Here is a 63685-nt window from a genome sequence, read left to right on the forward strand (position 1 = left end):
TAATCGTTGCGTTGACACACATATGCGTTACCTCGTATTACCTCGTAGGATTCTTCACGCTAAACCACCTAGGGATGTAAGGGGCGTGCCTCAATTAGACCCAAATGGATTTTTTTTCTTTGTAAAACAATGTTCCAGTAATTGGTTTCATAATTAGAATCTATGAATTAATGTTACATAGAGGTCTGCAATTTAAGGTCTACGTCGGCTAGGTCTAAGGTCTGCGTTGACCTTCAAAATGAACTAACGATTTATAAGCAGTGAAAACGAAAGTTTTCGTGGTGCTTGTAATGGTTAGCATGACTATAAAATCAGCCAAATAAAACCAAAAAAGACCCGTGCTTCCCTTCAATAGAGATTCCCATAACCATATCTTTCTGATTAGGATTGGTTCATCTGTATAATTACATGAGACCCGATAAAAGGATTAGGTAAACCTGTAAAACAATGCTGGTAGACAAAACTAGCGTTAATAAATCATATGTAGAACGCTGGCATAAACTGATCTAAGCAGATATAAACTTAGAATCGCTAAGTGAAGTGAATACAAACGATTATGGAAAATATCAAAGTCGACAATAGAATAACACCGATTACAAAACAGGTAAATTCCATATACGAAGCTATCACCGTATTACGTCTGATTAATGTTAATTACATATCGATATCAACTAATAGAGACGTATTTCACGGAGAAACCCTTGATGCGAAGTCGTTGATTCCTCATAGAAATACTTTTTATATAGTAACCAACCTTTAATATATACGTCTTTAATACGACGGTTTGAATATCATCATTACCGAAAAGAATTATTGCTGAGAAAGCTCGACTACGAAAATCGTTTTAGAACGACCGACGCCATATTGAATTACAAGATTTGCAGTCTGCACTTACAGATTTCTTTCTGAAGCTTCGATTTGAAGTTCGTATATTTATTCGTTTGTTCTGCTGGTAATTGTAAGTACCTAGATTTGGATATCTATTCATAATGACATATTTTGAGATGAAAACAGACAACTACACGAATGGTCATTTGTCATGTTTTGATGAAACATCTCAATTTAGAGAAGTCAGCAATTTTGGTTATGCTCGTTCGTTGTTAAACGAAGAAGATGAAATTTGCCTTTCATCTTTTAGTTGCTCTCAATACGCTACCTCAGAAGGTGTAGAAGTTGGTGAATTTCATCTTCAATCGGAGAGCAGCGTAGTATGCTTACCTGAGGTCAGCCAGGGACAGTATACTTCTTCATCTGACCCTTCGCTATACTCTGAACGGACTAGTAAAGATAGCTGCGCGTTCTCAAGTATGCTGAGCCCTCCTTGCAGTTCCGAAGGTGATATTGATGACTCATTGACTGACTATGATCGTTTATTTCCGGAGCTAGGAAGTTTTGGTGTTGTAAAAAAGGTTGACGCCAGTTCGACCACGTTGAAAAATCGTAATCCAGCTGATCACAATTCGGTTGTTCATCTACCAGAAATCGTTCCTAATAAGGAAGTCTTATCGACATGTACAAACAATCATGGATCCAAGAAAGGTAACAATGACTGTACCAATGATGTCGGAGAGAACACAAAAGTTCCTAAGTATGTTGATTTTAAGCCAGAAAATGGTTTTGCTGTTTGTGGGCCATTCTCAAAAAATGCTATCCTTGCTCGTGAAAACCGGCGTAAAAAGAAAGAGTATGTGACTACTCTTGAAAGCGAAATTCATACATTATCCCAAGAGAAACTGGTTATACAAAATGACCTTCAGAAAGCACATATGGCCATAGATCATCTAAACGAAGAAATTGGCTATTTGAAAAGTGTGATCGCAAACCACACAACCCTTGGTGCATTGCTGAAAAACATTCCTAACACTCCAGGCGTTAATCTTAAACGATCATCCCCTGACTCAACCTCCGATGAAACTAGTAAACGGCATAAAGGAGATCATGAATACAGCGCTTTTCCACAATCTGTGGCTCAACCTGGAGTTTGTCTCCATGTTTCTGAAGGGTCGGTTTCCCTTGAATTTTGTAAACAATGTAATGTAAAGTCAACGCAACTAATGCAAGCCTAATTCAGTTGTAACTGCTCTCCTTGACCAGAAAAGACTAGACTATTAATATCGTTGATTTTAAATTATACTGTAACATTCATTTTATTACTGTCTCAACACACACCATCGAAATTATTGTATGGGAGGGTTTTGGACTTCAGGTGTGTGGTTTGACAATTATTTGCCTTATTATTGCTTTGTCTTCAGTCAAAGGTCAAATCAGTTGTATTGGTATTTTACAGTCGGCTAGTTGTACGAAAGCTCATTGTGACACTGGATACTTCAGCAAATAATGGCTAAGTATTTGATCAAATGTCTGTATCATTATCTTTAGCTATTTATCACATTGTCTATTACTGGACAGTATATCGGCGACATCATATGTTCACAGACAAGTACAAACCTTTCTGAATGTTTATATTCACGAACTCAACATTGATAGCTGATGTCATGTTTTACAGAGTGCAACCAACAAGAGACACGATTAAATGCTAACATGCTGTTACTATGTTTCAGGGACATTCAGAGATCACATGTCAGTCTCGCGCCCCTCCACCTGATAGCAGAATGCTGTCAACTGGGGCGAACTACTACTGACAGCAGCATGTGATACTTCTGTAGTGTCATTGGCTCGGAAAGTGTTTGTTGTAGTACATCTCATGGAATGCATTACCCTAATCTAAATGGTAATTTCTTACAATATCTTTGGCTTGCTGGTAATATTTGTTAATCGGTTTGTGAGACAAAGATTATTAAATGTTTTTCATCTACTGCAATGTTTGTGTCAATAAATAGTCTCATTTTCAAGATGTAAGCATGTGCTTCTGTTTTTATTGTTAGCCAATCAGCTGCAAGAAGTGCCCTATGACTTGGCACCACGCGGTCCGAACAAGACAGACTAATGGTGATAACATGCAGGACTGTTTTAGTATTCGGGGTTGGTAGGAGTCTGCATTGTTGGGCCATTGGATTAGGGTGGGACAGTTCTTTTTATAAAAGGGGTCACCCAATGGATAGCTTTGCAGGCTCCTGATTCACATTCTACATGATATTTTCACATTATTGGTCATATTTGTAATTGTATTAATACACTATTGAAATCATCTTTGCTTATTCACTTTTTCACATTGATGCGTGTTGGTAGTACATTGTATATCTTATGCATAAAGGCTTATGAGGCAATTGAGTTGCCAGTTCTCTTTGACCACCCCCTTAACCTGAGCATAGTTTCCATGTAGTTTAAATAAACCCTTTCTATTACATGAACCTCTGAAGGTGGTAACACTGCAATAAGTGTAGTAGTGCAGCTTATTTTGATTATTGCTGAAGCAAATTATTTCAATAGATAAACAGGTCTGGTCAATTTTACATAGCCAGTTAGGATGCAGTGTCCAAAAACTTGTTTTGTTGCAATTTTAGTAATGTTGGTAAATTTCACAGACCATATCAAAACTAACATAACAAGGGCAATATGAGTTTAAAGTTACAGCTTGGAAACTATCAAAACGAAGGATTACTTGGATTTGCTAGAGAATGAGCAGATTAATACGCTCAAATTTATACAAGAAGTTGTCTTTATTTCACTCAAGACAATAGTAAAAAAATTAAGTTCTACTAAAGTTTACCGCGAAGGCTAGTCTCTAGTTAAACGTACTTATCTAATTTTTTCTACAAATTTTTGGACTAAATCCGTTATGATTACCAATGGAGCAACCGACAACATCGCAGCCATGTCGCATAGACGGAAGAGAACAACTCCCGTGCAGTGCATATTGTGACAAGCAGTTTTGCCTGCTCCGCCTTACGGGGGGGGCAACTCCGCAAAGCAAGTTTGTCAAGTCAGGCTAAGTTCACATCAGCTAGTGGTGGGTTTTGCCGAGAATGCTGTTTAAAAGTAAGTCTGGTGGTCGCAGAAGATTGCGTCTGTAGTAGCTTAAATACCTAAAGAATATTTTTAGGCTACAGGTAGTCATTATTAATCCAGTCTCCTAACGCTATTTTAGTTGATGAGCCATGAGTAATTGGCCATTAAAAGGCGAGTAGTAATACAAAATAAAATTGTTCTTACGCCGTATGCAACAGTCCAACCAGCTAATAGGTAATTAGAGCCGTGGACCATGCTTTTACGGCATGTAGAACGAGGTACAACAATAGCAATTAGGGTTGTCTGTTTCTGGTCTCGACCCGCGGATCGGCAGCGTAGGTAGTAACAGTAAAAAGCTTTAATTCGCTGTTTCTACTGATTTCCAAAGCTACAGTAGCTATCATGGATTGCCTAATTCATTATAATCAAATACCACGAGCTAATAAGCTTTAGTAGTAGCAAAAAAAAACAAATAATAAGCATACAATATACCAAGATAAACATGCAGTCATATGATGTTCATTAATCATCCAGAAAGTTATCAAACAGAGTTCACCAATAATGTGCAACCAGTACAATAATTCTAAAAGATGTTTCGTAAATAAAGGACAGCTAAATAAAAAAAGAAATAGCAAGTACGTACCTGCCAACTCTCACGCATTGAGCGTGAGACTCACGCAATCACCCCAAAGAAAATATGAAAATGCGTGAGATTTTTGCCCCAATTTCCACAATTTTATATATACTAACATTGATACATCAATTGCCCCAAAACCAAATCTCACGCATTGCCCCACTCTTGGGTTGGCAGGTTGGCAACACGCGTAAAGTATTTATTAGCAATTTTCATAGATACATGCTGCATGTATCAATGAAAATTGCTAATAAATACTTTACGCGTTGCCCAACAGCATCATAACTTCATTTGAAAGACTAAGCATCAGATTTGTTAGTTAGTATGTCTCACAACCCGTGTGCCTAATGAATTACATGGGTTGTGAGACAGACATGATTAGCTTGTCAATCAGTAGTTGTACAAGTCCCATTGCAAAGAGTGGCCTAGAGTATGAAGATTGTCCCTGGCAGATCAGTGGCTAAGATGGTAGCTAGAAATGGCTGTCATATTGAGTCCCGGGCAGTTGACTACCAAGTTAAGTATCACATCCATTACAGACAATGATTTCAAAATACAAAATTATATAGACATACGATAATTTGTCTTGCTCACTTCTATGGTGCAATATTTATCCATCACCCATAAAGTGTCAAAAAGGTAAACTGGTAGTTTAAAATGGTAGTTGTGAAAATCTCAAGAAACTTAATCAGATACTGCAATATAGTCATTGGCTACAGTGAGCAATTTACTAAAGCGATTTTATTGCAGAGGTTTGTTTGGCAAGCACTTTATACAGTTATCGTCAGGGCCAGATTTGAAAAAGATTTTGGCAATGTTTTTGGCAAGCACATAACCTATAAAAAAATGATCTATCAAAGCACGTAGCCATAAATTTAAAACTTAAAAATAGGAAAAGGTACAAGGCTGTTTTGGATGTGTAGGCAATGCGCATAGCCCTACAGGAAAGGAATAGATGTATACCCTTTAGCTCTTGCGACGCCACTGCAAACTCTGAGATCGAGAAGAGCAATCACCTGATGTTGCCTGTCAAATGTCTCAATATGTGCGCTCTGTCTCTGATATTGAGAGAAGCATTCACCTGATGTCGCTTGTCAAATGTCTCAATATGCCTGCTCTGTGTTAACCATTGCATGACTCTAAACACTTTCTCACTATTCATCGACAGTTCGTAGTACTCAAGAACATCGACCAACTAATCTAGACAAAAGGTCAACAACAATCTGTTGCATGAATAGAGAGCAGCGCGAGCTGCAGCTCAGGCAGAAATCATTTCTGTAGTCAGCGTCTGATGTACGAGTAGAGTTTGAAGCATGAGTTGCAAGTTAACTGTATTTTTTGTTGTGTTGCTGACGAAGAAATCTGGCTCAGTCGTAGACTCGAGCACTGCTGACAGCGTCAGCTTTTATCGCTACTCCACTACTGAAAGCTTATCAACCGTATCTCCTTCACTCATTTCTTACAACACGACTAACACAAGCCTAAACTTGCCTACGCAGGTACACCAATTTATAGAATACTTTCATTGTTGGGTTCTTTCATTGCTTGCTTTTTGTAAGTTGTTTTTTTTTACTACGGACAGTTTTTTCGATTGCACGAAAATGATTGTTTGTTCAGTAGACAGTAGGTATATCATGTGAGTCGGGAATTCTTTCGCTGACGTGTTGAAAATTATGAATAAGTAAAATTATGGGAATATTTTATGTATGGCTAATAAACCATCAAGATATTTTTTTTTACAAAAATTCACTCGTTGAACTTCATGTTGGGTCTGAAAACCAGTGAAATAAATAAAATTTTATCTAACTCTTTCTTCTAGCTGCATAAGTTCTTGAGTATATAGTTTGAATGTTGCAAAAGAATGTCTTACAAATGAAATTATAATTCATCAAAATCATAATTCGTACTTAATAACAAATCAGCATAAATAATATTGATAAGGAATTTTGTTAGTACAGTACTTTTATGCAGAAGTTGCAGAGTGATTATTTGATCACGTATTTAATCCACTAAAGAGTACCCTTCAGCATCAGCCCAGAAAGGATGAGTAGATATCCCAATTTTGTCTATGACAGAAAGGATGGGTAGATACCCCAATTTTGTCTATGACAGAAAGGATGGGTAGATACCCCAATTTTGTCTATGACAGAAAGGATGGGTAGATACCCCAATTTTGTCTATGACAGAAAGGATGAGTAGATACCCCAATTTTGTCTATGACAGAAAGGATGAGTAGATACCCCAATTTTGTCTATGACAGAAAGGATGAGTAGATACCCCAATTTTGTCTATGACAGAAAGGATGGGTAGATACCCCAATTTTGTCTATGACAGAAAGGATGGGTAGATACCCAATTTTGTCTAGCGCATGTTGCTTTTTGTTTACTGCATGGCTCCAATAATTGTCAGAGGGTACAAATCCATGTTTTTAATTTCTTTTTTTTTGATGTGATACAGCCAACATTGCCTTAGCAAAATAAGACCTCAAAGCTTGGACCTTGAAAATTTTTCAAGGGAAGAAAGTTTTTCTTATTAGAAAAAACAGGAAATAATGGTTTTAAAGATTATACTCACGCATAATTTTTTGAAGTAAATAGACGTGAATATCGTGCGATCGTCTGAGACAAACTGCCTAAATAAAGACATTATAAGTGCTGACCACTTTAGAAGGTCATTTTATACAGGCTTTTATTACCCCTACGCCAATCACCGCGGTTTATGGATGTGTGATGACTTCACATGGTTCTTATAAATTATAAGGCTCTGAAATAGCTCCGCACTAGAACTATTAGATGCTTGAGTTAAACTTTGTGAGCTGAGGATGATTCAACGAGTTGTATTTTTAGTGACCTTGTTTTACCTTAATCTTAGTCAAGTCTTAGTCAGGGGTTTACTCCCGGAGATAGACTCGTATTTTCTAGAAGGTGGTGAAATATAAAAGGTTTATACTATAATGAAATAGACTAGAAACTTTACAGATGATTGCATATTTTAGGAAGGCACAACTCAAGACGTACCCTGATACTATAATGAAATAGACTAGAAACCTTAGAGATGATTGCATATTTTAGGAAGGCACAACTCAAGACGTACCCTGGCAGGAAGTGGCTTACAAACACAACCTCTTACTCTCATGTACAGTAACTGCCGGAGTGATTCTAATCCTCTCCACTGTTTATATCTTTCTCTGTTGTCGCAAAGAGAGACTCTGGAATAGCTCGGATAGCCTGGAACCGACCAAACTTATACAAGATTAATTGTTAAAGTTGTTTACTTCTTTTGAAATCATCCTCTCCCAGTTCTCAATTAGAACTATGGTCCAATAACTTCTCAAAAGAAAATAAATGTAAAAAAATGGACAGATTCAAAAGATTTTACTCGAGGTTATCAAGCAAACACAATATGATACCGCTCGACATGCTAGCGCACGAACCTTGACTCGTATAACCCGGCTGGTTTTATCTGTTTTTTTTTCTAGATTATTTTGCTATTCTAGTTATTAGAATCTACTAAAAGGAACTGTGAACTAGGAGCTGCCCAACTATGAAGAATTTAGATATTTAAAATTATAACCAAGTTAGCCTGGTGGCCAGTCAATAATTTAGTAACTACACAGCAAAAGGCCACATACAACTAGCACCTCAGGTTGGGTCTCTCAAGTTCCGTCCCTTGAAATGTGTTTTTGACATCTAGTTGAAAGCCTGGCTAAACACTTTACTGCTTCAAACATGATTTCATGCAAGTGAATTAATAATTGAGAATAGAGATAGTATAATTGTTGTTCATCACCTTTGTGATATAATATATATAGATGACTTACAAAGCCCATTTTCTCTTTCGTCTTCTGAAACCCAAGCTATAGTTTGATATATCATTTTAGCAGCCCAGAAACATTTGCAGCGGATGAAATCGTTTGAGAGATTTTGAATATTCAATTACTGTGAATCATTTAGGCATCAATGGAAACCTGCTAATATCACGAAACTACTTCTTAGGCTAATGCAATCAAACAGAAAACTCCTGAAGTTCTGCACAAGGCAGACAACAGCAGATTATTGATACGAAACTAATTTTTATGTATATCAAGACTATATGGATGTGTATATTCAACAAAGGCGTGAATAACTCTATGGGTATGACAACCACTAAGTTCATGCATTTGGTCACATTGGTTATCAGTTGAAATTGTTGTGCATGTCTAATAGCAAAAATTAATGAGAATTCACCTATCTACTCAGCCAACTCAATAACTTTATGCTATGAGCAACAAACGTGTTTCAAACATTTTGAAACATGACAAATACCAGTATAATCCTATCATAAGGGTGGCCCTGATTGTTTTCTCTTGTACGGAGTATTTGTAAAACTTTGTTCAATACGGTTCATCTTATAAACAAATTATACTAACCCAACTAATGCATGCGATGTTATTGAACTTAGTTAATCCGGTCAGTGAGTCTCAGTCAACTACACGCAATTGTCTATTATTCTGCGTAATACTATTAAGTCTATTATATTGCTGTTGTAGTTGTTCGCTAGTCAGAAAAATTTGTAACTGCTTTTTATCAAATTTATTTAAATTTTATTCCAACTCTATATACAAAATTTTCAGTTGTTTGGCGCATAAGAGAACATTTTATTTTTAAAATGTTTTGCTATTTATACACATATAGAAAATAGTGCAAAGGCTGCAGCAAAAGTGCTTAGTTGACAATATGGAGTGGCGGGTGAAGGACAGACCAAAACATAGTAAAGTTAGTTGTAAATTAAACAGATAAAAAAGATTTTGCTACATACATAGCGTGTGAAGTTCTCATTTCAAACCTCTTTTAGTAAAGATTTAAACAGCAGTTGCCCTTCAGCAATTGAAACATGGCACTAAGGGTAACTGATTTTTTCTGTCTCTATGTCCATAGTTGTGTCTGACACTGTTTTTCATCTGACAAATTTCTCAGCTTACTGAGAAAGCTAAGAAAAAGCTAAATAGATATGGAGAAGTGTGTATTGGAGGGCATTCTTCTTCCTGCTTCTATCTAGTGAAGTCTTGAGTGATTATATAACATCCTAGACAACCTTATATTGTCAATTCGTTGGACTTGAAGACGCTGATCTTAAAGCAGAGCGGTTGCCTAAATTGTGAAAATCAGACTATACATATTCCATTCACAAAACCTTGAAAACTGTAGAACAATTTAAAACACGGCAAATGGCAGTATCACCCTATCATAAGTTACGATGGCCCTGATTGATCACTCTTTGAAACCATACAAATTGAACAGGAAGTTATCTGCTCATGGCCAAGTCAGCTAATGAGTTACTTTTGGCTGGTGTTCGGCAAAAGGCAACTAGCAACAGGCAACTAGCAACGAACAATTACAGGTAATAGTTACATCAGCATATTTTCAAGCCGAAAAAAGAATTCTATTATTGTTATCCTTGATGGTAATAATTATTTATTATCATTAAAACGTTGAAGTAATGGCAAAGACTCAATTATATGAATTAGTATAACTTACAATTAATTTTATTATTAGTGTTGCAATTATTATATGACTCACAAAAAATCTAAGAGTAATAATAATTTATAAAAGAAAATGGTAAAAATGTGGAATGTAAAGAATAATATAATAATAACTATAATCAGCCTCAGTGCCTACGGTACACTACCGTTGATATACTATTATTTACATAATAAATATGGTGAGCATTAGCATTACAGCCTGAACTGTACAGGTGTAATAATAGTAAAAATATTTACCTTTTAAAATTGTTCAGAAATGTTACAAGGTATCGTCATGCAGCATCATTGCTCATTGACAAAACTCAACCTGCATGTCTCTCGCTCTGATTTATGTAAGGCTATTTACTGAACATGTATGTAGATGACACCATAGTAATTACAAGACATTAATGTGGGAATCGTCCGCTATTTGATGCATATTAATCGTTTTCCCTTCAATATTTCATCTTCTATTTCGTCCTGTGATGTAGCTCTGTCAGCTTTAATTGACAGCATTCCAGTAGGAAATATACACAAGGTGCATATTATTACTCCAATGTACGCCCAACCTAAAATCAATGTCACAAAGAATGGCATTACATAAAATAACTAGCTAAATGTTTATTAGCCATAAACTCAAACAGTTGTACCTGTTACGGAAGTAGCATCAGTGTTTATTAACAATACTCTTAACTATCAAGTCACCCGAGTGACTTTTTACTGGATTTGAAATTATAAAGCAATCAAATAGTGAGACATGACGCTCAGTACAGCAGAAGCTGAGTAAGCTTCGTATAGTTATATTTAACACCTATCAGCTCTACTGCTGTTAGTTTGTGCCTATGTGACTCGTAGGATAACTCCCTGGTTATCACTGTTAGTTGTTAATACTAACCAATTGAACACTGGTCCTTCTTGAATGCTGCCACTTGAGTGCCACAGAAATAGTGTAGCTTAGATGAAGACCATCCTAAGGGGTAGATCGCTATGGCAACCGAATAGAAGAGACCTGTAAAATGTCCAAAAGCAATGTTAGTCAGTTGTTTGCGTATTTGTTGAACTAAAAAATTTATTTAAAAGCTCTTGTAAGTTCCAGAAGGTGATATAAGGTCAAAACTGAATCATAAGGAATTATATGATAGAACGGACAGGTTGTTGTACACTATGCTATATACATTAGTAAGTGGCGACTCAGGGTTGAATGAGAGAAAAAGAAGTTATCGTCTCCTGTTCATCTTCACCGAATGACTCCAGTCTAGACCATTTTTATAGTTCTGATTTAATGCGTGAGTTTGCGTGTTCCATGGAAACAATGGACGAAAAAACTTGAATTAAATGCATGACATGAAATGGCGGGGTGCTGATAGAAGGTCTGAAAAATGGCAGATGAAGAAAGTGCAAATTGTTTTACCAAATGGAGTATTAAACATGTGAAGGAAGAGGGGCAACTGGACATGTAAATGAGCAACAGAAAAGGGAGTCAATTAAAACTATTGATGAATAATGACCAGAACTACCGTTTTCTACCTCTATGCGGATTGGTTAACTCTACACCGAGAAAAAACTTAAGAACTTAGCTTAAGAACTTAACTTAGGAACTTGGCCTAAAGATGAACTCACACAAAATTTTAGAAGATTTGATCAGAAAGTATTTTATCTTTTATTATTCGCTAACGTTTTTGATGTTTGAGGTGATCTGACTGTCAGGATGTTTCAAGATTCCACAAAACTTGATCACAGTTGAAACACTCAGTAAAAAAGCATGCGAAATGATGTCACAAGTTGCTATAGTTGACATCGGCTATTGCAGCTATCGGCTATTGCAGCTATCGGCTATTGCAGCTATCGGCTATTGCATCTATCGGCTATTGCATCTATCGGCTATTGCAGCTATCGGCTATCGCAGCTATCGGCTATCGCATCTATCGGCTATCGCAGCTATCGGCTATCGCATCTATCGGCTATCGCATCTATCGGCTATCGCAGCTATCGGCTATCGCAGCTATCGGCTATCGCAGCTATCGGCTATCGCAGCTATCGGCTATCGCAGCTATCGGCTATCGCAGCTATCGGCTATCGCAGCTATCGGCTATCGCAGCTATCGGCTATCGCATCTATCGGCTATCGCAGCTATCGGCTATCGCAGCTATCGGCTATCGCATCTATCGGCTATCGCAGCTATCGGTTATTGCAGCTATCGGCTATTGCAGCTATCGGCTACGTGCCTCTTACTCTGTTAGTCTCTTTGCAACTGCGGGCGTCATAATCCGCTTCCGCTTGATCGGAGGGTTTAATCGCATTCAAGTTTTATCTTTTCAGATCACCTCAAACATCAAGAACAATTACAAATGATAGAAAATACGGATACCTTGTCCTAACATCTACAATAACTTTGTGCAAGTTTATCTGTAAGCTGTATTGCTGGAGTGGACGACTGTAGACCATAGATATAATAAATGGGTTTATTATATCTATGCTGTAGAAACTCGTCGTTTGAAAATTATCAAAATCCAATCAAAAGTTTATTAGTGAAACGGGTAACCTTATACGAACAAAGTATTTGCTATCAGCTAGTTTTCTTTACATATTTGTCGCAGCCTAATAATACAGCTCTGCATTAATCAAACTTGCATCAGGCAGTGTTCCCAATTAGCAGCGAACAAAGCTGTCAAATCTTGGTTGCCATTGCTCAAGGTCTAGAGCGTACCGTAACTATAGGTGTGCAGGAACAAGCCTCCTCATCAACCAATCAAAGTACTCGTGTCAATAATGGACTCAAGCGTGTCTAGTTACTGAACCCACACAATGTGACTACACGGAGCCTTTCACGGCTCTCTCCTAGAGCTAGGCTGCAGACAAAGAGGCCCTGAATGTTCAAAAGAGATGCAAACTATAATTGCCTCTCCGCATAATCATGTCCCCAGCGAGTATATCAAGTGACCCTAATAAGCTAGCCGGAAGACTTCTCTATAAAACACAAACCCTATATGCGCAGACGTCGGTTTGCACAACGGTGTGGGTTTAAACGAACATAGCAAATAGCTCGTCTGTTGAAAACAGTTGGCAGCGATGACTTGTATCTACCTTTTACTGCTGAATTAGAGATACGGGTACATTTATTTTACGTTGTAAAAGACCAAGGAACATGACACACCAACCCTATTTCCATTCTCACTGATGTGTTTATTTCTAGTTCTCGTTTCCTGGCACATTATTTAGAACATGCGAAAGATTATATTATCTGCCAAATTAAGTCTATATCTGTACATATATCTGCGTATCAGTCGTAGCCTGATGAGCGACCAGCGTGAAACAGTGTTGTACTGCCATGAAAAATTTTATACAATATAGATTATAATTATACAATCTATATATATATATATATATATTTCTCAAAGTATGTGTGTGTCCCTCCAGCTATAGATCTTAAAATCTTGATTTTAAAATTCTGCTTTCTGGTGGATTTGAACTCACGACAAACACATCGACAAGGTTCTTCTCTGGATGGACACTCTACTACTGAGCCAGAGTGATACAGTGATCAGATAAGTTATCATATCCCGATATACCGCATAGCCCATGTGCGTCCTAATTATTTTGGCCTTGCATCCACGAGTTGCGATGCTTCTGTTCAGAAATATTTTGGGCCCTAAGTATATGCAACGCGATGCTTATTTGTCATTTTTCGTTAGGGCCAATTTATTCAGCCCACGATATCGACAATAATTTATCTCCAACATAAAATTTGGCGATTTGTGTACTGATTATATATGGTATTAAAAGATATACGTCGCTGAACTTGCCATGGCGAGTTATCCATATCAGTTTTACGGTAGCCTCTATATCCGGTATCTGTCAAAATAAAAACGTTTCGCAATGATAAAACTAATATTAAAAGTTCAAGGTTTACTAAAATACATACTAAAACTTCCTTCAAGTATGCGTTTAGTAAACCAAATTCATTTAATATAGATTCAGCGTATATGTTACACATTTGACTGAAGGTGAAAACTCTCCACATAGTATATTTGTAATGTTATATTATTTTGGGCACGCAGATCATAACTACAAAATTTACTAAAGTCATTGTAGGTTACCTATAATTACTAAGGTTAACATAGTATTTTGGCACTATTTTTAGTGATGATGATTAGTACCTATAACCTATGATATTAGCCTACATGTCAATTTTTGAATGCCAACACTGAAAGGAACTAAAATCATATAATGGTATACCACATAATTTAGGATTGTAATCGTAGCAAAATAGACTATATTTAGCTATTACTTGCTAATGATTTCGCATTTACATTTAATCACCTTTACATTTTTATATTTCTTCTAATTTATTTCAACAAAACACTTCTGTCAAGTTATATAATGTTAAATTTACAGCTGTTTGAAAACCTTTACAGTTGTTTTATTTATTTTTAATTTACTTGTCCTGCACAAAACTTTGTCCTCATGGTATGAAGTTTGAAAGTTACAGTTGTTTGACAAAGTTTGAAAACCTTTACAGTTGTTTTTATTTTCTTTCTCAATTTATTTCAACTACACAAAACACTTCTCACATGATATGTAATTTGAAAGTTAGAATGGCAAATCTTGTTATATGTTAAACACAAATCAATTTTCTGACCAAAGACTTTTTTATTACCAAGGCAACGCCGGGTAGTACAGCTACAGTAAAAATGCATTATCTATCATGAATGAAGCTGAGAAAATAAGAATGGAAGATAGTTTTACTATTTTTTCTCATCTTATTTTTTCCGAGGAAGAAGAGGTAAGGAAGACAAGAGGTAAGGAAGACAAGAGGTAAGGAAGACAAGAGGTAAGAAAGACAAGAGGTAAGGAAGACAAGAGGTAAGGAAGACAAGAGGTAAGGAAGACAAGAGGCAAGGAAAACAAGAGGTGAGGAAGGCAAGAGGTAAGGAAGGCAAGAGGTAAGGAAGACAAGAGGTAAGGCAGACAAGAGGTGAGGAAGGCAAGAGGTAAGGAAGGCAAGAGGTAAGGAAGACAAGAGGTAAGGCAGACAAGAGGTGAGGAAGGCAAGAGGCAAGGAAGACAAGAGGTAAGGAAGACAAGAGGTAAGGAAGACAAGAGGTAAGGAAGACAAGAGGTAAGGAAGACAAGAGGTAAGAAAGACAAGAGGTAAGGAAGACAAGAGGTAAGGAAGACAAGAGGTAAGGAAGACAAGAGGTGAGGAAGACAAGAGGTAAGGAAGACAAGAGGTGAGGAAGACAAGAGGCAAGGAAGACAAGAGGTAAGGAAGACAAGAGGTAAGGCAGACAAGAGGTAAGGAAGACAAGAGGTGAGGAAGGCAAGAGGTAAGGAAGACAAGAGGTGAGGAAGACAAGAGGTAAGGAAGACAAGAGGTGAGGAAGACAAGAGGTGAGGAAGACAAGAGGTAAGGAAGACAAGAGGTAAGGAAGACAAGAGGTAAGAAAGACAAGAAGTTAGGAAAGGAAGACTGTGCATCAAACTTTTAATTAGTACCAAAAAACAAGGTGAACACTTTCTCAAAAATTGTTTGTTTTTATTTGTAGAAAAGTTTCTACATGCCACTGTGTGAAGCTTTGATGGTTTAGTATAGTAGTGAAGACACATAGCAGGTAGCGGTGTAGTGGCCTAAAGACAGTGATATTGTGGTGCAGTGACGCATTAGCCAAGATGTAAAAAGAATTATGGCCACATACAACTCATGAATCTCTCGTAGTATTTTTAATTACCTGTACCAATTCTTGCAAAATGTGTAAAGCTATGAAGTTTCAAACAAGTCATGCTAATAACATAGAACTATTCTGATTGTAAAACTGACGCTAACTTTTGTCGATTGCAATCGCCTAGCATCATTAATTTTATTATTATTTTACTAACTCCTTCAGAAACCTAAAACCTGGGTTTTATATCATAACTAAGGACAAAAGCAGCGTGCAGTTATCTACTTGTAACTCAGAAGGGTGACTTTGCAACAAAATTCACATTACAGTTATTTGGTATCAAAAGATTCACCCTGTCTTACTCTGTTGTGTTGTAGGTGCAAAATATGTGGAAATGTGATTACAAGCTCTCAAAAGCTAAAAAACGAACAGTTAATCGCAGCTTCATGCGACCGCCGTAGTTTGGATTCTCTTTCCAAAACGGCTCAAATGGGACGTAGTTGTTACAAGATGGTTTCTGTTTACATTTTCATGCAACCTCATTCGTCGAAATATTTTCACAAATATACTTCACGCATTCAATAAAACCATGTCTATTGTTCTTACGTGCCTATTTTATTGTCATTGTAATGCTGTCACTTTTATCACTGATATCTTATAACTTACCGTAAAAATTCGTTTAATTTCTTAACCTTAGCTCGAAGGAGTACATATCATTGTCTGATAATCATGCCGAGCCTGTTGGTCACCTGTGATAATCGAAAAATGCTGCAGAAATTATTTGCGCAGTATTGGGCCACGTGATCAGATTACGACTTGACGATTAGATCAAGCCAAAACAAAACTGTAAAGTAGCGAGCATCTATATTTGATACGGGGTCTTCGGTAAAATCCGAAATGTTTGTCATAAACTAGTGCTACGATAAGTTTTATATTGAGCTTTTTATTGGCCTTTCAATTCACGTGAGAACATCTGTGACAAGACAATAACCAGACTGTAATGACTACGTCAGAGAAATAAACTGATTCCAATCTACGGCGGCTTTTCATTTTTGAGCTTTTAAGAGCTTGTAATCACATTTCCACATATTTTGCACCTACAACACAACAGAGTAAGACATGGTGAATCTTTTAATACCAAATAACTGTAATGTGAATTTTGTTGCAAGTCAGGCTTTAACAATAGCAGTCATCACAACTTGACTTTTCCCAGGAAAAATGATCTGCTACTGCGCACCAGCTGGTCGGGAGTACGTGGAAAGTTCCCAAATACGCACTTCCTATACGGCACACTCCCCTGGTCATACTCAAGTGTTCTCCGTGGAGAGGACGAGTATAACTGGAGTGGCTCAGAACCTGGTCACTTGACGGGTGAATTTTTTGTTTTTGTCACATGTCTTGCACATGCCCAGTTGCATTTAATCATGTATCATGATTAATATTAGACAATGGCCACAATGCTATATTCTATCACATCAATATTACAATAACCCACTACTATAATAACCCAATACTGTTAAGAAATATAAGATAAGATATTATGCAAAAATGTGCATAAACAGTTGCAGAATCTTGCATAAGATTATTGTACACAGAGAGATATTTGGAAAATGTTTAGAAAAATAGAGAAATGTATGAAAACAATATACATTTCGAAAAAATTGGTAAGATTTGGCATGAGATATTAAATAATAGACAAAAACAGAAAATTCCCCTTCACGTGACCAGGTTCTGAGCCCCTCCAGTTATACTCGTCCCCGTGGAGAAGGTCAGTGGCCTTACCAAGGGTGACCCAGTGACTATGTGACCAAAATACTATGGTGGCAAGTCATATGGCTGTTCATAACTTTAGCTATAGCTTCATAACTCTATAGCTATAATAGAGGTATAGCTATAGAGTTATAGCTCAAGAAGCCTCTTAAATCTTTACTGATACGAAAAATCATGTTAATACTCATCTCTTATTAGATTCAAATGAAAATTTTAACGATTCTCAACCATGGTAGGGTGTGAGCAGAGTCTTGATGCCATCTGTAATGAAGCAGCGACTCTTGCAAGCTTTTCAAGCTTTGAGAGGGCAAGCTTTTCTTAAACTTGATAAGTTATCACCAAGCTATGCATTGCAAAGCACAGCGTGATGTTCTTCTTTCCGCTTGCGAGTTCACGGAGCAAGAGTGATCAGTTTTAATTGTATGAGCCAATCGTAAACAAGTGATATTGAAATACTGTTTTGTACTCGCTGCTATTTGTTTGCGCTTTCTAAATTTGTTGAGTACACTTGATATTTATTCAAAGTATTTCATGACAACAATGAGCAGGCGTTTAGGACGTTTTCATGTTTGTTGAGTGCAGTCGAGCCATTCTACTCGCCACCAGTTTGTTTGATGAAAAAAATGACATTGTGATATTGCAATAAAAACATTCTAATACGTACGAGTTCACTATGCTCCATATTTATGAGATGAATAGCTCGGTTTTTGCAAAGTGCAACCATGAAATGATAACTCTTCAAAATTAAAGCTTTTACAACTACAGCGCACCTCCAAGTAACGGCGTCCATCTTTCCTGTTTTTTGCCTTACGATGAACACAATACTTTTTTCATCTCCTTATTTTCTTGCATACGACAACAAAAACATCTCAAATACGTCTGAATGACGAAGATGACGGTATGCTATTTGCCAAATTCTCTCCAATAAGTTTTTCAGGCCTGAAAAAGATATGATGTTCGTTCTCCTTCTCAGTTCAGCATTCTCAGTTTCGTAAATTTGCGATATTATTGATGAGCAACACAAAAATTCGTGAAAAGCGAAAGTGAAAATTTATTGTGCATTTTCGTGTTTAATATAATATTTACTGTAAATTTAATTCATTATACGTATATAACTACATTTATAACTTTAATTCCCTAGCCATGATTGATTCCCTAGATTCCCTAGCCTATGATTGATAACGTTAAAGGCCAAAGTAATAAAATTATTATATCACAAAAAGATTTCCATGGCAAATCCTAAATACACCAAATAAAGTTACTGTTGTAAACTATAGTTAATGCACCATTTTGTTACCAATTTTAATATGTATGTATTTGAAATTTCTATGTTTTTCTACCAGAGGGTGTTTGCACGAGATAATTGCTATGAGTTTCTATACCCCTTTATATGACATTTTCGCCTCACGACGCCAACACCGGCAAGAATTAATGTCGTATAACAGGGGTCGGCTGTATCTAAAGACGACCCTAAAAGCTGCTATGAAAATAAGGTTTATTACAGTATTATTAAACTTTGGAAGCGATGCTCAACTAGTTTGCTCTCAAACACCTGAGATTATCAAACAAAATACTTGTCAAATGTACAAAAGGAATTTACTAGAAGGCGCTCAGCATTTCCCATCTCTAAACATTTCTTTGTTCAATAGAGCCTACGATTATGAATGAGTCATTCTGTTCATAACAGGTGACACCCTATACCTTTGCTTACACAAAACAAATTCACTCATGCATAGAGTTATTGAAACATTTCATTGTTTCAGCATTTATGACAGCTTTAGGCGTCCCTAGAACTGCCCTATCGTCTGTAATGCAGTAGAAATGTCTGCGATGAAGGGTAGGTACGCTTTCCTACTCCTATTATGAGATAAACAGCCTCCCAACAGCAGCCGGCTTGTTTTGACTCCTATTATGAGATAAACAGCCTCCCAACAGCAGCCGGCTTGTTTTGACAGATTCAAATTCTCGACTACTTTCAATTAATTTCATTTCAACAACTTCTAACTTAGTTTGATGTCTAGGAGCCGCTGTCTATGAGCCGTTGTCTATGAGCCGCTGTCTAGGAGCCGCTGTCTATGAGCCGTTGTCTATGAGCCGCTGTCTATGAGCCGCTGTCTATGAGCCGCTGTCTATGAGCCGCTGTCTATGAGCCGCTGTCTATGAGCCGCTGTCTATGAGCCGTTGTCTATGAGCCGTTGTCTATGAGCCGCTGTCTATGAGCCGCTGTCTATGAGCCGCTGTCTATGAGCCGCTGTCTATGAGCCGCTGTCTATGGGTCGCTGTCTATGGACCACTGTCTATGGGCCTTTGTCTATGATAAGTATTTGATCGACAAATGGTTCAACCATAAAAAGACCGATGAAGACACGGCCATGCAAAAATATCACCAATGCAGCAAAGATGGATAGAAATTGCCTGTATGACGACACAATTAGGATACTACAGTTAGAAAGATCGATACTGCTAATAATCAATACAGCTAATGACCGATACAGCTAATAATCGATACAGCTAATAATCGATACTGCTAATAATCGATACTGCTAATAACCGATACAGCTAATAATCGATACAGCCAATAATCGATACAGCTAATAATCGATACAGCTAATGATGGATACTGCTAATAATCGATATTGCTAATAATCGATATTGCTAATAATCGATACTGCTCATGTAACAATGTCAACCCTATAAGATCGATTATACCAAAAATCAGCTATAAAATTGCGAAACAGTAATTATGGCCGAAATCTTGCATATGAGTCTGTGTGATTTATTGTGGCTCACCCGACACATCATTTCTCTGATCGCTAAAGTTATCAGAGAATAAAACATGAATTGGATTAAAGGGCTGATTTTGTGAAGTAGCAATGACCAACTGATAGATATCGATTGTTTAGGAGGTAGATCACATTTTGGGAGTAAGTAGCAGCTAAAACATGTCTCTAATAAATTACTCATAAAGCCAATAAACTTGATAAAATTATATAATTGAGGCTTTCAATAGGAGAGACTGGACATTAAAAATATCAATTGTGTCAATTGCTGCCTCATGTGGTCAGCTGACTACGGCTCAACGCATTTGCTCTTCAAGTCAAGTGTACCTTTTCAAGGTTTGTTGACCTTAGCTTAGCGAGAACTCGGTATATAGCATGAATATATATTTTTTTATTTGCTGGATACATTATTACAAACTCTGTTACTTGAATGTAGTCGTTATTTACTTGAGAATTAATTGCAAGAGAAGATCATAATAATGTAACCAACCATTTTCAATTCTTAGTCTATTTCTCTAGCTTATCGATTTAAAATGTCAATGACTTTTTATCTTGTTTCTTTTTGGTCGGCTTTTGATTGAAAAGTAAGCCAAATCAAACTCAGATACTCAGATATTGCTGGTTTATTCATTATAGGTTATAAGCTGGTGTAGTCATACTATACTAGGGCTATTTATCTATACTAGGGCTATTTATCTATACTAGGGCTATTTATCTATACTAGGGCTATTTATCTATACTAGGGCTATTTATCTATACTTGGGCTATTTATCTATACTAGGGCTATTTATTGGAGGGGTTTCCACGCTGGTGAAATTGGTGTAAAATTAAAAACGGTTGTAAAAATGGCATTGCTCCAATAATTGGCGCAAAATCGGTGCAATGTTGCGTGCTAGGTATATTTGTCCATTTCTCACGACCGTCATTAAAGGTGTACAACATGGCATTGACCAATCAAGTTTCGTAATGTTAATAGCGATAAAAATACAAGCAAATAAAATGGATATTGATGTTGTCTTTCATTGGCTAAAAAAGTGACCCATTTTGTATAGTCGGAATTTGAATTGGTTCGATGTAGTCTTGGCAAAAACATATTTCAAATCGTAGACAGACTGAAAACCATTCCAACTCTCTTCAGTGGAAACACAACTCCAACAGACCGTCCTGGTGTAAAAGCACCTTCACTTTACCAGCTGGTCAAACTCACCTGAAATAACTTGGATGAGACCTGAGATGGTAAATATGCTTTTCCTACAGAAGTCTCTGACGCAGAGGCTGAGCAGTGCAAAAACCATGGTGACAAAGAGAAGAAGAGAGGCAACTCCTGACAGCACCAGAGATACCTGTGGTGGTAGACAAGAAAACAATCAGTTCAGACACTTTGTTTATGCAGTATTTTACTGAACTTTGTAAACTTGCCCTCAATTTCAAGCAGGTAAGAAAGAATCATAACAGATTTTAAATGCTCAAGGTCAAAGCTGGCTAGAGTTGAGGCGTTTTGTGAATACCTCGATGTACCTCCCGGAGATATGCATTTCAGCCTACCGGTATCTACGGTATTGTTTTGGAGTTATCCCCACCTGTCACTATCAAGATATTAAATTGATGTGGTGACCGCTTCAACAGTTAGAGGGCTGATTGGCAGACAGAACCAATAAAAGCACGTATGGAAGGTCATCACAGCCAATACTACATATAAAACCTTGGGCTAAGGTTTTTATTGTTGGTTTGAGAGGCACATGTCTACCGACTGCCAACGAAGTCAAGCCAACTCGTCGTGTACCTTTTTCAGTTGAAAATCAACTGTAATTCCTCTACAATCATCAGGGGTAGATGATTAGAATTTGAACACTACCATATATGCATGAGAATCCAAAAGCATCCTTAAATTGGCCTTAAGTTAAAGGAAATGCAAAACAGAAGTAGATGGAAGGCTAGGCAAGTACCAGCTAATGAATGAAGCATGCTGGAATAAGCTGAAATACATGCACAATGTTCATCCTAGAGGAATAGTTCTCTATAACTATTAAACAATTTTTTTTGAAATGGAGTTTAGCTGGTCCTATAAAAGAACTAATGTTCAGTTCATAGTTTATGATGTTTTACAAAAGACAATTCTCATAGTATCCGACAAAAGAAGGTTTTACCAACATAAAATATTTTACGGTAAATAATTATGTTAAATAGACTGTGCTCCAATGATAGAAAGCGGTTTAAACTTAAGCAATTTTAACTCAACAACTGTCTCATATTATAATGGCTCATTTGCAAAGATATGGCTAGCTAGTCTTGCTGCTAGCTGTAAACACTCGCTATATAGCTAGTCTAGTTACCAGCTATAAACACTGGCTATATAGCTAATCTAGTTGCCAGTTATAAACACTTGCTATAAAGCTTTTCATCAATGAGACAGTACGGCTAAACACTATCTCTGGTTTGGAGAGTTTAACACGGATGGCTAACCCCAAGTACGAAGAACTTCACACGGATCAGCAGGCTAGAAAAAAATTTTTCTTGAGAGCTCACGAGTGCATCCCACGGTATCTCGATGACAGCCCTAATTTTGATTGAGAAAATCCTTGTTTGTGATTATAACCTGGTGTCAAGGATTACTCAGTATTTCTGATTTGCACCGTGACTTCATTTTGCCCTTGAGGTGATTTCATTCTTGCGCTTTATGACTAGTTATAACAGAAGAGAAGTCAGAAAGATTCATATAAACTCACTAAGTAAAAACAGGTGAAGGATTCACATGAAAGAGCGGAGAGGGACATCATGACTGAGAACCGGAGTAAGGGTAGTCCTGACAATGAGGGACTGGAGTAAGGGTAGTCCTGACAAATGCTACTTATTGTATGCATGTGACGTCACTAAGTTCATAATTGTTAAGCGCTATTTAGTTCTGGAAATACTTCAACACCAGTTGATTTGATAAATTAGAATAAACGTCTGCCATATATATGGAGTCGAGTCGTTGAACAGTGAATATATGTTTAAAATGCTCACTTTCACCTTTGCAACAGAGTCTTTGCTGTAAATATGTTTGTGCATAGTTAGAACAACAAAAAGTGTAATAGAAAAACCAAAGCAGCATTCTTAAAAAGAGCGTTATAAAATTTAATTCTATTTTAGGTCCATTAAATCTTTACAGAAAGTTTTTATGATGGAAGTCTCTTAGGCAATTAAACATTTCTAACATAAAAATTTTGTGTAAAAGGAAAATTGTCTAAAATGTGTATGCGTTCTATAACTTAGCACCTGGGTTCAGTTCCTACATTGAGTAGTGCTATATCCACACCTGTCACCTGTAATGGTATGTCAAAAGGCTTATCTACACCTGTCATAGTATGTCAAAAGGCTAAACTGTGCCTTCGAAATGCGCTGATCAGTTCATTGTTATCTATCTACTGTCTATAAATTGTATAAGTCAGCATCCAGACCTACACTAACTCTCGTACGCGTAGAAAGCCTAACATCTAACCTGCCATTATTGCTAACAGGCAATCTAAGTTGAGATCTATTAAAGATTGTGGGACAAAAAAGACTGTTGCAAACTTGAAATTGGTGCCAAGTGAAATATTATTCAAGATGCAGTCGATCATTAACATCAGCCACTCAATTATTCAGGTTAAAGCTCCAACTTTCTCTAACAAATATACGTTGGTTTCATGTTACTAGAGCTCTACGTTTGCACCTGGGATATGAACAATTAATGTTTACACCGAGTTTACATGAACGTGTCATGTTATTGCAACGAGAAAGATCCATTGTACATTTTGTATACACTCTTTCCTGACATGTAATTTTTATAAACACAGCTGCTCTCCTTGCCAAACAAATAGGTCAACATGGGGGGTATATATATATAGGGTATAGACATGGGGGTATAATTTGTTGTGTCAAATGGTTACAATGAATGCGCTTGCATTAACTTGCCATTAATTTAGACTGAAAATGTTGAAAAATGTCCAATTACTTAGAACTAGGATGACCTAGAACTTGTTCTCCTTGATTTTATATCTACATTTACTCTATCCTGTATCAGATAAGGATTAGCTCAGGGCTACGAGTATCTATAAACTTAGAGTTATCTTAACATGATGCTTTCAGCGACGTGTGGCCAACGCGCAAATTACTCCATAAATGACATGCCACTAAATCCAATAGAATATTTTAAGCATACTCCAAAGAAATTTATTATAATGCAAACGTTTGTTGCCATAACCTAGAAATAAAACATTTATGTGCAGCTCGGGCCATGGCTTTTACAGGTCCTTTGTCAGGCATGCGCTGAACCACTGTCGCCTGACCGTACCTGATTCTGGCTATCATGTACAATCATGTATTCCAACAAAGTCAAAACTTCCATAATTCTCCTAAAATTGTGATATATAGTTTATTATCTGCCCTCTGTATAGGCATCTCCTGTCCGCTCTGTTTGCTATAATCACTCACTGCTTCAACGCCCTCCCTACTGACTTCCTGTCTAGCTTAATTTGAGGTACTTGCTGTTGTTTTTAATTTATCAGCCATTTCTTAGACCTGGATAGCTGTGATGACATATTCCACGGTGAGTTTCTCATCAGGCTCCCTTATCAATTTATCCCTGAGTTTCCCATCATCCATGCCAAATAATAGTCCATCTTCTATCAGTAAATCTTTCTGTTTGAACGCAGTTAGGAGATATTAACTACATTCGTAATGCGCTTAGAAGATTGGTTCCTGCTATGAGCTGAAATTTACAAATTTTTACATATTTCAGGCTCTCCTTAGGCTGCTTATTCTCACAAGTTGGACTCCCGGAAAGTACTACTGTACTAACAGTACTACTAGAGCATTACTGATAGTAATAGAAGCGCTATAGCAGTATTAGTACTAGTACAGTAGTAGGTCACTATTAGCAGTATTAGTACTAGTACAGTAGCAGGTTACTATTAGCAGTATTAGTACTAGTACAGTAGTAGGTCACTATTAGCAGTATTAGTACTAGTACAGTAGTAGGTCACTATTAGCAGTATTAGTACTAGTACAGTAGTATGTTACTATTAGCAGTATTAGTACTAGTACAGTAGTAGGTTACTAGTATCAGTATTAGTAATAGTACAGTAGTAGGTTACTATTAGCAGTATTAGTACTAGTACAGTAGTAGGTCACTATTAGCAGTATTAGTACTAGTACAGTAGTAGGTTACTATTAGCAGTATTAGTACTAGTACAGTAGTAGGTTACTATTAGCAGTATTAGTACTAGTACAGTAGTAGGTTACTATTAGCAGTATTAGTACTAGTACAGTAGTAGGTCACTATTAGCAGGTCACTATCAAACTATCTAGACCCAGAATATGCTGCTGTACAAAATGCTAGAGAGAAGACTGGTGAGAAGGGAAAAGCAGATATCAACAGAGTTTATTGAATTTCTGAAGAAGACCAACTTTTGATGAAAAGGAACTCAGCCTGGCAACACTCACCTGCCATGATATGGGAAATACATCGTGGCCGGATCCAATGTTGCTAGCAAATGAACCACATGAAATATAGTCACTCTGTGCAGAAGTTCGTAGACATCTGTTATAGAGGCCTACAAATAAGAGATAGGAAAGCTATCTTTGGTGAAGCTATATTTATACATACATGTAGGTGTATTTATACTTACATGTAGGTGGTGTCGGCTTAGTATTAACATTTCTCAGATTAATTTGCTTGTTACAAAGCACGAAAACTATGAAAATCACCGATTATGAAAATTTCAAAAAGCTCAAGCCACGAACAAATTTTAAACGAGCTCATAAAGAATAGAGCTCTTCTGGATGTAATTATTACACTTGTTACGTCTGCGTTTGTTTCTACTGTTACTATAATAGCATTGATAATCTTATTTCTTTTTCTTTCAGCTTTTTCCAACTGGGGTTGCCATGGTACACGGTGTTTCCTGGTGCAGAGTGTATTGAGGCCATTTGTGCATGGGTCTACGTAACAGGAGCAATTGTGGCTGGACTATCCACTGGACCACGGCCGCTACCCAGCATTGGTATTTCTCTTTTTCCGTATTATTACCTGAAATTCTGTCTTTTATATCGAAACTACAAACAAAAGCTGTGAGCAGTTTTGGATACAAATACCACATAAAATTGTAGCATTTCAACGCATGACTTCGCTTTTCCTCACATAAAATGGTCTAGATGTAGTAGGCCTGCTTAGGGAGATGCAGATTGTATCTGTCTCTAGGAGATCTGCAGAAAAGCTAACTTTTTATCTGACAGACTCAGTGGCTCATGCCAATCTGGTTTATCTGACAGACTCAGTGGCTCATGCTAATCTGGTATGCTCTCTATTGAGCCTAATAAAAACTGATCAACTGAAATACTTTAAATACTCACAAATAATCTTCAACCATTTCTAATGTTAAAATCCTAAGAGTTTCACGTAATAGCTTATAAAATCACATTCGAAATAACATATCATTGTTTTCAACAACTAACAGCTGCAATAACCTTTTACGCATGAAAAAGGATGGCTAAAAATGCAGGCGAATGCTTTTACTGATGCGATTTCTGGCAAGGTCAACGCCCTTGACTCAGAGGAAGGTCAAGCAAGGTCGATTTATTTGGAACAATTTCGTTTAGTTCAAAACGCATCAGCTAACGCATCTAAACAAGTACAAATTTGAAACAAACTTTGAAATCAAAATACACTCGCTTTGGGAACTTCTGTTGCTAAAGTTCTAATAAAATATTTTTTATAATTACGGTAAAAAATAATTGCTGTGATTAACCTGCAAACTATAACAACCTTAGCCAATACTCAAGGAGCACAGGCTATACTGAAAATGTATGATTGAACACCATTGAGGAGAAGATATGACCCTCTTCATCATACAAATTTGATCAACAAAAAGTAAAAATATGCCTACAGATTGATTCTACAGCAGCGAAGATTGATATAAAAGTCTATTGGCTTTTAAAAAAGAGATTTGGTAAACAAACACCTAAAAACTGAAATTTATTTAACTGATAGGCCCGGTATCAATCTTGACTGGTAAACAGTAAGTAAAAATTGAACCTTGAAAACTATCCAGTTTTATTTGCCATAATTGAAAGCCTATTGCCTTTTAAAACATCAATTTTAAAACATGATCTTATCGAGCAAATACGACTCACATAAGGACCTGTAGTACCGATAGGGACCTGTAGTACCAATAGGGACCTGTAGTACCGATAGGGACTGTAGTACCGGTAGGGACCTGTAGTACCGATAGGGACCTGTAGTACCGATAGGGACCTGTAGTACCGATTCAAAATGTGGCTAAAAGTTGTATAAATCTCAGGTAATGAAAGTATAAGTGGTGAGACTAATATAAATAAGGAAACAGCTTAATTTTTAAATTCTGCGATCCATGCCACCGACCTTGACCCGATTTTGACATAATTTCAGCAACTCAAAATGCGATGGAATGAAACCGATAAAAAAGGATGAAAATCGATCTTTCGCAATCGACTCTATTTATGCCGCTGACAGTTGCTAAATGCCTCCTGACTAATCGTACCTATTGTAGGGTTATAGCTCCTGGTCATCACTTCTGTTTCTGGTCTGTATTCAAGCTCTGACGGAAAATCTGGCCGAGTTTGCGCTGTTATAACATATCTCTCTTCGTAGAACCTCTCTGAGCCGATCAACCATTTGGTAGATGTGAGAGAGTAGAGGGTTGACAGTGTCAAGATGACGGTGAGGATTGTCCACAGCATTGAATAGCAAGTTACTATAATGTAGCAGTCCATCTTTTCAGTGAACTAAATAATAAATGCAAAAAAGACTTTGATGCAACGTCAATGAATAGTGGAGGCTGTAGGAACTGGTTTAGCTAGGGTTACTATTATGTATTTAACTGTCAGCACAAGAGTTAAGTCAATGTATGGTCTTGTGTTTAGCAGAGCTTGCTTTACTGGAACATTGATGGATAACATAGAAAATTTTGAAAGCAAAAATGGATCTTCTCCGTCTGATCTTTTATCGATTTGGAAAACTTAAACCGTCAAAGTTGTAATTCCTTAAAAATGCTGATAACCATTTTGCAGTATTCCAACCACCAGCAATGTTATGAGTCAAATACCAATGATTTTGTCTGTCTTATAGAATATGTTTAGTAATTTTACAACTTGATTTAGGCTACATATTTGTTTAGCTGCTGGAATATAGATTGACAAAAAAGACAAGTATGAAAATATTTCCTTAGATAATTTCTTTAAGACAAAGACTGTCTTAGAAAATGCTCAACAATAATACAAATCCGTCAACAAGTTTGTCAGTGCTAGTTGAAGCCTTCAGCAAATACAGCTGTGATTTTTTTGTTGATTGCAAGGCGGCAGCGGTGGCAGCTTGCATTTCTTTATATGAAAGAAATTATTAAGTAGAAAATATAAACGACAGCGACTCTCATTACCTGTCATATTACCAGTCGTAAATTATGGTAAGCGAGCTCTCAACCATCTATTATTGTCTCCAACCTGATGCCAACTCACTTAATGCGTCATATAACAATAGCTGATCTGAGTGAACACAAACAATGGATAATTATTCAGGTGATAAAATTGAGTAACGCAAAGCAGGCCATGGGTAGTTGTAGATGTTTGGCCCAAGTTATTGCTCACCTCGAAAGCACAAGATTAACTCTAGTATACTTGGCTGACTAATTTGAGGTTTATCTTCTCTGACTTGACCTACTTCTCCTGATCAGAACAATAAACTGAACATCTTTACTCTCTAGCCATACTTGCCAAGTTTCCCGGTTTGGCCGGCACCCTCCAGTTTTTTAAGTCAGTCTCCCTTTTGCACAAAATCTCCCGTTCTCCTCTAGCTTTTTCAATAAAAGTAGTGGTTTAATTTTTTTATTTGCCATTTTCCCTTTGTTTACTAGTTGTGAGCCCTCATCATCATACAAAGCTAGCAACAATGAAACAGACCGCTATTAAACCATATGTTTGCCATAAAACCTGAGCTATTTAGATTTAGCAACATTGATGTCTAACGATTTGCTCTACAGTTTTTCATCAATAAATAAAGATTATATATATGGAACTGTGACATATCGTTGGCAAACGACCATGACCTTACATTGATAGTAGAGTACCTGAACATTGAATAAAATTATGGAAGGGCCTCCTATGTAGGTACCAATGAAGAAAAAAAACTTCACAAATAAATCTAGGCTTCAGATTCAACTACTACATTTACCGTCAATCTCACGCTTTTTGTTCTCAACTACTGGGCAAGTATGCTCCAGCTTATTCACATATGGCGTAGGAAAAACATGAATTGCAAGTCAAAAGAACAGACTTGGAATGCCTTTGAGGTTTTTATTTGTAGAAAGTATAAATATATATTGATTATGGAATTGGGTATACAAGTATCCATAAATATGGAGTTATCCACTACACGCAACTTTAGTGACTTGAACTAAACGCAATAATAACTCTATTAATGAATCACAAATAGACCCAATAAAGCTTTTTAGCTTTCAGCCATCTTAAACTAAAAACATTACAACATTATATAGAACTCTCAAGCTTATAGGAATGCGTGGCGACATCTGTCAACAGGCTCCAATCAGCTCAGTCATCATCTAAGACTGAGATTGGAAATAGAATGCCTCATATGCACTCAATCATTTACTTCTAGGATCATGTACTCCTAGAATCATGTACTCCTAAGATCATGTACTCCTAAGATCATGTATATCATGTACTCCTAGAATCATGTACTCCTAGAATCATGTACTCCTAAGATCATGTACTCCTAGGATCATGTATATCATGTACTCCTAGAATCATGTACTGCTAGGATCATGTATTGCTAGGATCATGTACTGCTAAGATCATGTAGCCATAGAATCGTGTAGCCATAGAATCGTGTAGCCATAGGATCATGTAGCCATAGGATCGTGTAGCCATAGGATCGTGTAGCCGTAGGATCGTGTAGCCCTAGAATCGTGTACTCCTAGGGCCATGTAGCCATCGGCTTATGGAATCATAAAGCATCCTTAATTGTAGCCATTGAAGATGGAGCGCGCATGAACAGACTTTATCCATGATTCAGGCAGAGCAATTAGCAATCATTGATGACTGTTAGTTATCTATCCATAAGCTCTGAACACTGTCTTTAATGATACAAAACTGACACAGAAATTAAGATATCGCTTGGAGGACTTCAATGGACTAGGAATGCCGACAGCGTTCTCTAAACGCGTCTGGTATATGGCCAGCAATAGATACTGTAAATTTTGGACAGCAAACTTTTGCGAATATCTAAGATCAGACGTTAAGCGAAGCTTTGGAGAGGCATACAGGTGCGCTGTTAATGAGGAACTCAGGCTTGATGCTCTCTACCATTGTGTGGTTTAACTATAATAAAACTATCAGGATTCCTTTATGTAGATGCGCAATTATAAACGTATTCCAAACTCATTCTGCGAAGGGAATCTAAGAGCACCTTTGTTTTAGCGTAATTATAGAGACACTAACGCTGTAATTCTGTTTCAAATATTTTTACTGTGTAGTAGGCCTAAACACCGAATACTTTAAGTGCCTTAGAAATAAAGACTCATCTAAGAATCTGTTTTGAGATGGTGATGGCTTTCCATATAGTATATATTCTCTTTATTCTGTTGCTGTTAGTATAGATTTCAAAGCTCTGCAATTCTGGCATACTCTCAACTTTCACCTTTGTTAACCATATAACCACAAGCATTGATATTCTTGTTAGGTTTTCAACACAGGTTAATGACGCTAGCAATCTTACGCATTGAATACAGGTTGAGGCAGCTGATGCAGTAGATTTCAGTCTTAGTGCAACTAGAATGACTTGCAGTATTTCTATAGCAGTGGTAGGTATGACCCTTAGAGCTAGAGCAGCTGACACTTAGATCTGGAGCAGCTGACCCTTAGAGCTAGAGCAGCTGACCCTTAGATCTAGAGCAGCTGACCCTTAGAGCTAGAGCAGCTGACCCTTAGATCTAGAGCAGCTGACCCTTAGATCTGGAGCAGCTGACCCTTAAAGCTAGAGCAGCTGACACTTAGATCTAGAGCAGCTGACCCTTAGAGCTAGAGCAGCTGACCCTTAGATCTAGAGCAGCTGACCCTTAGATCTAGAGCAGCTGACACTTAGAGTTAGAGCAGCTGACCCTTAGATCTGGAGCAGCTGACACTTAGATCTAGAGCAGCTGACCCTTAGATCTGGAGCAGCTGACACTTAGAGCTAGAGCGGCTGACCCTTAGATCTGGAGCAGCTGACACTTAGAGCTAGAGCAGCTGACCCTTAGATCTAGAGCAGCTGACCCTTAGAGCTAGAGCAGCTGACCCTTAGATCTAGAGCAGCTGACCCTTAGATCTGGAGCAGCTGACCCTTAAAGCTAGAGCAGCTGACACTTAGATCTAGAGCAGCTGACCCTTAGAGCTAGAGCAGCTGACCCTTAGATCTAGAGCAGCTGACACTTAGATCTAGAGCAGCTGACACTTAGAGCTAGAGCAGCTGACCCTTAGAACTGGAGCAGCTGACACTTAGAGCTAGAGCGGCTGACCCTTAGATCTGGAGCAGCTGACACTTAGAGCTAGAGCAGCTGACCCTTAGATCTGGAGCAGCTGACCCTTAAAGCTAGAGCAGCTGACACTTAGATCTAGAGCAGCTGACCCTTAGATCTAGAGCAGCGGACACTTAGATCTAGAGCAGCTGACCCTTAGATCTGGAGCAGCTGACCCTTAGAGCTAGATCAGCTGACCCTTAGATCTAGAGCAGCTGACCCTTAGAGCTAGAGCAGCTACCCACATAAACATACCTGATGCTCGACCTGATGTCTCTCTAAACTCCAACGATATGATTATGTCACAAATAGTCAGTAGATGATGGATAATAGCTAGAGTCCGTGTGACTGAAGAAACTTAATAGGGTAGCTACGAAACAGCTGTGAAACCCCCAGTCAAAGGCGATAAGAGCGGAACCTAGCATAACAATAGCAGTTAACAGAGTGAATGGAGCTTGGCTCACACACTGTTACTAATACGATGATCAAATTGTTGCTCTGAGGTAATCTAGTAGGATAGAAGGGGTGGATTTCATCTAGTAGTATAAAAGGGGTGCATCTGATCTAGTAGGATAGAAGACGTGGATCTGATCTAGTAGTATAGAAGGGGTGGAGCTAGATACATATAAGGGTTAGACCTAAAAGTACAAAAGTGAATACATGCATAGCAAAGGTGGAATAAGCAGTATAAAAGGGGTGGATATAGAGATATATGAAGAATGAATTTAGATATACATGTACAGAAAAAGTGGATCTACAAGTGCAACGTGGATTTAATAGCACAGCAATAGTAAAATTGATAGTATAAAAGGGGTGGATCAAAAAGCATAAAATGAATGAATAGGGGTATATAAAAGGGGTGGACATAAAAGTTTTGTAATATTAATTCAAAGAGAATGTTTAGTGATTCTGATTGGATAAGACAAAGTAATAGCTTTACGTATTTTACTTTTTATCCATAAAAGTGATGAGCTTTTCTTTTATAAAAAATGAACCAATCGTATTGTTAATACATGTATTTGAATTATCTGCTAATAATAAAGAATTCCACTGATTTAACTCCTGAAGCTAAAATAATCTTTCTTTTGATCATCTGTATTACCAATTAGAACTGTAATAGCATTTCATTTTTTCACTTTACGGACCTTCGTAATGTTATTCATTTTCTGGCAGTTGCTGGGTATCGTCTCATCTTGGTTGTCGGTAGTGATTTCTCTCATACTACAAGGTATAGTTTATTATCTGCTCTCTGTATAGGCATCTCCTGTCCTCTCTGTTTGCTATAATCACTCACTGCTTCAACGCCCTCCCTACTGACTTCCTGTCTAGCTTAATTTGAGGTACTTGCTGTTGTTTTTAATTTATCAGTCATTTCTTAGACCTGGATAGCTGTGATGACATATTCCACAGTGAGTTTCTCATCAGGCTCCCTTATCAATTTATCCCTGAGTTTCCCATCATCCATGCCAAATAATAGTCTACCTCTTATCAGTAAGTCAGTAAATCTCTCTGTAAATCAAACAGATATCTCTCAGCCATGAAATTGGCATCCACTCAGAACACTTCCTCATCTTGGTCCACTATATAATTTGAATTTTTTCAGAACATCTTCCAACATTCTGCCTTGAGCTCCTTTCTCTGTCTTCTGTGTTTATCCAGTAGTTTCATCGAGTTCTGTTCTAAATTCTAACGTTTTATACACCTTTCTCACATCGTCCCTTCGCCCGTGTCTGAACAATGCTAGAGCTAGTTTCCTAGTACTGCTTTTGTTGTTGCAACAAATCAATAACTATCGCAGTCTCTTCAAAAGATCTCGACCATCTTTTTCTCACAATAAAAACAGTTTTAATGTAGAGAATTTCCGTTTAGTATTAGATTTGAGGCCAGGGCTCCTTGAGAGTGGAACACCTAGCATAATGCTCGGTTGATACTATAATTTATATATTTATACTATAATATAATTAATAATATAACTATAAAATTTATTTGAGCATGTTTAGTGATGTTAATTTAATAAAACAAAGTTGAATAATTTTGCTAATATTGGAGTTATCTACTCACGGTAAAGAAAGAAAAACAACTCTTGATTAAAATATTACAAGTAGTGCATACTAGAGTGAATCTACCATCATCATAGCAAAAGCACATCTAGTAGCAGCCAAGGCACAGATCTAGAAGATTATAGAGGAGGCAGGTTTAAACACGCAAGAGGGATAAATCTAAAAAAAGATTAGATTTTCAAGTATAGAATGGGTAAATAACAGATATACAAAGGATACACCCAAAGTGTGCAAAAAATGAACCTAGAGAAATAAAAACGATGGAGCTAGAAATTGTGTCTACTGATGTAGAAGGTGAAAATTAAATTCATGACTTCATCGAATTTGTGATTATGAGTTTAAACCCTTAGATACTGTCTCCACACTCAAACATGCCCTTCTCTTGCTCACCCAATTGATGTGCAAATTTATTATGATTTCCTAATCCTTCTTGCAAGTTAAAGCAGTTCTACTAGTGACATATATAACAGTGCTTGTATAGCACCCAGCTAGTGACATATATAACAGTGCTTGACATATATAACAGTGCTTGTATAGCACCCAGATATTCAGAACTTTTGTTGGTACTAAACTCACTTAATAAAACAATCCTTGATCCAAATTCTAGTTACACTGTTCCCGTTGTGAATGCTGAAGACTCGTGCAACTTTCTTGCAGTCGCTGAGGTGATGAACTAAGACTGTCAATGGTTGTGGCTGGATCGTAACATTTACCATTTATTTCATTGAGCCACATACGAGCGTTGAAGTGTTTTCTGTCTTTCGACAGATCAGAGTTATTCTCTCGACAGGACGAATATGGTATTCAGCGGGCAAGAACAGGTCGAAACATGCTAGAGTCACCATCATGTTACAGCAGTGGCTGGCTGATAGATGTGTTTGTTTATCCGCTCCCTTTAGATGTTGCCACGGTGCATCACTTGTATAGTGCAGTGCTTTCACAAATTTTGTTTTTGGTTCTGCAAGGGTGGCCAGTTCACTCTCCCCATTTCTATAGGGGTTGATGGTTTAGCCGCCGTTGGCATAGGTGCCGCTGATAGCAGATTCATAACACTTGGACTAATCTATTAATATCCTAAACTACCCAACAGTAATTGCTTCACAATTTATTCATCTCTGTCGTCGTGAATATGAAATTAAAAATCTAGTCTTCTTTATCTGTTTTTTCATACACAGAAATAATATAAATTTTTTAACTTCGTTTGAGATTTATTCTCCCTGTGCAGTTATTTAGCCATATGAATTGTTTATTGTAATCCATTACACAGCTACATCTTAGCTTCTAACTCACAAGATGCTAATGAAGCCTGTAAATATTGCCTGCTTACCTCAGACTGACTAGATGCGATGTCTAGATACTTGAACCTTCCAAGCCAAAATGGCCCACATCGATATTATCAATCAATAAGGAGTCATGTTATTATGTTCAATATCATATTCAGTGAGTTATCTAGATGATGAGTGATTATGTAAGATTAATGGGGCATCTAATTACATAATGTACACTGGTAGAACTATCTACTATACAGTTACCTGCTATAGTGAGAGGTCAATTTACATAACGTGTTTCAAGGATCTTTTTCTTTTTATTAATCATGAAAATATTTATTGTAAAAATAGATTTATCCTTTTTGCCAATAACAATGGAAAAAAATGTGCAATTGTGTACAACCGATCACGTATTTAGCCCACCACACTTCCATCAGTCACATGGCAAAACCTTTAAACAAATTGCCTTATCCCAAACTTGCTCGTTCCTACATTGGTGGCACGAGTTTCAAACCCTGCATAAACTATGTCCAGAATATTTCTGTTTATACTTCCACACATATGACAAATATCGCTCTCTATTCCGTGGCATCAGCATACTACATTCACCATCATACATTTCTGTTTATGAACCTTCTGTTACTACAACCTTTAATTCACTATCCCGACTCTTCCGCAATACTATTAAATTAACAATTGTTTTAAACACTAGACACTGTCTCTAATAAACACAAACATAAATTAGATATGACAGCCATGTAGTAAACACATCCATAGGTTCAACATACATATTACATAGCCTCAGTATCATGTTTAGCTGATTGAACACTGCAGATAATACCATCACAGAAGATAATGATAAGTATGATGTTACAATAGCAACTTTATAATATGACCTTGAAAACCTTGATATATGTGCATTAGAACTGTGTCATGTCTGGTCATCCAGTCAGAGATGCATAAAATTATCTTCATTGTCTTTTTCAACCGAAAGGTCAAACAACACAAACATTAAAGCCTGACAAAGTAAACAAAATGAATTAGTGATTGAGTACCTTACATAGAGTATTATCAGTGTATTTCTTACATCTTAAGTATTGAGATGATTGAGAAGACAACCTCAACTTTTCACAAGTCACAGGGTAGACAACATGGCAGCTTATGTTATGCTTTTAAAGAATCATGCAAAGCTTGCAATGATTGGCTACACAAGTCAAAACTTATTGTTTAACTGTTCCTCTCTCATTGTGGCCTATGTCCATTCTCATTGTGGCCTATGTCCTCTCTCATTGTGGCCTATGTCCTCTCTCACTGTGGCCTATGTCCTCTCTCACTGTGGCCTATGTCCTCTCTCATCGTGGCCTATGTCCTCTCTCACTGTGGCCTATGTCCTCTCTCATTGTGGCCTATGTCCATTCTCATTGTGGCCTATGTCCTCTCTCATTGTGGCCTATGTCCTCTCTCACTGTGGCCTATGTCCATTCTCATTGTGGCCTATGTCCTCCCTCATTGTGGCCTATGTCCTCTCTCACTGTGGCCTATGTCCTCTCTCATTGTGGCCTATGTCCTCTCTCACTGTGGCCTATGTCCTCTCTCATTTTGGCCTATGTCCATTCTTACTTATTTCTTAGCATTTGAAAACTCGATTAAATCAATTTTTGCAAAAAATGAAGTAGTGTATGTTGCACTTACTAATAAGATTTCTCCAATTATATACAGGGCGCAGTAAAATTGTCCAATCACGCAGTGAGTTCGGCTGCGTGTGACTAACAAAGTTGAAAAAGATTGGAACTACTTAGTTGCCATTTTTTAAGCGTTGTCACAGCTCGACACTGTCATCTATCCACATAGTAAGTTTGGGTTATGGTCAGATGTTGTCAGTTCTGGTTTGGTATGTTGTTAAACCATCATCTTCTGCGTTTTAAGCAAGCCAACAGCTCAGTTTGGTATGTTGTTAAACCATCATCTTCTGTGTTTTAAGCAAGCCAACAGCTCAGTTCCGTATGTTGTTAAACCATCATCTTCTGTGTTTTCCAGAATATTAAAGTATTTATTCCAGTAGGATTAGCGAATGAAACAGTTTTCAATGTAAGCCGACTAGATGAGACAATGTAGAAATTTACTGGTAAGCTGATACTGAAACTCTAGGATAAGGTTATTTGCAGACACCAGCCCATATGGAGATGCTTTATGGGTATGTATGTGTGTATGCATGTGTGTATGTATGCATGTGTGTATGTATGTGTGTATGCATGTGTGTATGCATGTGTGTATGAATGTGTGTATGTATGCATGTGTGTATGTATGTGTGTATGCCTGTATGTGTATGTATGTGTGTATGCATGTGTGTATGTATGTGTATGCATGTGTGTATACATGTATGTATGCATGTGTGTATGTGTGTATGCATGTATGTGTGTATGCATGTGTGTATGTATGCATGTGTGTATGTATGTATGCATGTGTGTATGCATGTATGTATGCATGTGTGTATGTACGCATGTGTGCATGTATGTATGCATGTATGTATGCATGTGTGTATGCATGTGTGTATGTATGCGTGTATGCCTTGATGAATCTTGAATCTATATATATATTTTTCAAAGCCTGTCTGTTTGCATTCCGGCTATAGATATAGCGCACCCCGACTATTTTACCGATGCCCCTGTTAAAAAATATTTTTTGTAAGGCTCAATTACTATATCTGGGGTCAATGCCAATTCTTCTCGCGGCGCGGACAGTTACATTGTCTCCGTGGAAGGAGTCTTCGTGGAGTAGGAGTGTCTCCGTGGAAAGAGTCTTTGTAGAGTAGGAGTGTCTCCGTATTCAGAGTTTTGATGAATAGCTTTTGGTGGAACAGTAACCTTTTTTATACACACACACTTCTAGCAAAGAATTGCTATTATTAATTCTACCTTTTCAGGATTTTTATTTTGTTTTCTCAGTTTGTATTAATTGCATCATTACCGAATCATCTTTTATTGTAATCGTAGCAAAACAGACTTAATTTAGCTATTACTTGCTAATTATTTTACATTTACATCTAAACCTTTTTATAGTCGTTTTATTTTTTTAAATTTATTTGACCTGCACAAAACATTTTCCTCATGATATGGCAGAGTTTTAGCTTATATTTGTAAGACAAACAATAGAATCAGCCCTTATGCAGATGTAGAAATGTTCCGAACTGATTAGTTACACAGACAGGAAATAGAACCAAAATCGAACTTTGAAGTAAAAATAATGAAAACTGTAACTAGCTGATATAAATGTGAGAAATACTAACTCATCTACATAGCACAGCTTTAAAACAAAACCTTAAAAATGAGGGTATAAATTTATAATTATAAAGCATGAATAAATGTTTATCCTAGATTTATCAAGTGAATATCTTGGGAATACCTAATCGAACACAATACACAGCGATAACTCTCTACTACACTACATATATTTAAACATGGATGTACAGGAGGTAAAAGGGATCGAAATATAGATTTGACTAACGGACTGCCTACTTCAATGTGATGGTTGGTTGTCCATTATTATCGTAGTTGCGGATGTGGAAGCGGCGACTGTGATTAAATCAACACGATGGACAATCGACTATACTGCCATTGATACGACTTGCGTGCGTATGAAGGAGTGACTTGAAGAGCGTGATTAGAATGAGGTTCCTAAGAATGGAGGCTAGACATAAGCACTTGCCACTATTGGTACAGTATATCTATAAACAGATTGAAAATAACACGTGAATATAATAATATTAATTGGAGTAAAGCTGTTTACATACTATCATGTTAGCTAGACTCTTAAGTCAGCTATGTCTGCCTGTTGTCTTGCATACTATCATGTTAGCTACACTCTTAAGTCAGCTATGTCTGCCTGTTGTCTTGCATACTATCATGTTAGCTAGACTCTTAAGTCAGCTATGTCTGCCTGTTGTCTTGCATACTATCATGTTAGCTAGACTCTTAAGTCAGCTATGTCTGCCTGTTGTCTTGCATACTATCATGTTAGCTAGACTCTTAAGTCAGCTATGTCTGCCTGTTGTCTTGGAACTTTCAGAAGGTTTCACTTTTGTTAAATTATTGTTAAATTATGAAACTTCTGACACACAATGAAGTCAGTCAATCAAATCAATGACTTAAGATCTAGTACTGCTCAATTACCTATAGGTGTTAAATTGATCCATCAAACACATAGACAACCTCTTTAGTCCAAACAACACTTACTTAAACGGCGTGCATTTAGCTGACTTCCTCTTCTGGTCAACAGATCCAGTTTGGAGCGGGTAGTTAGTTGGCCATGAGTAAACCAGTGACCAGTGGCTATCTGAAAGATTATTATAAGAATGAGTAGGTGATTTTACTCGTCTAAATATTACTAGTTGAGTGTTCTTTTTGCAAGGGATACAAATGGACCCATATTAACTGCATAGTCACACCAACAAACCGTATGACTGCATTTATTTCCATAGGAAACTGTATATAGCATAAATATCTAAGCTAGACTGCATAGTACACAACTCCACGGTTGATTCTCTAAATACTCTAACATTAGGAGAGATGATGTTGTGAGCGGAAATTTGAAGTAAACATCAACCAGCAACGACTCTGATCATACTCCATAGCTCTTTGCAAGTACAGCGCATCCTCAGGATACAATTACTCTGATATACGATTTTTTCACCTTACGAAGTTGAACATGGTGAGATTTTCACCTAACCGTGTGAATTTTATTTCACTATACGACATCAAGAAAATTTTCGCCCGAGTTCAAATTTGGCAGTCGATATGATTATTACGTACGTCGAAATAACAAAGACACTGAAATGCGGTTCGCCGAAAACATTTTCATAACGTTTAGAAGAGACATGATTGATATGCGACTTCTCTCAGCATTCCACGTGGGAAATTTTGTGAAAAGTGCGTAAGTATGAGCAAATATTTATTTTTAGCATTATACTTCATTTTACTATAAACTTCTATTTGCATACGTAAATATACAAGTATCTATATTTAATTCGTTACCTATGGAATCTGAGACCGATACAAACGTTACAAGATAAAGGAAAAATGATTTCTATGACAACAAAGTTGAAGGCCATAAATAAATAGGAAGAGTACGCTCGTATTGTTAAAGGTTGACTTGCAAAAAATTCACATTACCGTTTATTTGGTATCAAAAGATTCACCATGTTTTACTCTGTTGTGTTGTAGGTGCCAAATATGTGGAAATGTGGTTACAAGCTCTTAAAAGCTCAAAAACGAAAAGCCGCTGTAGATTGGAATCTCTTTATTTCTCTGACGTAGTCATGATAGTTTGGTTATTGTCTTGTCACGTGATGTTTTCACATGGTAAAGGCCAATAAAAAGCTCAATATAAACTTATCATAGCACTAGTTTGTGACAAACACTTTGGGTTTTACCGAAGACCCCGTATCAAATATAGATGCTCGCTACTTTACAGTTTTGTTTCGGCTTGAACTAATCGTCAAATCTTAATTTGATCATGTGACCCAATACTTCGAAAATAATTTTTGCAGCACTTTTTGATTATCACAGATGACCAACAGGCTCGCCATGATTGTCAGACAATGATATGCATGCATTCCTTCGAGCTAAGGTTAAAAAGTTTAACGAATTTTTACTGTAAATTATGAGATATCACTGCTAAAAGTGACAGCATTACAACTACGATAAAACAGATGCGTAAGAACAATAGACATGGTTTTATTGAATGCGTGAAGTATATTTGTGAAAATATTTCGACGAATAAGGTTGCATGAAAGTGTAAACAAACCATTTACCACAACTACGTCACATTTGAGCCGTTTTGGAAAGAGAATCCAAACTACGGCGGTCTCGTGCGGCTGCGATTAACTGTTCGTTTTTGAGCTTTTAAGAGCTTGTGATCACATTCCCACATATTTTACACCTACATGTACAACACAACAGAGTAAGACATGGTGAATCTTTTGATATCAAATAACTGTAATGTGAATTTTGTTGCAAGTCAACCTTTAATATTGCCAAGAAATATGGTCGCAATCAATTAACAATTGCGATTATTGTTATTAAAAACAAGAAATTTGTTAAAGCAAACACAAGGATGAGCTTAGGACTGACGACTTGAAAGAGTTCAAGGCCATGCATGAGATCAGCATTCAAGTGGAGCAACAGTTAGCCATTAAAACTGAATAAATAGTCTGACAAATATCATTAATTTATTTTCTTTGTGGGGTGTGTTTTTCATGTTTTATTCATTTTATTTTATGTTTTATTTTCTTGTTTAGTCATGTCTTTGTAGGCGGGCCTGTTTTCTACTACACAAACACAAACCATCGAATGTATGTAACGCATATATAACTAGCTACTCAAGATAGTTGACGCATCCACATTACTTTCTAGAACTTGCTAAAGCCCTGCCTTTTAGGGTATAAATACGTGCACACTTCTGCATGTATGGTTACATTGATTCTGGTGCATATTTCCTACAAGACAAACTACTGTAGAACCTTCTCTGAATCCTTTTACAAGTGTTAGCTCGCTAGCAATTTTCTGCATTGCACCAGCATTTACACTGCACCAGCAAGCATCATCCTCAATAGGTGATCAAGTAGGCTATCTTCTACATTGCACCAAGTTAGCTTGTTTTCTTAGAGCACTCTCTGCACCAGCAGGAAAGCTGTGTCTTCCTGGCCATCTCTGCTTTTTATGACCCAAAAGTGTTAAACTTCTTTTAATACCAGTCAAAAAAATTGGGCAGGATTAGATTTATAGTGTATAATAACATAATTAGCATTGATACGCCTTTGCCTCCTCTCCGCTCTAGTCACTACATGTACCAGCTCAAGTCACGTTACTCCAAAGGTATGTACGTCTTGTATAGTAAATAAAATTTCATTTTTCATTTCAATGGCCATTAAATGGTCAAGTGTGTGAGAGGGTCAAGCGATACAGTTACTTTCAATAACTGTATCGCTTGGCCTTTCTTGTCGGATTAGGTTGAAAGGGTTTTGACCAGACACGCTAAATTTTATAATGAAAGTGAAGACAGAAACTTGTGAAGGATAAAGTTTCGTGATAAAAAGTTGAAATTCATTAAAATAGTTCAAAATACATACTAAAACTTAGTTTTAAGGGTGAGTTTGGCAAGCTAAACTTATTTGAAGTGAATTCAAAGTTTATGTTATGCGTACCTTTTGAAGGTAAGAACTTCTTACCGTATGATCTGCATTTGGCACACAGATTACAATTTTACAGTATTGCAGATGATAATCAGTAGGTGCACTTAATACAATGCAGCTGCTGTAGGTAATTATAGTTACTAAAGTTAACATACTATTTTGTTACTAATTTTCAATATGTACAGCATTTTTATAAAATTTTGGATGATTTTTACCATTTTTTTTCTATTGTATAATTACAATAGCTTCTATATCCGGACATACGATTTTTTCGCCATACGATGCCAGCTTTGGAACGAATCAACATCGTATCGCGAGGGTGCCCTGTATTTATACATTTACCGGCGTCAGTTTTGCTATTTAAAGAATAGAGAAAGCATAATATTATTATGCTTTATTAGTTATCTTGAGGTGTTGACTGATGTTCTAAAAAAAGAATCAAGGAGATTGACACACTAGAAGCTGAGATATAGCCAGCCAAACACAGGTCTACCCAATAAAGAATCAGAGGAAAACCCTTCGAAAATCCCGAAAACTGTGACATATGAAATCGACTTAATGGTCATGTGCCGGAGTTGCGCACCCTTACCGCCGTTATGTATAATGATTGTTTTGGCTACGAGATGTGAAACGCTTCTAGCGATAGTAAATAATTTACAGACTAGCTCTGGTTTCTCAGAAAAATCCACCAAACGTTGTGTGGTAAAGGCATTTGCCCACAACCCCTCGCCATGATTTTTCAAAGCAGAAGAGCAGATTTTGACTATTGTGCTTCAAATTTTAACTCGATCTCCACGGATATGCTCTGAAGATCATCTGTTCAACGAACGGCGCGTGTATAGTCTATATGCGATATCCGCGAGTTGCAGTTTGTTTAGAATAAAAAATAGGAATGGGACTTTTTGTTCCTTCATCATTTTTCTACTGTGTATCTACTGCAGCATTCTTCTACTGTGTATCTACTGCAGCATTCAGTTGATTTTCATGATTATCGTCACTATTAACAGACTGTAAGTTCACTACAGCCATAATCTTAAAAAGACCAACTTGACCGTGCTGCTCTTGCTATAAGAAAAGAAAACGATAACTTTTGATTTGATTTTTCTATTGATCTATTATCTTATCTATGATTATTTTTTATGATTTATATAATATTCATAATGCATATTATACAAAATAATAATATAACTGCGTATAGAATAAATGATGTAACTAATATAATTTGTAAAAAATTCCAAATGATAACCGAGATTGATGATTGACTTAATTGATTCCATTTATTAGCTATAGTTAAAAAAATCTGAACAACGCTAAAGATGAGTCTGAATAGGGAAGTTAAGTAGGAGAACAACAAAACTGAGCTGCGAAATGTTGCGAAATAATAGATGCGTGTAATTATTTTATGATAAAACTAATCTACACGTCAGAGGGACTGGTTCGGAATTCTAGGAGCGATGATTGTTAGGCCCAATTTGATTGCTCTATACTTCTAGGGATTAAACCAATTAAAACGCCGTGATTGTTTTAGGAGAGCGCATTAGTTGGCTTAATTGACCAATGGCACGCAAGTCGATTTCATACGTCATATATTGATGATTACCAAAACACTTATGCTATTTTGGTAGACCTGTGTTTGGCTAGCTATATCTCAGCTTCTGGTTGGTCAATCTCCTTGATTCTTTTTTTAGAACATCAGTCAACACCTCAAGATGAATAATAAAGCATAATAATATTATGCTTTCTCTATTCTTTAATATTTGTACGTGTTTTAATAATTCATATTTTATCGTACCACAACGCCTCATCATTATTATTCAATGTATACTACGTATACTACATTCAAACATCCGTTTCATTTGGCGCGCAATTACCGATTACGGCGCGTCGATGAACGATTACGCTTGCAAGCAAGGCGTACAAAGCACGCCAAATGTTATACTGAAGACAGAAACTGATGAAGAATAAAGTTTTCGAGATATAAAGTTGAAATTCAGTTAAATTGTTAAAAGACATACTAAAATTTAGTTTCAAGTGTGAGTTTAGCAAGGTAAACTTATTTGAAGTGAACTGAAAGTTTATATTATACGTACGTCTTGAAGGTAAGAACATCTTACCATACATACGGCATTTGGTACACCAATTATAATGTTGCATTTTATTGCAGATCATAGCCATTAAAATACACTGAATACAATAAAGTTATTGTGGGTAACTATAGTTACTAAAGTTAACATACTATTTTCCTACTAATTTTTAATATGTACAGCATTTATATAAAAAGTTGACAATTTTTACCAGGGGATGTTTGCAACTTATAATTACAATGGTCTTTATACCCCTACATTCTATTTTTCACCATACGATGCCAATCTTGAAACGGATCAACATCGTATCCTGAGGGTGGACTGTACAAATAAGATTTGCCCCTTCCATCCTATACTCCATCAATTTGTGTTGGCCTACACTAATAACTCACCACTAGTCAGGAAGTGAGGATGGTTAGTCATAAATGATGAGGTCATGTCTTGAGAGTTCTGTAGGCCTGTAAGCTGCAACCCACTCATCAGACGGAGCGATATCATCAATATAGTCTGTAGGATTCTTAAACTTATAGAGTCTCCATTGCGCATATGAGGGAGCTTCTTCATTGTACATCTTATAGGTGGTCTTACCCCTGTTGACACTATGTTGGTGGTCTAGCTGGCCACTTCCAGTAAACCCGTAGAGGTTTTCTCTTAAAATAGTTGATAGAAAACTAGTGAGTAGTTAGAATAATGATAATTATAATAGACTAACTACTGTATGCTAAACTTTCACTATGTCAATTATATAATGTATAATTATATGTTATCTCTCTACAAGTAAGCTTTTATAAACTATATATAATACACACGCTAGCAAAAGGTTTAATGAGTTTTGTTTATAATCATCACTGACATAGAACTCCATGCTTTACTTCAATGTCTATGTTTAGGTACATGTATTTGCATGTCAGTTATAGTTGACACACATGTGATATATTGGATGAGCTGTGATTATTTACCACTAGGGGAGATGATGTAGATAGACTTTGTGTTGCTATGGGTAGAGCTATAAATAAGGCTGAGGACTCCACACACTCTATGTTCTGTCCTGTACTTCCTTAGTCCCCGAGAAGATGCTGCTAGAAGATCACCATTCTCAAGGTCATTTACACAATGGAAACATCAACGAGTAGATATTCCAATTCTTTGCTGCAGCATGCAGTCATATATAATGATGTCACGCCTTGTGTTTTCTGTAGGCCTATCAGCTACAACACACATATCTGTTACAACCATTAAAAACCGCTTTCCATCTTTGATGTTGGGTAGGAGTGTGACAACCTTCTGGTCTCTCATTTGTAAAGTAAAAAACATGGCGGTGACACTCTAAAATAGCATCAATGATGTTTATACGGAAAAGATTTGTAGCTTGTCTTAGATGTCTCCTTGTTTAGAAGCTTAGCACCACCACAGCAACCCAGATGAATGTTATGATCTTCTCTGTGCCATACTGCATAGCCCTCGCCTCTGAAAGACGCTTGAATCTCAAGGTCAGGGCTATTTCCACAGTAATCATCGTGTCAATAAATGAAATACATGGACATAAATAGTGACCAGTTATTCTAAGGATGCAATTCAGTCAAACCTTGACAGATGAAGTTAATCCATTCAAAAATTTGTTTGTATGTCAAAATTGTCATACATTACATGTTAGCACAAATAGTCTAAGAATGTACTGTATTGGATTTCATTCGTACATAACTCGAAATCTTAATGCTAAATATTTTAGATGATTGTCTATAGCATCACAATAAATTGATCCCGCGACCAAACACGAACAAAGTGAGTGTTTGGGAGCTTTATGATAAATGCATATGTGCACACAACTCACGAAAATTATTCATCAATGGCCGTCCCAAACCCTTGTACCGAAATCCCATCAAAAAATTTAACCACTTTTGTGTGGAGTCATTTAAGTATAATAATGATACAAAACACATATAAACCTATTTAAATATGTTACCAAGTCTTTGAAAAGTGTAAACATATTCTTAAAACTTACCCATCTAATCGGATTATACATAAATAAAAAGGTTAATTTGGCTTAAAATTGCAATTAAAACCTGACAAGCCTTTTTAATCAAAATAAAGACCGACCAACAAAACGCCCATAAAGTCGTGCGACAGATGGTAGAACCATAAAGCCATGCGAATTTCACGAGAAAAACATGCACATTTCACCAGTCTATGGCATTGTCCAATTGCAGAAGGTTTCTGTAATAAACACAAGTACTGAAAAGTAATTGTTTCTTTTTTGCCAATTTTAAAGAAAACTCTGACATTTTGCACACTTACAATGAGTACTTGGGTATTCCAACTGATGTCCAAAGCAGGAACAGTAAAGGAAATGACGATGATATTTTTCTAACCATTCTTATAAGATTAGTACAATATTTAATTATAAAAATAATGATTCAATTTTATAAGATTATTATAAGATTTAGTTATAAGAAAAATCATTTGAATTTTCAAGATCGAAGTATATAGTGACCGATGGTGTGCAATATGTTACCGTTATTACTTTTCTAAAGATTTTGTTGATGATACTACAGCTGTGCCCAATATCGCGGTAGGCCTACTGCCAAGCCGTTTTTAATATCTGCAAAATTAAGTGATAGGCCTACATTTTCTTACAGATATACAGCTATTTCTATGACAACCAGTTAAAATATGTTTAGATTTTTAAATTCGGCATAATCTTTTGGATGTAAATACAAAAGTATAGATAAATATCACAACTTCTTGATATTGGTTCTATGACGTTTTGAAATGTAAACAAAATTGTGCATTGGTTTTCGTTTCTCAAACTTTAACACCAGTTTTCTCATAACTATGTTTTTGCACTAATGGTAAACATACATTCAGTTTATTGACCATAAAATCTGCTGTAATTAAGCCGGAATCAAACATTTTTGCAAAATAAGTGAGAATTTTCTCCTTCTGCCAGTGTAGATAACTCTCACACACTCGTCTTAACCATGGTTTCTGTGACATGATCTATTTCTTTATTTTGCTCCAGTTTGCAAAAAACTTCCAGACACATGTCAATGCTAATGCTTGCTTTCTGTTACAGATACTGTCAAAACCACTCTACATTCAACACAACCAACTTTGAAATTGTGTATATTACACAGCAGCTTGCCATTTTACTTCTAATATTGCATTTCTCCTATTCCAGGGGGAAGATATAAACATATAATCTTTTCATTTCATTATCGTTGTTTGTTGTACATAATAACACCCAGTACATTACAGCTACCATTGCAGCTACCATTGCAGTTCTCCCATTTCACTGCAGTGCCATTTGACTGCTAATATTGCATTTCTCAACCAGCACTACCCTTTCTTTTTTCCATTATCACGTTGGTCGTGGGCTGTATGACAGGGGAATTTCTAGTTTAATAAATTTAGCCAAAAATACAAATGTACAAAAAGTAACTTACATTTATGAAACTAAACAATGTTAAGAATGTACTGTATTGGATTTCATTCGTACATGGCTCGAAATCTTAATGCTAAATATTTTAGATGATTGTCTATAGCAGTGTTTTTTCAACTCTTTTTGAGCCAAGGCACATTTTTACATTTGAAAAACTTTGCGGCACACCACTAACCAAAAATGTTATAAAATGATACTCTGAACAGTATATTTAATCACAATATAGTTTCTCAATTTATTTATACTCAGTCAGTGTGAAAACTGGGCCTGTTTAGATGAATAAAGCCAATTTCCTAGCGCCACCCATTATTTGAAGGTCACCTGTAATTGATACTGACATTCATCGGCTAATTAGTAGTCAAAGGTGCTTAACTAAGCACATTGTACTAAACGACCTGTCCAAGATTCCGATGGACTTTTGAGTTTGTGGGTCAATATTAAACGCATTGACCGTGCATCAAACACATGAATAGATGCACCTAGATCATGTGCCTGGAGATAGAGCCAACTACATCTAGGACTGGGCATTCAATCAAGGTCCTACGACATAAGTTGTGTGTTAAACTTCAGAGCAATTCGAGAACGTACATATAAACCTTGGCAGGCACGAATCCGAAGATGCTAATCGGCAAGTCGTTGAAGGGATATCCAACGTTTCAGGTCAGACGCCCGATTAAGATTAGACTGGAGTGTCTCCAGCAAGCAGGGCCAATGCTGGCATTACCAATAAAATGACATTCAACTAATGGATGCTGATTCTAGAACTACTCAACAGTTCTAGAGAATGACGAGTACTGTTGCAATAGTGATGTATTATTTGATTTTCAACATTAAACATTTTATTACATGCCAGTAATCCCCATGTTATTTTGTATTATATGTCTTGTATTATATTTTTGTCTTGTAATTTTATGATGGTTGATATTTTATCATTGGCTCTTTGAATTATCTTATACTATAACTTTATGTTGGATGTTATGTTATTATTCGTTAAATGAAGTTTAACTTACAAAATCTTGAGCAGCTAGTTGAAAAATTGAATGCCATCCTTTTATTGAACGACACCTCTCATTAAACGCCATCATTAAAGGGTCGAAAAATAGAGAACGCCATGGCGGTTTTGCGGTAAATTACCCTTCCAATTTTTACATTCAAGGACACCAGACGATGACATAATATTCACAGAGAATGATTAATAAATGTTTTGTAAAAATTGAATTTTAAAAAAGTGACATTGGATAATTTCTCACGGCACACCTGGCAAATTCTCACGGCACACTAGTGTGCCGCGGCACCAGGGTTGAAAATCACTGGTCTATAGCATCACAACTAATTCATGTAATAAATTTAACCAAAAATACTGATGTACAAAAATTAACTTACATGTATGAAACTTAACTAATGCAGCAATTAACAATGAAAGGTTTCTGCTATCATCTTGTCTTGGTTGTAATGACAAGACATTCCCTCTCTGTGACCTCTGTTAGAGAGTATAATTGGTCGTATCAACTGATCCAAAGATGTCTGCTCTTGTTTTCCATTATTCTTTGCAATAATTCTAGGTAAAGCGTCAACTTTTCCCCATTTTTACCACTACTACCCTCGCACTGGTTGTCTACAGAAACTCAACTTTGAAGCAAGAAATAGATGGTATAACATATTGTTTAATATTATTAGAATAAAACACAGCGAAGACAATCTGTGCATATAAGTTCCGATCAACAATACTAGACGATGTAGGTTGGAAGCTACTCGGGATGTTGGGCCAAATATGGGTATATTCAGGAATCGAAAGTCAAAGTTCGACTGTATAACTGCTAGATATAAATAGTAGGTTTGATGCGTTGACTAGTTTTAATACCATTTATTCAATAAATCAGGATATTTTTTTGTTATTGACTCAAGTAATCAGTATGAGTAAGGTAAGATACTCATACCTAGACAAATCATAAACTGAGCAGAAAATCGCTGAAACAATATCTATGAGAACTATGCAATGTTACGACTGGAGAACATTTATCGTCAGAATAAGTTAAGTGTGAAGATGATTTAAAATGAGTATGTGAGAGCAGACTGGCTTCAAACTTGGCTTCAATTGAGAGGTTATTCCTGATAGGAACTAGCATCAACTGGTAGCTGCTACACCGAAGCTCCCAAATAGGTGTCATAAAGCAGTCAACACTTTCGTTTATAATCCTGTAAATTTAAGTCTAATGTAGAACATTTGAAATGTATGAGTCATCAGTTGCAAAGCCTTTTGTTAAATGGTTCAACTGCCCTTTCATTTGTTCAATGCCACCAATGATATACAACCCTACAAAGATAGGCGCCGAGCATCATGTGGGCGGGGTTTAATGATCGAGCTCTGTTGGATGAACTCAAACACGGCACCCGGACAAAGAAATATGCTGAACAAAGCCCCTTGTAAAATTACAAATATTATGAACAATAGTGGCTATTTTACTGATCTGTTGGTTTCAGTTTGTTGTCAAATAAATAAAGTTGCCCAACCTTGTCACCGTTATGATCAGTCAGTTGCCATTCACAAGCATTCGTGATATTAATAGTCGCCATCAACGACATCAACGAGTAGATATTCCTATTCCATTGTAAAATAGCCCTAATTTGGTTTTATATTTAGATTTTGAGTATGAAAACTACACTGCACAGCTTTGCTTGCTGTCTGATCTTAGTGGCCAGGTCAAACAATATGACAACGACTAAAGATTTTGTCCTATTATATTAGGGGGAGCAAAATATTAATGAAAAACTAGAGAAAAAAGGACGTTGTTCGGGTGATTTTGGGTAAATTATATCTAATTTTAAGCATATACTACGACCGCTAAAAATCTCAAAATTGATAAAAATAGGTAATTCCGAAATGTTTTATTTCCATGGATCGTACATATCGCTAATATTGAAGAGGGAAAGAGAGAATTACGTGTTTGCTGGTTACAGGTTTTGTTGTGTTGTACTACTAACCGGAAATCAGGTATAATCCGCAATCGACGCAAATAGGTGATAGAAATCTAGACCCAAAAACCTAAGACAACGCGACCGCCCTGCGAGAACTGTGTTAGCTCCAGAACCCAGGCTAGCACAATCATAACAGACCTCGATCCTTAAACCCCTGTCACATGATGCCAGTAACCTATCCTGTAGGGTCATATATCATTGATGCCACCAAAAAAATGTTCAAAATTTGTTTATTACTAGTTTTACTGTACAAAATTAAAGTACAGCAGAGCCTCATGAAAAACTACATACAAAATAGAGGGTCATTTTATGCCATAGCGCTTTCCTAATGAAATAGCTAATGGGGTATATATAATCCATCAGATGGTGGAAAATTCTTACCGTTACTGCCAATGATTTTTTACTTTTAAGATAAAAAAACTTTACTGCAATCAGCTCAAGCACAAACATCGAAAGAGTATGCTTCACCTTTGATTTCATTCAGAAATAAGATCGCATGATCAACAGCATCGATCATACCTAGGAAAATGGGCTTGAATAGTTTCTATTACCTTTTTTCTATTACCACTTGGCTTTTGTTTGAACTGCGAGAAGCTCTACCCCACTAACTTACCTGTAGTATGCAAATAATTTTATATGATTTGAATGCAAGAAACAAAAATTTGTCAAATTAAAACACTTGAGCCACTAATACAAAAAAGTGGGTTCTTAAAGGTTGACTTGCAACAAAATTCACATTACAGTTATTTGGTATCAAAAGGTTCGCCATGTCTAAAGGTATAAACACACTAGGCGATATTTAGAGCGATATCGCGCTGCGTGGCGCTAATCTGCGCTGGAATTCACTCAGCGTGCTCATGCAGAGCGATAACGCTAGACTTTTGTCTACACAACTTTATCGCCCGTGAGGTGCATTTTGATTGGTTGTTTTCATTCCCCCATAATGCTTCGATTTTCGCGTACCATATTTCTTCCTTTGTTAACGACTGTCCGAGGTACGACTTTCTGAACACGCGCAAAATGAACATTGAACTTTTCATCGAGTTAATAAGAGAAAATCCTGTATTATATGATACAAAACACAAAAGCTACAAAGATTCACACATGAAAAATAATATTTGGGAAGTAATTGTGCTGAAAGTTGGTCATATTGAGAATGGTAAGTAATTATTGTTTATTATGTAAACGGCTCCGTTGTACTTAACTATACTAAGTACATCGGCTACATGACATATGTGGGATGAATTTAATCAAATAGTTTAAAGTAGCTTTCTTAACGGGATGTAACTAATATTTATTTGTTTTAGTAACAAAAGCAAAGCAACAATGGAAGTCGCTGCGTGATCAGTTTAGAAAATGCGTACTTGAAAAGAATAGAGCACAGCGGTCTGGCGCAGCTGCTTGCCCAGATCCAAAATGGAAATGGTTTCCATTTCTGAAATGGCTTAAAGACCATGTTGATCGACCAAGGTTAGTTAATGGACACACGTTTGCAGTTAGTATAGACTAGAATCATAGACTTATAATCTGATTGCCAATATAAATGAACTAGTTGGATATCTGAACCATTACCTAAAATGAGTGAAGGAAATTTTGATCTACAGCAGCTGTTGTCAGCCTCGCGTGCATGCTCAGTAATTGTAATAAATTATTATGTGCTTGCAAATAGATGCACATGCATAAATTAACACCAAAAAAATTAATAAAATAAGCTTTGTCGTTTTAGCACTACGAGCACTATCAGTACATTAGAGGAAGTGGCTGCTGTGAGCATAGATGAGGAAGAATGCCCGTCTACAAACATCTCCTTACTTGCATCAGCCTCCCAAACATCCCAAGCTCCCTCATCGTCCAAGAGTAAGAAGAGGAAGTGTGCCGAAGTTGACTTTGGCCAGGAATTGCTTAAACGTTTTGATTCAATGGATCAAGAGGATAGACTTGACAGTTTTGGAGCAGAGGTGGCCAGAGACATTCGCTCCATTAAAGGAGAACTAGAACAGGAGCTAGTTATAAGAGAGATAAGGGACATAATATTCAGGGCTAAGTTTACCAGAAGTGCACATGCTGCCCACACTGAGGAGTTGAACGGATAGCTTTATATTATGATTTCATTTTTAATACACACTTAGTAAATATATATTGTTTGGTAATATAATAATAAATATATATTGCTTGATATTATAATAACAAATATAGTTTGCTTAATAATATAATAATATTTTGCTTAATTATATAATAATATTTTGCTTAATAATATAGTGTATTTGCTTTTAAAATTGTTGTGACATTAAAATTGTACACAATAGACAACAACAGAGCTCATTGCGTTCTGCGTACATGGGCATCTTGCCATTCCACAGCCCCAAGTCCAGTGAAGTATGATTTAAAGTGGTTTCTGATGTCGGCGGCATCTAGACTGTAGCTGCGGTTTGTTTGTCTGCGGTTATGAGCAGGTGTCTCGCGTCGCCAGATACCTTCCACGATTTCTCCTCCAGGTGCTATGGAGTCGGCAAACCCTGGTGGGCTGTATGGGTTTATGTTTTGTTCTCTCATAACATTGTGGAGAACACAAGTTGCTAAGATAACTCTCTTGGCATTATCTGGTGACATGACAAGAGTATTGTCCCTCAAACATCTCCATCTAAAAAATTTCAAGTGAAGCAAATTGTAAACAGCGCATAATGAAAATGTCACATAGTGCCTAATATAATAATATTTTTGCACATGGTGTTTCAAGCAGTAAAGTAGATTGCAGATTTGTGTATTGAGAACACTAACCTAGAGGTCATTATGCCAAAAGCATTTTCAATGGTCCTCCGTGCCCTGCTTAGCCGATAGTTGAAAATCTTCTTGCCATGGCTGTCTACCACTCTCCCTGGGAATGGCCGCATTAACCATGGCTTAAGAGGGAACGCCTCATCTCCTACCATCACAAATGGTAATGGCTGAGAAGTTCCTGAAATAAATACAAAATCATCAAATGACTCCTATTGTACATATCACTCTGGGAAATTCAGGATGCCGATGAATATTAAGTGATATTTCAGCACTTTGTGAAAATATTTAAAGGCAAGAAATTTGTGATTTGACAAATTTTTTAATTACCTGGCAAGTTTGTTGGGGACGGTATATTGAGCTGGCCAGACTCCATTGCAGCGTTTAATGAAGACTGGCCAAAGGTTCCCCCATCAGAAAATCGTCCGGGAGTGCCAACATCAACATACGTAAATCTGTACTTGGCATCGCACATTGCCATAAGTACAACACTAAAATAATTAAAAAGATATTTGCCCTGTGACAAGTAATGTGCTAGTTTACAAGCAGATTGCCAAGACCCAACACTTGGTTTCAAATGGCAACATGGTTATATTTTGTAACATATTTCACAGGTTGGCTCATCACTAATAAAAAAATTGCTACTCTAAACAAGAAATGTGTGGAGAGAAGGTGAAGAGGAGGCGAAATAAGAAAAAACCATGCTAGAAATGCTTTACAAACATTTTGTTACCTAAAAGTCCTCTTGTAGTTGAAATACATTGAGCCGCTGTTACGTGGTGCCTGGATTTGACAATGTTTCCCGTCTACACTTCCCAAGCAATTGGGAAAATTCCATGTTTGCTCATATCTGTAATACAAATAGAATCAATTGTTGAGACATTATGTTACATGATGCATAAATTGATGTGAACAGCTAAAGTATTTGAGATAAAAATCAGTGTTTTCTCATACATGATAATTTAGCAGGTACAAAATAGCACTTTACTAAACAACGTTTTTTATTTAACTGAGAAAAAATGAACAATTATTTATAAGATCTATATTAATTACCCTTTGGCGATATCGAGCCAGGCATCCTCGGTAGATGGAGTTACCAGATAAGTATGACGCAAACGATTCCAAATAGAATCACAAGTGGTATAAATGATTTCTCTCGCTGTGGACAGCCCTACTCTAAAAAACATGGCTATCAATTTGATGCTGTCCCCGGTGGCTAAGTAGAGTAGAGTGAGTGTGAGTCGCAGTTCTGCTGATATAGCTTTTCTCAACTGGGTGTCCGATTTAACAATGTCTTCTTTAATAAATTCTAATATGTGGTTGAAGCATTGGGGTGTGACACGGACAGCTTCTCGGTAAAGGTGCTGGTGGGAGTTGTTGCGTTGGTAAACTTCAAAAACACTGTTATAACCACCTTGCAACGCTCTATTAAGGTTAGGCATTTGAATCCAAAAACGTTTGTTCTTGTTTCTTTTGGTAATTCGCAATTTATGAATGTGAGATAGTCCTAGTAGCATCAAAAGTCGTTGACGACGTTGTTTTGTAAGCGCCATATTTACTTGTAACTATTGAGAACTCCGGAGTAACTGGTTATACAGAATTCTATTGGCTATTTGCGAGCACGCTCTATTTACTTATCGCTGGTGAATCGCTCCAGTGTGTTTATGCACACGCTAGCGATATTTCCGCCCTCTTCATGACGCTCGCGATAAAATCGCCTAGTGTGTTTATACCTTTAGTCTGCTGTGTTGTAGGTGCAAAATATGTGGGAATGTGATTACAAGCTCTTAAAAGCTCAAATATGAAAAGCCGCCGTAGATGGGAATCTGTTTATTTCTCTGACGCAGTCATGACAGTTTGGTTAATGTCTTGTCACGTGATGTTCTCACGTGAATTGAAAGGCCAATAAAAAACTCAACATAAAACTTATCGTAGCACTAGTTTATTACAAACACTTCGGATTTTATTGAAGACCCCGTATCAAATATAGATGCTCGCTACTTTACAGTTTTGTTTCGGCTTGATCTAATCGTCAAGTCGTAATCTGATCATGTGACCCAATACTTCGCAAATAGTTTTTGCAGTACTTTTCTATTATCACAGGTGACCAACAGGCTCGTCTTGATTATCAAAAAATGATATGTACTCCTTCGAGGTAAGGTTGAAAAATTAAATGAATTTTTACGGTAAGTTATAAGATATCATTGCTAAAAGTGACAGCATTACAACGACGATAAAAGAGACGCGTACGAACAATGGGGGTCCTACCACACGAAGTTGTCGTCAGAATAATCACTTTTAAAATCGCTGTCGTCACTTTTAAAATCACTGTCGTCACCTTTTTTAAGTTGGTAACCAAAACAACCTCTCTCTTCACATTCGTTATTTTAATACAAATATTCATTCTGGTGGCACTGGGTTGCGTTAAAAACCTGAAACTTGCTCAGCTTTAACTATTGCTAATCAAAAGCATGGCTCAACCAGCGACCTTCACAAACTTATTAGCAATGTTTGGGAGCATTGCTGATTACCCCACAAAAAGTGACAGCCGTCTTAGGTTTTTAGGGCTACATTATTTGCACTGAAAATAGACCAAGATTGTCTTTAATTATCACTGTCAGTCACAGACTTTGAAACGGATTTGCTGTCAGTGTCGTGGCATTTAATTGCTGTTTACTTTATTTACCTGACAGTCTATAAATGCTAGGCCAGATGCTTCAAACCAAAACTAGTGAAGTTTCGTTTGATCGTGTTGATTTATGGACAAATAATAAATTAGTAAAGGTACGGCCACACGTAACAAATTTTTCGTTGGTTCTGACCGAAATCATGAAATTAACAAAACACAGAATTATTCTGTGCTGCTGGAATCGTGCTAGCGAGCACAATTCTAGCAGTTTTTGCAATTAGTATAGTCCAAGAGACGTATAATGACACAATAGAGGTATAAGTGCAATTCAACATAGTACACACGATGCAACTGCTTAGATTGCGCTATTGTATGTATTTATCTTTTGGGCACTATAGCTACAAATTGTTTATTTTTTAATAATAAAACTTTCCTTTTTAGCAGCAAAGGTTTTGTGGTAGAAAATGTTGCCATCTTTAGTGCAATCAAGTCGGTTGCATCGTATTTACTATGGTAAATTGCCGTGATATTTTTCTTGCGTGTCGCATTATGTTCTCGGACTACATAAATTTTAAAATTTGCTAGATTCGTGCTCGTTTACCAACAATAGCCCAACATAAACAGTTACACCGTGTGAACCATGTTGAATTGCTTTCTTTTTTTATTGTGTGTCGCAATACGTTTCTTGGACTATACTAATTGCTAAAGCTGTTAAAATCTTGCTCGCTAAGAATTTGTTTAGTCTATTAAAAGCGTTTCGTCGACGAATTCGGTGGGCCTGCACAGCTCAAATAATTCTGCGATTTTCGACCGAATAATTCTGTGTTTTCGGCCAGAACGCGAAACCAATGAAAAATTCGTTACGTGTAGCCGTACCTTTAGTAATCCTACCGACACATTTATCGTCACTTCATCACCTACATTGATAATTAATGGTCGTCTCGCCTGTCACTTTTCAAATATCCCTGTCGTCGGGAAGTCAGAATCGTCACAAAACATGGGAGGACCCCCAACAATAGACATGGTTTTATTGAATGCATGAAGTATATTTGTGAAAATATTTCGACGAATAAGGTTGCATGAAAGTGTAAACAGAAACCATCTCCTACAACTACATCACATTTGAGCCGTTTTGGAAAGAGAATTCAAACTACGGCGATCTCGAGTGGCTGCGATTAACTGTTCGTTTTTTAGCTTTTAAGAGCTTGTAATCACATTTCCACATATTTTGCACCTACAACACAACAGAGTAAGACATGGTGAATCTTTTGATGCCAAATAACTGTAATGTGAATTTTGTTGCAAGTCAACCTCTAACATTCTGATGTGCAATGCAATAAACAGGCAATTTACATGAACGAATCAAATCAAATAATTTATCAAAAAAGTAATTAAAACCAATTTACATCGAAAAAAGATGGATTTAAAAAGTCATGATTTTTCCAACCCTACTGTGTTATTAATGTTGTACTAAATAGAACTCTTGCCTCCTGTTCTGTTGTCCATTCAACATGTTCTCGAGCCAAACAGATCCTCATCTTGCACAGTGCTTTTGCCAGCAACGGTTTTCTGCGAGTTTTTCAAACACAAACTAGTGAAGTGAACATTACTAGACAAGGATAGGCGACTCCCAACTCAAAGCGAGTCCATGCAGACTCAATGATGAGTCGATAAACAGACTGGAGGGTGAGCCAATAAACGGTCTGGAGGGCGAGCTGATGCGCAGACTCGTTGGTGAGCTAATAACCAGACTGGTGGATGAGCCGATAAACAGATTCGTGGGTGAGCCAATAAACAGAGTCAAAAGTGAGCCGATAAACAGACTCGAGGGCGAGGCAATAAAAAGACCCGATGGTGAGCCGATAAACAGACTCGAGGGTGAGCCGATAAACAGACTCGAGGGTGAGCCGATAAACAGACTGGTGGGTGAGCCGATGAACAGACTCGAGGGTGAGCCGATAAACAGACTGGCGGGTGCCTTTTACTAACTTTTACACCCTAGTAAGCCAATCGCAATAGTTCTCGGTGTTCGGCCAATAGTACTTATAGTTAATGCAGCTATGATACGCTGGCTGATATCACAATGCTAAAGACAGAAACAGGGACAAGAATTTGATACGCTAGTTGCCTTGGAAAATCAATCATAGCTATAGTAAAGAACGCAGTATCTTTACTGGTGTTATATCTCACAGCACCGAGCAGTAACGCACCAGCAATGATAAAACTAAATGGTTATATAGCAAACCAAGAGAAAAATCTTCAGTTGATTGGCTGCACAATAATTAGGTCAATTGTTGCCACAATAACATATTCCGAATACAAAAACGATAACATTTGTCACTAATTAATCATGCAATATGAGTATGAATAACTTTCTAAGTATTTATAAGTAACATGTATGCAAATCTTAGAACAATATGGTAATAAATCGCTAACATAAAAAATTGCTAGTATAAAACATACATATACACTACATTGGACAGGTGTTAAGCGTGTGCTTTGTAAATGACTATTCAAATTTGACTGAATTGCGATGAACGTAATATAGATCCATTGAGTCAGCAATTTGAAGCTGCTGGATTATAGACTTGGAGAACATGTGACCAACTCCATTGCGTATGCTCACAGTCTATAAATACTAGTACACACTGATTGACATTTTATTCGCTTTGCAAGCATGAAGCACTCGTGTACTGCTTGCGATTTTTCTTCTAACAAGGAGCATGACCTATAGAGGCACGCTCGCGTTCATAGACACCGCTACTCCTCCTGTGATGAAGTGTTCACGACCCAGCCGTTCCTGCAAGTACACAACTCTGCTGAGCACCAGAAAACGCAGTCTACCCGAACTGAACCTCAGCGATGAAGAGCGTGTTCACCCCGTCGCCCATACCATCACCGAGGGCAACGCTACACAAGGCAATGACAACTTCAACTTCACTACTTCACAGCATGAATTAGTCGGAGATGACAGTGACCCTCTTGGGCTACTGGACTCAACACTAAAAATCGACTTCTGACTGCCAGCAGTCCCATCACCGGCCTCGGCCCCATTTCTATTTCAAGGGTTTTGTTCTGCAACGACAATGGTGGAAACTCAGTGTCATCCTTATTGTCCATTCTTTTACTACACTAGTAGCTATCAGACTTTTTTCCTGATGTAGTAGTTTTTTCCATGAAACCTGATGACTTGTAATCAGGTTGCGTGAAAAATTTTCTATCACATGATTGCTCCAACATTTTATAACATGTCAGATCAGATTGTTCTCACTGAGAGCCTCTAAAGACAAAAAGACGTGAAAACTCAGTTTCAAGAATCTTTTTTGTTTATTTTTTACTTTTATTTATTTTATTTTTTACTTCTATTTCTTTTATTTTTTTTTAATTCTTCATTATATATTTATTTATTGACATATATACATGTACAAATCTCTCCGGTTAAATCAAAGAAACTAAACACTTGCACACTCGACATCCCCTCGAAGATCCCTAGTTGTTTTTGGCCAAAAGGAGTGAAAATATTCCCCTAATTTTATAGATGGCATGTACAATTTCCTATTTTGTCTTGTATCGTGCGGGTTATTGGGAAGAGTAAAAGTGTTCTGAATAACAACAGAACTCAACACTTTGCAATATAGTTTTATTCGGGCATCTTTTCTAGGCTCTTGTAATGATTTTATGTTAGTGCTTTCCCTTAATTGTGAAAAGCTTACTGGTGATCTTATGCGGTAAACAAATTTCAGACATTTATTTTGGATTTTCTCAATCTTCTTAATATCATTTTTTAAATAGGGGTCCCACACCTGGCAAGCATATTCAAGGCCTGATCGTATCAGAGTCTTGTATGCCACTAATCTTGTCTTAGTGTCAGCTGTTTTAAGAACTCTTTGTAACATTCCTACTAGTCTGTTAGCTTTTGATGTAATTTTATCTATGTGTTTTTCCCATTTTAATTTACTACTCAGCTCAACTCCTAAATATGGATTAGAGTCAACATTTGTTAACTTTACATTATGTAAATAGTAGTCTTGCTGAGATTTCAGTTCACCGATGGAAAGAACTGAACACTTTGAAGGATTAAAAGAAAGTTGCCAGATGCGGAACCATTCCTCGCGAGTCATTAAATCTTCGTTTAAAACTGCACTCTCACTTCTCAAATTGTACACAAGGGCATCATCTGCAAACAGACGACATTCCGATGTTATTTTGCCTGGCAAGTCATTTACATAAACAAGAAACAGAAATGAACCCAAAACCGATCCGTGAAAGACCCCAGAGAGAACATCGCAAAAATGTGATTCAATACCCTCCACTGAAACAAATTGCTTCCTACTAATTAAAAAATTTCTAATCCATGATATAAATATAGGGCGAATGCTAAGGCTTTTTAACTTAAATAGCAATTTCCGATGATTTACTGAATCAAAGGCCTTTGAAAAGTCCAGTATCAAAACATCTGTGATATGTTTCTCTTTATTTAAAGCTAAATCATTGAAAGTATGGATCAGTTGTGTCTCACATGATCTTTCTTTATGGAAAACATGCTGAGAGTCACACAATATTTTGTTTTTATCAAAAAATTGATGAATGTTGGAAGCTATTATGTGTTCCAGTAACTTGCAAGTAATACAAGTCAATGAAACAGGCCTGTAATTATTTGGTTGCTTTCTATCGCCCTTTTTAAAAATTGGTTTCACCTTGGCAAGCTTCCATATATCCGGAAGAGAGCTCGAGGTCAGAGAGTACTTAAATATTTCAGTTAATGCGTGAACAATACAAGCAGAAGTCTTTAGAAGTATGCCGTTTAGATTGTCTGGACCACATGATTTAGCAACTCTAATGTCATTGAGAACTTTCAGAACACCTTCCTTTTTTATTTCAAAAACAGAATCATCTACATCATATTTCTCAAAGTCAGTTGGCAAAGGTGTATCGTCGTCAACAACAAACACTGACTGAAAAAAGCAATTAAGCATATTAGCGTTTTCTGTTGATGACTTTGATTTAGATCCATTTAGAGTTATTTTGGGTATAATATCACAACCGTTGCTTTTTGCTTTTTCAAGGTGTCTGTAAAATGCCCTGACGGTAATGGTTTAAAAAGAGTTTTAGGTAGATATGTCTTTTTAGCTTGTAACACGAGCCTTTTGTTATATTTCCATGTGTTTTTGTACCTTGTAACATTATAGTTAGTTTCATGAGTTTTCATTAAATGATAAAAAAGTTTCTGTTTTTTATTGCATTTGACAAGCATTTTGTAAACCATGGTGGCTGTTGTGTAGTTTTTCTTGTTCTAACTGGCACACATGTTTGTTTTAATGCCTGCATACCTGCACAAAATATATTGTAAATCTTATTAATGGACTCACCAGCTTTAATACAACTAAGTTTATTTGTCTCACACTCCGCAAAGACCTCGAAGCCTCCTACAAGATCAGCTTTGTTGTAGGAAAATACTTGAGTTTCCCTGAAAACCTCTTGATTTTGTTGTGTGAGATCAAGCCTAATATTTATCAAACTGTGGTCACTATATATAGGGGTAGAGACAATCACATCCTGAACAAAAGACTTGTTGGCAAACACTAGATCCAACATATTCCCTTTGTTATGGGTAGTTTGGAAGATGTGTTGTTCATAGGGGAATTCAGCTATTTTGGATAGAAAAGATTATTGATATTATAGTCTCCATCTACAACAAAATCTACCCAATCAATATTTGGCATGTTAAAGTCACCACAAATCAACACAGTTTGATTTCTAACCACACTATCAACTCCAGAAAGAAGTGATGGAATAAGCATTTAATCTTGATTGCTTGGTGGTCTGTATACTATGAGCAAAAATATAGAGAATGTGTTTGTCAAAGAGAATTTTATCAACAAGGATTCAGAAGACTGGAGTGGAATAATATATGAATGATAGTCATTACGAATATATGCAGCAACTCCTCCTCCATGTTGATTTCTATTATTGCTAAGCAACTGAAAAAATTTTATTTCTAGCTCTCCAGTATGAATATCTGATCCCAAATGGGTTTCAGTTAAGCAAATTGCAAATATATTTGGTGACAGTTGGAGCTCCCATTCTTCCCACATGTATTCAAGAAACTGCGTCTAATCCGATTTGGGTGCATCCTACACATTATTTGATAGGATATTCAAAATCTTGACAAGATTTTGAATCTAGTGGTTTACACCTTACCTAGGCTACGCTTGTTTGCTAGTGACAAAGACGAGAACGATAAATTGTAAGCTTGAGAAATTTGTTCTACGAATAAAGGGAGCCCAGTTTATTTTGCACACCACTGCAGATAACCCAACTCTTTTCATTTTAAACTGTATGGGAGTTGCAGCTTTGGAGCCGCCATCTTGATATACATGTACACGTATTATGAAGCTGCACATTAATTTACACACATAATGAGTCTGCCGAATGTTTTTTTTTTCAACAAGTCAATGTATAGCTATAGTACGTTCTGTAACCATTATCTCATATCCCATATTCGACACCACAACACATTTGTATCTTATTACGTTGCCTAACAAACAAAAAAATCAATACCTAAGCAATATGAGTACAACACGCAGTTGTTATCAATACAGAACAAGTCAAGCTCGTCAAGTGAGAATAAAGATATTCTCACTTGACGAGCAGCGGCTACTGAAATGGCAACAGCCACATAAAGTTCTTGGTATAAAAAACAACATCCACTTCTTACGTACTCTTTTAATATTTAACGAACTAATCTACTTGCAAATGCTACTTCGGGAGGACGATCTTATTAAAAATTTACTCCAAAGAGAGAATGCACTATTTATTCCATCCTTCTCTGGCACGTGTAAGACCACTTAAGACTAATTTTAAGGTAACATATCAAATTGGTAAAATGTGTTATCGGTACATATATGACCACCTGTTGACACGATAATGGCCTGTGGCCACCAGACTAATACAAAAATTCTGCGTTTTTGAAAGCCTATTTCGCAGCTGACGTTTCGTGCGCAAAATTCAGTAATCTCCCGCCTGATGACGAGTAATCTCCCCCTGCCTCGACCGCTTCCATTTTGTACCTGGTTAGTTGGTTAATATTTACTGAAATAATAGTAATATAAAATATAATATTATTTGTGTTTTTATTTGCAGGCAAAAATAAATGTAATCTATAATTGTATTTCATGAGAAAGAAACTCCCCATCTGTAAGTGAGATTGTCAGATGTAAAAAACGAAACGGTTATGTAGAGAGAGTAATTACAAGTAGCAAAATAAAATAATACTGGCAAGAAACAGAAATTGCTCCACGGCAAGACTTATATACAGTGTTTATATACAAGGCAATACAGAATGCAATAATGAGAATGCGATAAAGAAAATATTTTGAGTCCGCAGTGCCAGAGGTGGACCCAATCCACCCAGGCGGCACAGGCCCCGCCAACCAACGCCAGAC

General features: G+C 36.8%; 3 protein-coding genes and 1 long non-coding RNA gene across 6 annotated transcripts; 1 reads left to right on the plus strand and 3 right to left on the minus strand.

The window, feature by feature from the left end:
• The first annotated feature begins 798 nt into the window (after positions 1-798).
• LOC137396479 (CREB/ATF bZIP transcription factor-like) lies at positions 799-3150 on the plus strand. Of its 2 annotated transcripts, XM_068082773.1 has the most exons (4): positions 799-958; positions 1139-2002; positions 2288-2731; positions 2886-3150. In XM_068082773.1, the coding sequence occupies exons 2-3, from the start codon at positions 1308-1310 to the stop codon at positions 2343-2345; spliced, it is 753 nt and encodes a 250-aa protein (XP_067938874.1). In that variant the 5' UTR covers positions 799-958; positions 1139-1307; the 3' UTR covers positions 2346-2731; positions 2886-3150. The 2 variants fall into 2 exon arrangements, with proteins under 2 accessions (XP_067938874.1, XP_067938875.1); XM_068082774.1 differs by lacking the exons at positions 2288-2731; positions 2886-3150 and having other exon boundaries at positions 1139-2280.
• A 6846-nt stretch (positions 3151-9996) lies between these two features.
• LOC137396480 (LHFPL tetraspan subfamily member 2a protein-like) lies at positions 9997-32250 on the minus strand. Of its 2 annotated transcripts, XM_068082776.1 has the most exons (7): positions 32076-32250; positions 28897-29102; positions 27795-28038; positions 25720-25829; positions 21461-21596; positions 10939-11052; positions 9997-10612 (listed from the first exon to the last, which is right to left on the minus strand). In XM_068082776.1, the coding sequence occupies exons 3-7, from the start codon at positions 28024-28026 to the stop codon at positions 10470-10472; spliced, it is 735 nt and encodes a 244-aa protein (XP_067938877.1). In that variant the 5' UTR covers positions 28027-28038; positions 28897-29102; positions 32076-32250; the 3' UTR covers positions 9997-10469. The 2 variants fall into 2 exon arrangements, with proteins under 2 accessions (XP_067938877.1, XP_067938876.1); XM_068082775.1 differs by lacking the exon at positions 28897-29102.
• A 5990-nt stretch (positions 32251-38240) lies between these two features.
• Positions 38241-45630, minus strand: LOC137396483 (uncharacterized). Its single transcript, XR_010978557.1, has 4 exons — positions 45381-45630; positions 44814-45071; positions 39381-39480; positions 38241-38872 (listed from the first exon to the last, which is right to left on the minus strand). It is a non-coding gene; the product is annotated as an uncharacterized lncRNA (long non-coding RNA).
• Positions 45631-53025: 7395 nt separating this feature from the next.
• LOC137397296 (uncharacterized) lies at positions 53026-55053 on the minus strand. The gene is made up of 5 exons (XM_068083585.1): positions 54665-55053; positions 54345-54461; positions 53942-54102; positions 53615-53792; positions 53026-53477 (listed from the first exon to the last, which is right to left on the minus strand). Exons 1-5 carry the CDS (start codon positions 55051-55053, stop codon positions 53156-53158), a joined length of 1167 nt encoding a protein of 388 aa, XP_067939686.1. The 3' UTR covers positions 53026-53155.
• Positions 55054-63685: the final 8632 nt, after the last annotated feature.

Source organism: Watersipora subatra, chromosome 5 (assembly GCF_963576615.1).
Source record: "Watersipora subatra chromosome 5, tzWatSuba1.1, whole genome shotgun sequence".
Lineage (NCBI taxonomy): Eukaryota > Metazoa > Bryozoa > Gymnolaemata > Cheilostomatida > Watersiporidae > Watersipora > Watersipora subatra.

What these genes read in the sequence shown, in the direction of transcription:
- LOC137396479 (XM_068082774.1), top strand. Translation starts at nt 1,308, where the DNA reads ATGCTGAGCCCTCCTTGCAGTTCCGAAGGTGATATTGATGACTCATTG.
- LOC137397296 (XM_068083585.1), bottom strand. Translation starts at nt 55,053, where the DNA reads ATGCCTAACCTTAATAGAGCGTTGCAAGGTGGTTATAACAGTGTTTTT. An exon ending in TGGCTCGATATCGCCAAAGG is followed by an intron (nt 54,462 to 54,664) that starts GTAATTAATATA and finishes TTTGTATTACAG; the next exon opens with ATATGAGCAAACATGGAATT. An exon ending in AACTACAAGAGGACTTTTAG is followed by an intron (nt 54,103 to 54,344) that starts GTAACAAAATGT and finishes TAATTATTTTAG; the next exon opens with TGTTGTACTTATGGCAATGT.
- LOC137396480 (XM_068082775.1), bottom strand. Translation starts at nt 28,026, where the DNA reads ATGGACTGCTACATTATAGTAACTTGCTATTCAATGCTGTGGACAATC. An exon ending in TATTTCCCATATCATGGCAG is followed by an intron (nt 21,597 to 25,719) that starts GTGAGTGTTGCC and finishes CTACCACCACAG; the next exon opens with GTATCTCTGGTGCTGTCAGG. An exon ending in TCTCATCCAAGTTATTTCAG is followed by an intron (nt 11,053 to 21,460) that starts GTGAGTTTGACC and finishes GACATTTTACAG; the next exon opens with GTCTCTTCTATTCGGTTGCC.